Source organism: Sorghum bicolor, chromosome 2 (genome assembly GCF_000003195.3).
Source record: "Sorghum bicolor cultivar BTx623 chromosome 2, Sorghum_bicolor_NCBIv3, whole genome shotgun sequence".
Lineage (NCBI taxonomy): Eukaryota > Viridiplantae > Streptophyta > Magnoliopsida > Poales > Poaceae > Sorghum > Sorghum bicolor.
The window spans coordinates 23,329,494-23,401,582 of NC_012871.2; the positions used below are offsets into that span (position 1 = coordinate 23,329,494).

Consider the following 72,089-nt stretch of genomic DNA (forward strand, 5'->3'; position numbering starts at 1 on the left):
CGATAAGTATTAGCATCCCTACAAAATATAAACTCATCGGGAACCCGTGCATTTGCCATCTCTTCAAGTTCCTCTTGGTTTCTTGGGAAATAACCGACACGTTCACCGAGCCTGTCATGCACACTGAGCCTGCCCCCAGCCGATCATGGACTGACGTCCTTTCTCTAATCGGCCCATTAAACCGTCGATCATTGTTCTGATATTGCCGATTTGGTCGATCATTCCGATTATAACCATTGCACTCAAGACAATCTCTAACAGTCGGTAATTTGATATTTTGTTCCCAACAATGGATGAAGAATGGGCAATTCCAATGATCTTTGTGCCGATTCCACTCTTGTCGGCGTCTTTCCTCTTCTCGGCGACGATCTTCTTGCTGGCGACGGTACCGATCTTCACGCTGTTGCCATGTTTCTCGATGCCGCCTATGAGTGATCACAATGCCGGATCGAGGAGGCCTCCCTGAGCTGCTACCCTCCTGAATCAAGCCTTTGCCTTTGGTGTCATCGGCAGTGATCTGGTGCTGAGGATCTACCGATGCGCTCTTCTCAGCTCCTTCTAAAGTTAAAACTTTAGTTTTTCCCTTAGCATCCAGCATATTTGTGGGGAAAGGGTGTTGATCAATCTTCATTGGCTTTTGAGCTTTGGAGCTATCAAATTTAATCCTCCCAAACTCTATAGCCAATTGTAGCTGTTGTCTGAACACCTTGCATTCATTTGTACTATGAGACGTTGCATTATGCCACTTGCAATACTTGATCTTCTTCAACTCTTCTGCCGATGGAATCACATGGTTGGGTGACAATTTAATTTGCCCCTCGTGAAGCAGAAAGTCAAATATCCTATCGGCTTTTATGATGTCAAACGCAAACTTTTCTGGCTCTTTATGGCTGAAAGGACAAGACATCGGCTTTTTGTTCTTCACCCATTCTGCCAAACCGATGACTGGTTCTTCATCAGAATCTAAGCTCGTTACCTCATCAACAAATGACACTTTTTTGTTCCAAGCTTTCCTAGCTTCAAAAGCCTTGATATCTTGATCAGAAATCCTCTGCACCAAATGACTTAGACTTTCAAACTCTTGAGACGCATACTTGTCTTTGATATGTGGCAACAATCCCTAGAAACCCAAATCGGCTAGCTGCCGATCATCCAGAACCAGACTATAGCACTTGTTCTTGACATCCCGTAACCTTTGTACAAAACTTTCAACCGATTCATCATTGCGTTGCCTCAACCTGACTAAATCGGTAATCTTTTTCTCAAGAACTCCAAAAAAGAAGTATTTATGAAACTGCTTCTCTAAATCGGCCCAAGTAATTACTGAGTTTGGAGGTAATGAAATAAACCAAGTGAAGGCCGATCTGGATAAAGATGATGAGAATAAACGAACTCTTAACTCATCTCTGTTAGCAGCTTCTCCACACTGGATGATGAACCTATTAACATGTTCCATGGTCGATGTGTCATCTTGTCTAGAGAATTTGGTGAAGTCTGGCACCTTGTACCGATTTGGAAGTGGGATTAAATCATATGCAGGAGAGTATGGTGTCTGATAAAAGTAAGTATTGACTGGGTTTTATCCCAAACTGATCCCCCATTACTTCAGCTATCTTATCGGCCCAATATGCATCAGCATCCTGCCGATGTGCGGGTTGTGGATCTGGCACCTGCTGATAAGCTTCCACGTATCTCTGATGTGCACGATCTCCAGGGAACATAGGATTAGCCACAGCCTGTTGGCCACCGACCTGCTGAGCGAGATTCATCGGCTGATTGACTGGTCCTTGGTTTTGAAAACCATGCTGCATCTGTCCTTGCTGGAATCCCGTAGCCTGATGATTCTGCTGACCCATTTGTGGAAAGACAAACTGCCCTGTCAATCTATTATTAACATTCATCGGTGCAGACCCTACCGATGGCTGATAGTTGGGTGTCATCATTGGGTTGACAAACCCCGTCTGAGTCATAAACCTTTGATGCGTCGATAGTGGATCCACCGATGCGTTGGGCATCTAGAATGTCGGCATCTGAAAGTTTCTAGTAAGAGGCCTCACAATAGTAGTTGTGGAATATTGAGGATTTTGAATCATCGTCGATACTGGAGGTGCCGATGTCATAGGAGCTTTGCCTGTCACATCAGCCACTTGAGATATTCCAGAACTATTTGCAAAAAAATTTGGAGGCATACCATATCCCCACGAATTAGGAGGAACTTGACAATTCTGGAACACAGACCCTGACATTGCTGATGTCGATAGATCTGTGTTGAGTTGAACTCGTCCTTCTGATGTTAACGGATTGGACCTCATCGGTGTAGATTGCTCATTAGTCATCCCTAATGTGCTAGGAGGAGAAGTAGCTTTTGTACCCGCAATGGCTGGAGGAGCCGATGGAGCTGTAACCGATGATGAACCTGGCTGATGATAGGCCGGACCCATGTATAATGGTGGTGCTTGTCCTTCTTTAAAAGTTCTAGCCACAACGTTGAAAACAGTATTGGACAGCATACTGGACTGATTGATCAAAGCACGATTAATAGCATTGTCAACCATATCTTGCAATTTACCAGGATTGGCTTCAAAAGTGATCTGCCGGGGCATCGACAGGTCTGGCTTCTAGATTACTTCACCGCTCCTGTTGACACTAAAGGATTTCAAGCAGAGCTGCTTGTATTCTTCCATAGCTCTTGCCATAGCCTGCTTCTGTTCATCTCTGAGATCAGCCTCGGTTACAGCAATGATGTTCTCCGTGTCGAAATCAGTGTTAGACATGTTGATCTTGATGATAGATCTGTCCCACTGGGCGTGCCAAAAGATGTGTTGGTGCAAAAGTAGATCTGCAAACACAAAGGGCTAATACCCGATTCAATGTTAAGGCGTGCCAGCCGATTTGACCTTACAACCGACAAAGGTGATAACTCGAATACTTTGGTCCCGACAACAGCGATACGCCCGGATGCCACAGCCAAGAGTGATTCATGGCGGAACTTGAGAACTCGCCGAGTTTACTCGATGAATTCCTAAGAACTCGTAAGTAAAAAGAAAATATGCAAGTTGGACGAAGTCGTCGAAAAGTAGATGCTGGAATAGATGTAAAAACTTTGTGTTTGGTTGATTGTGATTGTCCTTCTTACATCGCTACCAGGTCTATAGGTACGACTAGGATTCTAATTCCAAACTAAACAGAATCCATATACAAAAAAAACTCTAATAACTATGGAAATCATTAATTTATCTATCCTAGGTTATTGGCACACTACCACCATTTTCCCGACGATTCCTACGCCCTCCTCCACTATCATCGGCACGTCATCCTCCATCGGCATCGGCAACTATTAACATCAGCCATCGACACAGATCAATCATTATACCTGGACTTGGTCATATTCTGCTACTTTATCATCGGCATCATAACCCATCGGTAACTCCTCTGTCAACCAGTCATTACTTTTTCACCTGCCGATCCACGTTTCATTAACTTCCCAGATACGTGTCCAAAAATGGTGTCAACAGATTCCTAGGCTCCTTAGCCTATGCAATCACCCCATTGTTGTCACAGTGTAGATTCAATGAGCTCGACGCATTCGGAAACACACCAAGCTCAATGAGGATCCTCCTCATCCAAACACTTTCCTTCTCCGATTCAGAAGCTGCGATGTACTCGGCCTCTATTGTAGAATCGGTCACTGTCGCCTGCTTGGAACTTTTCCAGCTTACTGCACCACCATTTATCGTGAACACAAAACCTGATTGAGATTGTGAATCATATGTGTCAGTTTGGAAGCTAGCATCAGTGTACCCATTTACAACGAGCTCCTCCTCACCTCCATAGATTAGGAACACATCTTTAGTCCTTCTCAAGTACTTAAGAATATTTTTAATAAGTGTCCAGTGACTTTCACCTAGATTATTCTGGTACCTGCTCACAACACTTAGAGCATATGAGACATCTGGGCGAGTACATATCATGGCAATCATGATGGAACCAATTGTCGAAGCGTATGGAACCTTACTCATGTGTTTGCGCTCTTCATCTGATGAAGGACACTAATTATCGCTAAAATGCATACCATGTGACATAGGCAAGAACCTTCTTTTATATTGTTCCATGTTGAAGCGTTTCAACACCTTGTCTATGTATGTATCTTGGCTTAATCCTATTAGCCTTTTGGACCTATCTCTATAGATCTTAATGCCCAAAATGTATGTTGCTTCTCCTAAATCCTTCATAGAAAAACTATTATTCAGTGAAGTCTTTACTAATTGCAACATTGGAATGTCATTCCCAATCAATAATATGTCATCCACATATAAGATTAGAAATACAACTGCGCTCCCACTTTCCTTCTTGTAAACACAAGGTTCTTCTTCATTCTGACGAAAGCCAAATCCTTTGACCACTTCATCAAAACGAATATTCCAACTCTGAGATGCTTGCTTTAATCCACAAATGGATTTCTTAAGCTTGCATATTTTTCTAGCATTATTAGGATCAATAAAACCTTCGAGTTGTATCATATACACGTCCTCTTCCAAATTTTCATTTAGAAAGGCTAGTTTAACATCCATCTGCCATATCTCATAATCAAAATATGCAGCAATTGCTAGAATGATCTGGATAGATTTTAAGCATCGCTACTGGCAAGAAAGTCTCATCGTAGTCAATTCCTTGAACTTTCCTAAAACCCTTTGTGACAAGTTGAGCTTTATAGACGTGAACATTTCCATCCATATCATTTTTCTTTTTATAGATCCATTTGCACTCTATGGGTCTAACCCCATCAGGCGGATCAACCAAGTTCCAAACTTGATTGTTTTCTGTGGAATCTATCTCAGATCTCATGACACTTTGTCATTTCTAGGAATCTGGGTCCATCATTACTTCTGCATAATTTGATTATAATGATGTCTTTCTAAAGCAAGGTTTGTTACTAAAGGCTATAACCAGATTCTAGGTATTGATTATAATGATGTCTTTCTCCAATTAAGCATAGTTCTATTCGCACTTTGATTAGTATTGTTGCCATGCCTGATTATGAACTTGAGCAACTTGATGTTAAAACTGCATTCTTACGCGAGAAGTTGGAAGAAGACATTTATATGAACTAATCTGAAGGTTTTGTTATTCCTGGAAAAGAAACCTTGTGCACAGACTAAAGAATTCTCTTTATAGTTTGAAGTAATCTCCTAGGTAATGGTACAAGAGGTTTAACTCATTTATGCTCTCTCATGATTATGATAGTTGTTTTTATTTGAAGCTTGTTAATGGCTCTGTTAGTTATTTGCTTCTTTACATTGATGATATGTTGATTGTTACAAAAGATAAATAAAAAATAGCTAAACTAAAAACACAATTGAGTAAAGAATTTGAGATGAAGAAGTTAGGTGCAGCTAAGAAAAATCTTGGTGTGAAAATTACTAGAGATAGAAAATATGGTAAATTATACCTCAGTCGACGAGGTTATATTGAAAAGGTACTTTGTCGCTTTAGTACGCATAATGCAAAAACAGTGAGTACTCCATTAGCTACACATTTCAGATTATCCTCAGATTTATGTCCAGAGTCATATGACGAAATTGAGTACACATCTAGAGTTCTATATTCTAGTGCAGTTAGTTCTCTTATATATGTCATAGTTTGTTCTTGTCCTGATTTATCCCATGCATTGAGTGTTGTCAATAGATTCATGGTTAATCTTGGTAAGGAGCATTGGAGGACTGTTAAGTGGATTTTCAGATATTTGCGAGGTACTTCTAATGCTTGTTTGCAATTTAAAAAATCTAGAGATGGGCTTTTTGGTTATAAATTGATTCTGATTATGCTGGTGATCTTCTCTCACAGGTTATGTTTTCACCATTAGTGGTTGTGTTGTTAGCTAGAAAAGTAAGTTTGCAGGCTAATGTTGCTCTGTCTACTATAGAAGCTGAATATGTGGCTATTTCTGAAGCTTGTAAAGAAACTATTTAGTTGAGAGGTTTATATTTTGAACTTTGCGAGGTTACCTTGTGCACTACTATACATTGTGATAGCCAGAGTGCTATTTGTCTGACTAAGAATCAGATGTTTTATAAAAGGACCAAGCACATTGATGTGAGATATTATTTTAATCGAGGTGTCATTGTTGAAAGTGATGTTAAGGTATGAAAAATTAAACTCATGGTAATCCCATTGATATGTTGACAAAGCTAGTTCCTAGAGCTAAGTTTGACTTATGCTTAGGCTTAGTTGGTATTAACTTTTGATTGATGATACTTCATTTGCTACAAGATGGAATTTATCTCAAGGTGGAGTTTGTTTGGATATCATCGGAATTCTAATGTGAGTCTTATCGGGATGCTTTGAGGGCATGCAGTTTCAGGTTATATTATTAGCGGTTTTATTTTCGTATTTGACTACGATCAATCCGTCCTATAAATATATTTTTTTAAGTTATAGGAGAAGAGTTAAGACGACTCAATATATTTCTTGCATTTTGTAAACTCTCATCATAATATGAACATCGCCGATCGGGTCTCTAGTTTTTCCCGCAAAGGGTTTTCCACGTAAAATCTGTGTGTCGTGTTCAATCTTTATTTGCATTATTTGCTAACATTTGATGGTAATTTCTTGCTATTTTCCTGATTTTCATCCGCTTGTACTTTGCTCCTAGGGTGCTGTCCATAATGATGCGACATCTGTTCATCACAATATCGTGGCATTGCGTATGTCATCAAGGGCCTTGGGGTTAAATACGTTATTCTAAGAGCGGTCCATAAGCAGCTTGGTGGTCAGCTTCTTGGTCTTAATCCGGTGCCGCATACTAGCTCGTAAGGTTTTAAATAGCGGACTAAGGTGTTTAGCGGTTTATGTCTAAAACAGCTAATAGCGGAGCTAAATCGGGCTATAGCAGGATATAGCGGCTAAATTGTACATGAACACAAATAGCGGTATCCTGCCTCAAAAAGCTATAGCGGGCTGTAGCAGCAGCAATAGCGGGAGATTTAAAACTGCCTTGTAGTAGGGAATTATTGTTCACGGTGATATTGAAGCAGTTCCACACGTCGAGGGGCTCAAGGTGAGGGCACTTGTCAAGGACGGCCGTGAGTCCTTTCCTGGTGAGATCATTTCTGTAGAGCTCAAGCGAGCGCAGCACGCGCACTGCTGAAATCACCATGGCTTCATCCTTGTCACTGGGATCCAAAGTAATTGATGTTAGTTGATCTTCTTTTTCAGATGGGCTTAAAAACCTTTTGGGCCTTGTTCTCGCGTCCTAATCGGGGGCGCCTAACCTTATATGGTTAGTTGGCCCCCGTCGCACAGCGTTATAAAGGAAGGTGGTGCTGGGGCTCACAGTACGAGCTTCACCGTGTAGCCATTGTCCCCACCGACATCCTAACTCTAATCCGATCCGAGAGGGGCGCTGCCAGCGATAGGACGCACCACCGATGCCAGCAACACCACCTTAATGTTCGCGCTGTCACCGAGGAACATCCCCAACGTGGATCCGATGGCTTCACCAGCGAACGACGCCACCGGAAACTCCAGCGGATCTACAGCTCCGGTTCCCAGCGACGGTCTAATCTATTTCTTATTTTCGTTCTCCTATTTGCAGTAGATCTTGTTTAGAGAATATGATGTACACTTTAATTCATGATTAAATAGAAGAAATATTCCTGAATCCTGTGCATTGCGAATCCTAACAATTGAGACAGGTAGAACATTCACTCGTAGGGTTGCCTGGCTCATCAAAGTCGTCTCATCTTCCATCCCAGCTGTTATTCATGAGCAGCTTCTTTGTCTTGATCCTGGCTTGCATCTTGGGGTCACGTGGATATTGTAGCAGTTGAGTATGTCGAGCGACTTGATGTGAAGGCATGCAGTTGTCGAGGATCGCCGCAAGCCCTTGGTTGCTGAGACTGTGTGTGGTGACCTGCACGAAACGTAGCCCCTGCATTTTGGCGATCGCCATGGCTTCCCCATCTGCTATGTAGTGATAACCATATAGTGGGTATCACAAATTTTCAAGTACTTTAGGCGTGGGCACTCCCTTGGCAATAAGCTCGAACACTGCTACGTGTTCCACACCCCGACACATTGAAAGATGGAGCTCCTCGAGCAGAGGGAATCCCTTTATGGCCTGCATAAATCCTTGATCCGAAACTTGGCGAGGAGGATCAGCCGCATTAGCAATGGCGTCGTGCAAGTGCTCCCTCTGTCCAAAAATCGGGATCGTTTGAGTGAGTTTTTTTCAAAAATCAAGATCGTTTTATGCAGTAGGTGACCAATCTAACGCTATGCATGCGCTACTGCAGTCGTGCATGTGATCGCTCCATGGTGAGTTTGTAAGGCCTCATTTAGTTCACCCCAGAGCTTTTTTTTTACAACAAGCAAGATATATTTGTTAACCGCAGCAAGAAGCTGCTAAAATAGAGACAGAGTTGATGTCTACACTGAGTAGAGCCTGAAACAGAGAACAAATAGGTCCACAATAGGGCCTAGTACAATTACAATCTTGGGTTGTAAGAGGGATGTTTTGGGCCTGTTTAGCCAAAGCATCTGCTGTTGTGTTTTGTCTTCTACTAATCCTGAAGAGTTGGGCCTGAAGGATGGCTGTGATGTTGGAGTAAGCTTGCGTAAATGGTTTGATTCTCCACTGGGGAGGGTTTTCTTGTCGCTCCTGATGGAGGAAGTGCACGTTGATGGGAATCTAAAAGGAAGTTGTAGGAATGAATTTGAAGAGCATTGACGATGGTTGCTCCAAGGGTGAGTGCTGCCGCTTCACCCATGAGAACAGATCGGCAATTGTGCAGTTGTGCCTTCACTTAGATGGCTTGAGGGGGCTGAACCTGAAAATTGAGAATAAAATTGCCTAGGTCTGCATTGTTAGTGTTTATGTTCTGATTATCTGGTACCACAGCAACATCAACATAGCATCTTGAGCATTGGAGGCTTGCAGGGTAGGGGCAGAAGTATAGGGGTGCTTCTTGGTTTTGATTGGATTCCTGCAAAACCGAGACTTGAATACTGGAGGTTGAGCGAAATGGGTCGATGGCTGTGGAGGGTTGTGCTCATGGTGAGTCATATAGGCTTGTACTGCTTGGTGCACCTGAAGCGGCGTCCATTCCTTCCTGTTAAAATGGTAATCATTCCTGGCTTTCCAAATGAACCAGAAAATATAAAGGATTTTGCAGAGTAAAGGTTCCTGTGTATTATCAGTGATGATGAGAGCCATGGTGGATTGGACACCATCTAATTCTGGAGCGAAATTGGATGTGTTAATGGAGGGATTAGCTGTGAGCCATACCTGCCTAGGTAGAATACAATGGAAGAATAGATGGGAATCATTTTCAATCATGTTGCATTTGTCACATTTGTTGTTACCTATGGGAGAGAATCTGGTGGCTCTGTCAGCTGTGGCTAGGGCTCTTTGCATAAGTCTCCAAGTGAAAGTTTTAATGATGGGAGGAATAGTATTGCATTTCCAAACCCTGCATAGAATTGCGTTAGCCTGGGGAGTAATACTTCTGGCACCTGTAGAAGGAATTTGCACAGTGTTAATGGCAGAGAGATGTTTGAAAATAGCTTTGGTGGACCCCATTCCATCTTTGGCAGGAGTCCATCTGAGAATGTCATTGGCAGCACTATGAACAGCAGGAGTATTTATGATGTGTTGAACAACTTGATTGTCAAAAGTATTTGTGAGGAGGGGAATGTTCCATTGGCGAGTGTCGGGGTACCAGAGTTCATTTACAGTACTGGGAAGTGGTGTCGTTGTGACCGGGAGGAGGAGATGATCATGGATGGAGTCCCAAATGTCACACCATGGGGAGGACCAAATAGAGTTGTTGCCTCGATGGAGTTGAAGTTGCACACTGTCTGAGAGGTCCTGTTTTACCTGTAGGATAGAAGACCAAAAGGCCAATCTAGTGCCAGTATTAGTAGAATTTCAGAAAGAAGAGTTAGGGTAATATTTAGCTTTGATTACTTCGGTTAAGAAAGGGTTTTTATTTGTTGCTAGGGTATAAGCTGTGTGCATTATGAGACTTTTGTTAACAAGATGAAGATCTCTTATGCCTAGACCTCCATTTTGTCGGGATTGACAGATATCTTCCCAGGATCTAAAGTGAATAGGGTTAGTAGCATTCTCCTCCTGTATTCCTGATTGTTCGCAGAAATCATAAAGAGCAGTGTGGATTGTCTGGGCCTCCTGCAGGTTAGCCTTCCCACAAATGATTAAGTCATCTTCAAAGAGAAGAGAGTGGATTGGGGGGCATCCTTGGCCCAAAGATATACCTATAAGTCTGGAGTTCTGCAGGTGATGTTGAAGAGAAATTGATAATTCATTAATAGCAACAACAAAAAGGTATGGTGATAGAGGACAACCCTGTCTCATACCTCTGGTGATTGAGAAACCTGCAGTGGGTTCACCATTAAGAACAATGGATAGAGTAGCAGTGGAGATACATTGGTAGATGAGGTTTATAAAAGGGGCAGGAAGCTGAAGTCTGGTTAGAGCCGCCGCGATGAAGTCCCACTTTAACCTGTCAAAAGCCTTAGCAAGATCTATTTTAAGGAGAAAAGCTTGATTAGCCTAGGACTTAAGAGTGAATGAATGAATTATTTCATGTGCAATAATAATGTTGGTGCAAATATGTCTATTTTGAATAAAAGCCATTTGAGAATGGTGAATGTTGTGAGGGAGATGGGGCTTTAGCCTATCTGCCAGAGTTTTAGAAATGATTTTGTAGGCAACATTGCAAAGACTAATGGGTCTGTAATCTTGGGGGATAGCAGGTTGCAGTTTTTTGGGGATAAGCACTAAGAATGTTTGGTTGATTTCCGGGTGCATGAAAGCTTCAGTGTAGAACTTAGTTACTAGATTAAGAATATCAGGGCCAATCCAAGGCCAAGTAGATTTGTAGAAGGCTGCATTGAGCCCGTTCGGCCCCGGGGAGGCATTACTTCGCATACTTTTGATTATGGTGTGAAGTTCCTGCATGGTAGGGATCGAGTTGGTGAAAGTGAGATCGGAGTGGTTAATCTGAGCTTGATAAGTAGAAGCATTTGAAGAAGCGGCTGCTGCAGTGCTTTGGTGAGATGTTTGAGTATGAGTATAACTGTTAGCATGGATCTGTCCTGTATAAGACTGAGTGGAAGTATTATTAACAACAAAAATATCGTGAAAATAGTTGAGTAAAGTAGTTTGTAATTGATCTTGAGTAGTAGAAGGTGTACCATCCGGGTTTTGTAAGAAAGTAATTCTGTCCTTTCTGGGTCTTTTGATAATAGCTTGATGGAAAAAAGTGGTGTTTCTGTCACCATGCTTGGCCCAATCCTTTTTGGCTCTTTGGAGGTGGAACTGTTCATCTTTGTGAAGGAGTTGCTGATGTTGTTGGGAGAGACGAGCCTGCAAGTTATAATCTTGGAGCGTAGGGTGCTGCGCGGGCGCGGCGCCAGGAGCGGCACACCTTGTCGGCCCCCAACATGATTTGCATGTGGACGAGTCTGTGAAGGATGCAGGAGAGTAGCTCCCGTCGCAGCCCCGCGCTCAGTCTAATTTAGTGGCTGTTCGATTACGGGCAATAAAGTTCATTGTTTATCACATTAAATGTTTGGACATATATATGACGAAACTAAAAACATGACTACAAAGGAATTTGGGAGACGAATCATTTTAGTTTATGATTGGACACTAATTACCAAATAAAACGAAAATACTATAGTACCTATTAAACTTTAATAACTTTGACCAAACACCCCGTTAGGATGATGTTTCCGCATCCAGCCTCGTTTCCGTTTCTTGTCCGGCCGCTTGGTCTTTCTTTCTTTTTCCCGCACCTGTAGATGTTTCGTGAGTCATGTTTTACTCAAGTAAATCAGAGAAGGTAAACGTCTGGTTTCCTAATTAGAGAAGGTAATAAATCAGTTCTTCTATGGTTAGAACCGTAATTAAAGGGGGTAAATCGGACTACCCATACAACAGGTTTTGCAGCCAATCGCAGAAAAAAAATTAAAAAAAAAGGTTTTGCAGCTGTGCGAGACTCTGCCACCAAAACGGCTACATCATAACAGCAGTATCAGTTTTAATACAAAGTGGCTCATTCAGAGTTGAGTACTAGGAGAGACGAAACACCTGCCATTTGAACATCTTTGACTGAATCCACAATGAAACACAAGGAGTCAAAAAGCAATGGTATACATATTAATATAGCACAAAGGGAATGCCCATTTTCTGGTCTCTGCAAATCTGCGCTGCTTATACAACTTGTGTACCTCTCTTTAGAGGAAAAGGGCTCTCATGGCAAAACAAACAAAGTTATAGCTTCACAAATCAGGCCCATCCACTTGGACAACCTGGTGGATGGTGATGGTCAAACAAACCGTATCAAGCAAAGAGCCGCCTTCTCCGCCTGCCTGCCACCTTCATCTCCGGGCCGTCAGCAGACTCCCCATGCACCACCTCGTCCACCAGCTCCTTGAATATCGACCTTTCGATCTCCAGCACCATCCCTGGGAACTCCTTGCTGAAGCTCGACCATCCCTGCAGCCTCTGCAGGATCTCTGCATCAGGTATCACGCTGCCTTCCTTCTGCCAGATAGATGATCGCTCCATGTCCAGGTCTTCGATTCCTGAAGATATGAGCTTCAGCAGTTGCTGCCCGCTAGGAGTCTTAGACGGTGGATCCTTCGCTCTGGTGTAGGAACTGACCGAATAAACTGCAGTTTCCTTCTCAAACTTCTGAAGCAGAAGCTCATTCACAGTGTCAAACAACAGCTTCCGGTGCGCTCTCTTGGGATCAGATTTTGCGCCGCTTCTGCTCTGATGGATGCTATCAGGTATACTGGCCCATCCTGCCTTTCTTTGCTCCAACACGTGGAACAAGTCCGGGTTGATTGGGTAACCAGAAGAGTGGAGCTGGAGACCTGCCTGTCCTGAACCTAGGTCTTTCATCAGAAGACCCGAGGCCAGCAGTATCTCAGACACATAGCGGTGGTCTGGGCTTTCTGTCTCACACAAGAAAGCAATATGGTCAACCGGAGGTGCATCCTCATCCTTGTTCACGCTAAGCTGCTGGAGCTTCTCAAGCAAGCTCGCAACATTAGCAAGTTTATTGTTCTTGGACTGCATAGCGACCTCTGTTGGCTTTCTATCAGAAGGTTTCCAGGGTGCCTCTAATGTTTGGCGCTCATCATCTGCAGGTTTCAGGGAGCAATGCTTAAGTCAATGTCTGGGTGACAAAAATTTCAGTAAACAAGCATGCACGCTAGTTAATCATTCTAGCACATCTCAGTTTACAAACAACAAGTGAATTTAGCAAAGAGCTCAAACATTCTCCTACAAATTTTCACTTAGGGGGTCTCTAATGTTGCTGTCGTGTAAATTTCACTCACTGTTGTCAAATTTGCAAATCTATTATAATAACCTATGCAATACTTGAGAATTTGAATTCACACTGCACAAACTGATTTATTTACACATCCGTGATGATTCCATGAGAATTTATACACTAGTAGTAGAATTAATAATTTGTGTCCACCAAGCAAGATGGTGCAGTATCACTGAAAATTTACACTGCCAAGAATTTAATAACTGATGCAATGTGCAGTATATTGTGCTTCAAACACACAGAAAACCATGTTGATGTAAAGGATATAGCACAATATTGATTTGGTAGGTGCAAACTGCAAAATAAAGTTGTTTTTTCTTCTGTTGCCACTCTCATCCTTTCCATCTAGAGGACTTGTAAAGGTTGTAGTAGTTGCTGCTTATGCAACATTACACTAGAAGCATGTATCACAAAACCCATGTGATACTTGCTTACTGTGCCCGGAAACACTGCCACCTACGAATTTTGGCATCAAATTGTGCACAATAATTTACAGTGGAAACAGTATAAGAATTGGGGCTGTACAGAATGGAGTACACATAAAAACTCAGTTCAAATGTTGCTACGACAGTGCAATGACCAACTAGAATGGACAAATGGTAAATTGAAACATTAAAGAAGTGAAACAAAGAATCATATGTGGTTCCGGTTGCTATGGTTAACAAACAAAATTTTGGAGAAATTGTAAAAAGATTATCGTACCAACAGCAAGTGAATTTGGAGTCCTGCTGGTAGGGAATAAATCCTCCTGATCAAATGAAGAGTCCAACACAGAAACTGGACTGGGTCGTTCCGAAATAGCAGCCAAAGGGTCTACAGATGGCACGTCCTTGCTTGCATCATATGAGATTTTCTAAAGAAAAGACACAAACCATAAAAATGAGAAATGCAGTATCGTGTGTCAAATGATTTAATTTGTCATTCTTGTTTCCTGACCCAACTACAAGTAGCCTTGGAGAGAGGTTTATAGAAGACCAAAACCAGCTACTATTTCCATTACATATTTATTATTTTCTTCATATTAGTTAAGCATCGAAAATAAAAATTTTCATCTTAAAATTAGTGAAAGCTTTAGAAAGAAGACATAATTGCAAGGAAATTCTTTACCACTTTTTGTGGGTTCCTTCCAGATGGAGTTCCAATGCCTTGCTCAAAGTTAGAAACATTAACTTCTGCAGATCTGTCATTGCTTATAATATCCAGCTCTGAAGCAACACTTATATTGCCATTTGACTTTGTGGACATATCATTGCCATGCTGATTCAGGCTCCTTGTCCTGTTGTTCAATCCATTGGGCATGCCATCATCACCTTCTTGTGGACGCACAAGTTTCCTTCTGAATTTGCTTCGGGGTGACACTGTTTCTGAATTATTCCTATCTCCAGATTGCCTTTGGATTTTGTTATACTCAGCGGAAGGAATAGGTGGTCTAGCCCTCCGCTCTGAATCAAGTTTTCGCTGTAGTAACCTTGGGCTAGTGGAATTTTTATTCTTTTGCATACTTATGCTACCGTCTCTTGGCAGCTGCTGTCTTCTGGATGAGCTCTCAGTAACCAGCAGTGAACTAGATTTTTGGTTGTTGCTGCTATCGTCATTCCTTCCATATGATCTCCTGTCATAAGAAACAAGGGGTTGAGAAGTAGGCACCTTTTGACTAAATTTCGCATGTTGCTCTTTAGCTGTTCTATTGATCATTGAAGCTTTCCTTCTATCAGTGCTATTGCTTGTTTGCAGCTGTGTGGGATCAGATGGACCCCCTAATGGGAAGACAGAAGAATCCACTTCGCTGAAAAGGTTTGCAGATTTTGAAGGTTTCATGATCACAATAGGCGATTTGAAAGAGCTTTCCGCGTTGTTCTCTTCAGGCATCCACATGTTGTTGGTGTTAGTGTTCAGTCTCATGTTCACACCGGCTACCTCTTGGCCATCATGGTTTCCATCATATAACTTTGGCATAGATGCTTCTTCCCGTTTCTTGTTTTCCAATAGTCCTTTTGCTTGCATGGAATCCAAAATCTGTTTAAGCGCTCTAAGGTCCTTGTTCGATTGTTGAAAATCAAGATCCTTGAGCCGCTTCTCTATGTCACTGAAGACTGATGCAGCAGGTTGTTCTCTTGCATGGGCTCCTTTTGATCCCTTTGGCAGTCTTCGAGGAAGGACAATCCTTTCTTGTTGCTTCCATGGTGCAGTTTCAACAGGAAACTTTGAGTTGGGTAAATTTCTTGCAGTTGAATCATGATTTCTTTGTTGTCGAAGAGCATGCTCATCGTGGGATGAGATGCTCGAGGGGTTAAACATTGCATCTTGCTTGCTCTCTTGAACGGTTTTCCATGCATGTGATGATGCTGTACTTTGATTATGCTCAGGCAACTCTTCCAAACCCATAAGCTTTGCAACAACGCTAGGAAGCCGCTTGCAGGCAGGCTGTTCCTGTTGGGTCTCGATAGCTGCATTGGACCCAGTAACAGTGTTGCTGCTTCTATCTGCAGAACGTGGGTTTGATCTAGAGTCAATTTCACGATTCCAAAGGTGACCTTCCTTGATGTCCAGTGACAACCTTGGTACCTCCCTCAGTTTTGATGCTGCTTCCTTCCCATCGTATGAGAACCGAGGAGCATCATATGAAAGTCTTGCATGATGGGCAGATTCGGGAGGAGTCCATGAAGCTTCCCTGAGCTTAGCTAGCACTCGAAGCGATTCGTTGATATCCACGAGACCCTTGCTTTTTCCTTGTGTACTGTCATGGGGAGGCCCATTCAATTGCCTAGGTTGATCTCCACAGTTGGATGGGTGATCTTTTACTTCTTCTTCAGTGCAAATTCTCACTGACAATTCACGGCTATCCTTATAGATTGAATCCTTCACAAGATTTCTTATACCAAGAGTTGGCAGGCTGGATTGAACTATGGGCATGTTCTTGGACTTGGTAGGCGCATCATCAGGATAGTCTAGTCCATTGTCACTGTCAAAAGAACTTTTGAGCTTCGGCGAGCTCTTGAACGGCCTCTCTGGAAATAGCATTCGGTCAGTGGATGATAGGTCTTGTTGTGTTGACCTGTTGCCATCAAGTGACGAGAATGACGAAGAGGGTGATGACGAATATGAGGTTTGAGACAGTTCTGTTGCTGGTGCTCTTTGGCTGTCAGCCCATGTTTTACTCGAGTTCTTCTCCTGGATGCAGTTTGCAGTAACTCAAGTCAGGATTGGGTGTCAGTAAAAAACATGTATAACTACTCTAGTGCAGATAGAAATTCAGAAACTTACCAGAACAATCTGGGGTGAATATCTTGTGCACTCTCCCCCTTTGCTTGGGCTGCTGGATAGTGCATGGCCTGCTGCAAGAAGTGAAATCATTGTCAATGCTGAACCAAGCAAAAGAAGAACATGCCTTTCTTATAGCAAAAAGGGGAAAGGACAACATTGCAAAATGAGAAGCAAACCAGGGAAATTCTTGCAATAGTTTTGTCACATGATGATATAGAGTAAAAGAAAAGTGACAGTTCCTTTTGATTCAATGGACTGCGTGTCCAAGCCTTCTCCCTTTCAGTCAGGGACATTTTTCTTATCTAAAGGAAGGTTCCAAAATTGCAAGGACTGGTTTTTGTCGGTGGCTGATTTGGAGATAGTTAATGGGGCTGTGAAAGGACGGTTCTTGGTGTATCATCAGCAAGCACCAACTTTTCGTCCAAAAAAAAGAGGCGGGTCATCATCATACAACCAACCAACACCTTGGCTGGAAAAAGTGGTAACTCATCAATTACCGGCAGCACCTAGCAGCAATTCATTGCATGTTGAGTGGAATTAACACACAACTCTGGACTGGAGCATGCATCTGCAGGGACTTAAATCTGCGGAGCACTTGGGTACAGGCTTGTTTTCCATACTAAAATCACAAATACAAACTGATCTAATCTGTGTTTTTAAAAAGCTGAGTTTTTTGTTGGGCACATCCCAAGTAAAAGATCACAAGGCAAAGAGATGGGGGTAGAAATAGACGGCATAGATCACGGCTGGAAGCACGCAAAAGTAGAATGGCATGCGAAGGCTACACAAACAGGCGTACAGGGGATCTCCAACCTTGCAAGAGAAAAGAAGAGAAGAGAAGAGAAAACAGAGCAAGGAAACGAACCTGTTGCTGTTGGGGGAGGAAGGAGCCTCTTGTGGGAAGAGGCGAGAGGGTGGCGGCGGTCGAAGGCCTGCAAGATCCCAGTGACGCAGCCCACCTGGCGGTGGAGGTCCGGGCGCCTGTCCTCCGCGAACGCCCCCAAGCCCAGGTACTTGGCCGGCATCCTCCGGCGTTCGGCTCCCCTTCCCCTCTCGTGGAAAGAGGAGGCACAAGGGAATCCGGAAATGCAGGAGGCTCCCTCCTTTGCAGCAGGTCAGGAAGAAGATGATATCATCTGTAGCCGTCCAGCCGCATTCCCCGGAGGAGTTTCGGGGACCTCACCGGAGCGAGAGGGAACGCGCCCGGGAGGGAGAGATGGCCGTGCTCGTGCCTCCCTGACGGTGAGCATCAACCAAAGCCACCGGGGAAGACCGCTGCTGCCTTTCACTCTCAGTCACTGTCCAGCTCCAGCCCTCCAGGTTCCAGCTAGCAGCAGGATTTCCGGTGCCCTCCTCCTCTCCTTCCGTGTCTTGTTCCTATGGCGTATGGCCGGGACCCGGTAAGGAAGTGGAGACTTGCGACTTGTGTGAGGAAGATTACGGAATGAGTGTTGCCTTCCTTTTTCTAATCTACTCTAATCTCTAAAATATGGCAAAAGATGGAGGCTTTAACCATGGAGATTAAAGTGAGGTGGCAAGTCAAATAATGCTCCTGATAGCTGCAGTTACAGAAGGAAGAGTGGTACTACTACTCCTCCTCCTCTCAACCTCAAGGTGAAGGAGAGAGCGAGAGAGAGAGAGAGGTGGGGCGTGGCGTGGCCGCGTGGGGTGGGGGAAGACTTGGGCCTCGTTTAGTTCCGAAAAATTTTGGGAAATGGACACCGTAGCATTTTCGTTTTTATTTAACAAATATTGTCTAATCATGGAGTAACTAGGCTCAAAAGATTCGTCTCGTCAATTTCGACCAAACTGTGCAATTAGTTTTTATTTTCGTCTATATTTAATACTCCATGCATGCGTCTAAAGATTCGATGTGACGGGGAATCTGAAAAATTTTGCAAAATTTTCTAGGAAGTAAACAAGGCCTTGAGAGACAAAATATGGTTGGATTGCACGGCCATGGCCTACTCCTGTGCTTGCTGGGACCAGACCAGCCGAGCCATTGCAGCAGCACCCCATGTGCCCCATCTCTCTCCCTCCCTCTGCGCGTGTACCTGTACACCCCCACCGATTTGGCATCTGGTGGCGACAACTGTGAAGGCGGCAACCAAAGATCTGTGAGTGAAGAAAAATCCTGGTGTTCCTGGTTGCTGGGCTCAGTAAAAGCTAACTAACGATGGGATTTCGCTGTTTGGATTACCGTGCTGTTTCCATTTGATGAGAGCCTACACTGCACTGCATTATCTAGTAATTTTGGTTTAGGGCCTATTTAGAACGGAGATGAAAATTTTTTTGATGTCACATCGAATGTGTCGGAAGAATATCAGGAGGGGTTTTAGAAACTAATAAAAAAACAAATTACATAGCTCATTTGGGAACTGCAAAATAAATCTATTAAGCATAATTAATCTGTCATTACTACATGTGGGTTACTGTAGTACTTAAGACTAATCATGGACTAACTAGCCTTAAAAGATTCGTCTCGCGATTTTCAACCAAACTGTGTAATTAGTTTATTTTTTTTATCTACATTTAATGTTCCATACATGTGTCCAAAGATTCGATGGGATGGGTGAAAAAATTTTGGGTGGGGACTAAATAGGGCCTTAGGCCTTGTTTAGTTCCGAAAAGTGAAAAAATTTCGGTACTGTAGCACTTTTCGTTTGTTTGTAACAAATGTTATCCAATTATGAACTAAATAGGATCAAAAGATTCATCTCGTGATTTACAGCTAAACTACGTAATTAGTTTTGTTTTCGTCTATATTTAATGTTTCGTGCATGTGCCACAAGATTCGATGTGACGGGAAATCTTAAAAACTTTTTGGTTTTCAGGGTGAACTAAACCCTTGTTTAGTTCGCAAAATTTTGGGTTTTTGGCTACTGTAGCACTTTCGTTTTTATTTGACAAATATTATCCAATCACGGAGTAACTAGGCTCAAAAGATTTATCTCACAAATTTCAGTTAAACTGTGTAATTAGTTTTTATTTTTATCTTTATTTAATGCTCCATGCATGCGACCAAAGATTCGATATGACGGAAAATCTTGAAAATTTTTGCGAACTAAACAAAAACAAGGCCTCAGAGTCAAGGAGAGGAGGCATTTTTTTTTTTTTTGACAATCGAGAGGAGGCATTGAATGCACACGGGCCACCAAACGAAACGAACAGGGAGCTGCCACTAACCAACAGTGCATTCATGGTGTTCATCCGTGAAGACCATACGTCCACACCACAAGTCGTGCCGTTGAAGCATTGCAGGATATATGCAGTGAGGACTGCCAGCTCAGCTGCACAGCGCAACGCCAGTCGACACCTACAGTACAATGTCATTTCCATCTCTCCTGCCACCTTGTGTAACCTTTCCCCGGTGTTGGGGCTTGTTTAGTTCTGAAAATTTTTTAGATTTCGGCACGGTAGTATTTTCGTTTTTATTTGACAAACATTGTTCAATTATGGTCTAACTAGGTTCAAAAGATTCATCTTGTGTGCAATTAGTTTTGTTTTCGTCTATATTTAATACTCCATGCATATGTTATAAGATTCGATGTGACAGGGAATTTTGAAAAGTTTTTGGATTTCGGGGTGAACTAAACAAGGCCCAGCTAAAGGTGAAACTTGCTGATTCATCAAAAAAGAAGACGCTGTTGATACAATACACAAAAAACTAATGTAACCTTTAATCGCATCAAAAAAGGAAAAAGAAATGTTCACTGTTGATGCAAGAGTCCCTTTGGTATGTATGGACGGTGCAAAGAAGACGCTGCAGGTGAAATGATTCATTTGCCCATGCACTGGACTGGATCGCAGTAAGGCCGTGTTTAGTTTTTGAAGAAAAAAATTTCGTGATAATATAGCACATTCGTTTGTTTGTGATAATTATTGTCTAACCATATTTTTATATATTACTAAAATGCCACTAGTATAGTATATATATATATATATATATATATATATATATATATATATATATATATATATATATATATATATATATATATATATATATATATATAATTAATATAACCACATAGTCTATGTATGTATACATACTTAACATACATATCACCTTAGATTGTCTAATATGATCATATACTTCATCTACATATATTTTGTTCAGTTACACCCTAAATCTAGAGATATAGACATAGGAGTAACTACTCCTAGGAGTACGAAGTAATTGTGTGTGTATGTGTGTGTGTTCAGTCCAGAGTCCATGATGTGTGATATTCTAATTTTCTGGAAAAGAAAATATTATTGATGACCATTCAGGATGAAAGAGATATGCCATCTATGTTCCACATAGGACCAGCCCCTTGACTACTAAACAGGAGCTAATGATGAAAATATAAAATAAATAAATAAGGTGTACCATATGGATTACTACAGGTACTGCTACTAATTGCTATATGCAGTAATGCAGAGATTTTTGCAGATTGATGGTGGTAATGAGTAATAAGAACAGTTCTGATCATGCATGCGTCTTCCCCTTGTACCAAACACGAGGTGATCCACATCACTGCTAGCTTAGGCCTTGTTTAGATGTAAAAGTTTTTTGAAGTTTGACACTGTAGCATTTTCGTTTTTATTTGACAAACATTGTCCAATCATGGACTAACTAGACTTTAAAGATTCGTCTCGTGATTTATAGATAAACTGTGTAATTAGTTAGTCTTTTTATATATATTTAATGCTTTATGCATACGTCTAAAGATTCGATGTGACGGGGAATCTTGTAAAGTTTTGGAATTTTAGGTGTATCTAAACAAGGACAGGCTAGCTCAGCATGTAGTAAAATATGATGACCAAGGAATTCTAGGTGGTGGGCAAGATCTGATGCTTGTCTCCATCTTTACCTTTTCCAGCACATTTCCTACCTTTTCTGGGTGGGAATCATGATGCGCCATTCATTTGATCATGGTACTAGTAGTGGTAGATGAAGGTTACTCAATTGGGTACTAACATCTGCAGAAGGTCAGATTTCATTCAGGCCTTGTTTAGTTTGGAAAAAATTTTGGATTTCGCCACTGTAGCACTTTCGTTTGTTTGTGGCAAATATTATCCAATCATAGACTAACTAGGATCAAAAGATTCGTCTCGTGATTTACAGGTAAACTACGTAATTAGTTTTTGTTTTTGTCTATATTTAATGATTCATGCATGTGCCGTAAAATTCGATGTGATGGGGAATCTTGAAAAATTTTGGAAACTAAACAAATATTATCCAATCATAGACTAACTAGGATCAAAAGATTCGTCTCGTGATTTACAGGTAAACTACGTAATTAGTTTTTGTTTTTGTCTATATTTAATGATTCATGCATGTGCCGTAAAATTCGATGTGATGGGGAATCTTGAAAAATTTTGGAAACTAAACAAGGCCTCAGATGCTCGCTGCTCCTTTCATTTCTGACTGCCCATTGTCTTTTACGCCAAATCTACGGCTTCTGTAAGGAAACGGTCAGTAACAGCTAGTAACTGTCACGGGAATGAAGGATTTTGTAGCGTATCTAGGGATGGGATTACAAGGTGATTAAGTACTAGTATTTGGGTGTCACCGCCACATGGGGGGAAAAAGGAGTTGGTGGTGACAAACTGGCAACACAAGGCGATTACTGTGGCAAGCAAGGCTATCAAGGCAGGACAAGGACAGGAGGAGAGGAGAGGTGTGCCCCCACCTCCACAGGGCACAGGCTGAGGCAACACCAATAATCTTACAATTGCAATGCATGTTTAGGGCACAAACAAAAGAGGAAAAGACCTATGTGCAGCACCAGCTAGGGCCTTGTTTAGTTCCCAAAAAATTTTGCAAAATTTTTCAGATTCCCCGTCACATCGAATCTTTAGACACATGCATGAAGTATTAAATATAGACAAAAATAAAAACTAATTGCACAGTTTGGTCGAAATTGACGAGACGAATCTTTTGAGCCTAGTTAGTCCATGATTGGACAATATTTGTCAAATACAAACGAAAAAGCTACAGTGTCAATTTTGCAAAATATTTTGGAACTAAACAAGGCCTAGACTGGATGGATGCACATGATGCTGCTACCTGCATACATATAGTTTTCCCTTTTCCTCATCATAAGTCATCAGAAGGTTCCACCAGCTCCCATGTGACCTCTCCACCTGTATGAAGAGCAGAGTCTGAGCAGCAGCATGGTAGGTCAGGGTTCCTCCTCTTCTTGATCTGATGATCCATAGCGGACGGATTGATTCCCTTAACAAACAGACTAGTTGGTACGGTATCAAACAAACCAAGCAATTGTTTGTTCTTTGATTCCTTGCATGCAGTATGAGTCCAGTCAAAAGAACCGATATTTGTAGCTGCCAGAAATATATTGCAGCGCACATGGCAGCCATCTATCACATGCACATGTGGATGGAGACTGCTTCTACTGCCACTGGTATATTTTTGCTTGCTCAGATGACGTATCGAGATTTGAGCAATACCGTTAGAACTGGATATTTGTTTATTTAGTTGTTCAAGGTATCAAGATGATTTGTTTACTTCGATGGAATTAATTTCTTTGCAGCTCCACTTCTCGATGTTGTAAACCATGCATTTGGCCGTATGCGATGGCATGTCTTCCAGCTTCCCCCTTTGCTTCGACAATCGACATTGGGTCTTCGAAAGGCGCAACAAATATGAAAAGAAAATCTACCACATTCTCAAAAACTACAAGGCAAAAAATAATAATAATCAACTGCTCTAAGGTTAATCTTAATGGAATTTGATAAGAGTTTTATGGACATTAAATATGCTGATGTAGCACTATATTAATAAAGAGAGAGATAATAAGGTCAGTCTCAATGCATAGTTTCATAGCATAATTACCAAGACTATAAACTAGATACCCGAGCCACATGAGTTTCATGGGGTTGAAACTCCTCTCTCATATGATGAAACTCTTTCATTTAATGACCTTGTCAAGTCAGCAATTTTCGTTATATAGCACCCTATTTAATGTGCATCACACTCATGAAACATGCATTGAGACTAGCCTAAGAGCAAGATCAATAATAGAGCCAAGTGCTTGGCTATAAGCAAAATGATTAGAGCCAAGTTATAAAATAAGTTGTTTTATACTTGTCTCTAAAATCTCTTCTCTTTCCTATTCCTTCTTACAGCACTTGCTATTTGGGCCCACCACTACCTATGCATCCGTGTCCAGCTTGGTGCTTACATAAAGCCAAGCTATTATCCCTCACCTCTCTTCTCTACTCCACATCACATTAGCCTGCTCTGAGAGTTTCATAGAAGTAGAGAAAGAGTTATATGGAAATGAAACTCTTCTATACTGTTTAAAGATAAGTTGGAAATTAGGACATAAAACTCTTTATTGAGACTGCTCTAAGTATTGCTGCTGTTGCGAGGGGGTTGCTGTGTACTACTACCACACGGACTAGAACAGTGGTCAGCGAATCATCCACCATGCAATCGCCGAAGGCAAAAGGGAAACAAGAAAAAGGACGACGGCTTTCACAAGCCGCACGAGACAGCCGGTAGTCCGGTACCAACCTCGCAAGCAGGGCACCATCATCTCTGAAGGTGATGTGCTTGTTGTTACCAGCCCAGACAAGTTGCGGCCACATCTTCGTGATGATGTGTGGTCCAAGTCTCCAAGGTAGATGCTTTTTCATCGTGCTCATGAAGCATAGCCATCCACACCAATGTATCGATGGGTGCATGATCAATGCAGCACAGTTTGCAGCACCAGTTTAGGCATCAGCCTAAGGATCCTTTCAGTATTGTACTGTGGTGTAGCGAGAAGTATATATGGAGTACTCTGTGCTCTGCAGAATCTTGCTTGATCACGTCTCCTTGTGCCACTAGTGTACGCGACATTGCTACTGATGTAACTGTAAGCAAGTCAGCAGCATTTTTGGCATATGCAACAGGCAAAGGAGGCCTTCTATAACTCAGGATTCGAATTTATATGCAAAGGTTTTTTTTTTTGTTTAAATCTCTCATCAAGAACCAACTTCTATGTTTTCTAGATATTAGCCTTGCCAGTTGTAGGTAACATCAGAGAAGAAGCTTGAACAAAGCACAAAGGATGGTATGCTTAGATTAATGCAGACAGGCCAACGCGCAAACCAAAAAATTAGAATACTTACAGCATGTCTCTTTTGGATACCAGAACTCATAATGGCCTGGCACTGGCAACTGAAGGTTTCAGCTGGACCATGTGGGAACTCCTTGTACTCCAGGATGTGCTGCAGAGTGTGCCACGCAGTACTTTCAACAAGGGACTCGTGACTCTGGAACCTGCACTAAACATTAAACAGGCACATCAGGCTGCATTATTCAGTGCCCTGGACAAGCTGCACCTCAGATGTAGTGACTGCTCACCGTTAGATTGAATCTTCAGTGATGGTGTCCTCAATCATCCAAAAGAGTTGCATACACGTATACGTATATAAAAGAGCTAGATATGCATTATCAGACAGTACAAGGGAATGATTCAGGATACAGAGATAGTTCACCTTGGTGGCATGCTGGTCCATAGAGCGTGCTGCCAACAGTTTGAAACAGTTTCCAGCTCTGAAGGAGAAAAAAACAGATTTTGCATGAAAATGTTTACCTCTCGAGGAGGAAAATCAGATTTTGCATGAATTGAGAATCTTTGCATGCATAGACCTTGTTGCTTCCACAGAATACTCCATCCGTACTTTGTTTTTTTTAATAACAAACTACCTCTGTATTGAAATATGACATCCAGGACAAATTAATTGGCAAAAAAACCTGAGCAAATTAGTTTGTCCTAAATGTCACAGATTTCGAATGACACTTAGGACAAGCAAATTAGCTTGTCTTGAACATCATATAGTTTTAAAAACGAGGGGAGACCATAATGGCCTATGACCAACAGAATAACAAGCCTTTCTGAATTGAGCGGGCATTGCACAAGGCAAGGTCAAGGGTTCAAACATAAGAAAGGCAAGGCAAGGCAAGGCAAGAAACCATGAAACTGAGATGATTTTACAACAATTCGAATGTATTACAGCTCCATCGAACTGAAACATCCTTGCAGCATAGTCATCAAAACTTCCAACAGTAACTAAGTTACAGAAAACCAGAGCATGTAATACTCGATACAGGACAAACAATGATTCATCCCTCAGCCAGAAGAACAAAACCTATCAAAATTCTTCAAATCAAGTTTTGTCTATGAAACAACAATTACTAAACTAGATTACACATGATAGCACTGCTCGCAATGCAAAACTCCTGCTAAGCAACACAAACAAATACAAAACTCTCTTGATTGAACCTTTGTTCCTATTAACCTAAGGAACTCTCCACTTTATCAACTATTTTCTTTTCCATTTCTTTTCCACTTCATCAACTATTCGCTTCTCCATCTTACCAACTATTTTCACATAGAAATTCCAGTTTGGATCACTCTCTGTGATTGACTTCTGACCAAATGGGTTATCCCGAACAAAATTTTGAACATTGTCTGTAGCAGCGATTCTCTGCAGATAAACCCGAAGGTCTCCACCAGGTCCTGTTTATTGTATACTGAACATTAGAATATATATGATACTACAAAAGATAAACAGCATCATCACATGCTAAAACATACCCAAGGAATAATCATCCCTCTGGTTCAGGTAACTGTAGGGTTCGGGGAAGATTGCAGTGTTTGGCTGCACAAAACAAATAACAGAAGCAAAGTGCATGAATTACAAATAGACCATACATTTACCAGAAATCACAGAGATACTATAAAAAAGGTGAACTTAATACCGGGTTGCACAGAGCCTTGTACGGCGAATCATCTACCAGTAATGTATTTGAAGGTGAAAACTCTCCCTCCTCCCATGGGAGATTTGGGTCATCCTTATTCCAAACCTTTTTTAGTTCCTTCAGCATTAACGGTTTGTCCTTGTTGTCAATTGTTTTGCACCCCGTAACAGTGCAGTAAGACATGTCCTAACAAACAAGATCAACAAAAACATTAGGACATGAGTAACAAGCGAACCAAATATAGAAATCATAATCATAATAGAAAATAATATGACAACACAAGACACAGCATTCCAACAAAAGATATGAACTATCATCACCCAACTTCAAATAATAATAAGAAAAATTGGAACAGGTTATTTTGACCTGGAGATTTACAGCGACATCCATAATTTGATGCTACACTGTCCTGTAATTAAAGTACGTTTAGTGGGTCATTGGTGGGTCTAAAAAGGCCAACATGCTAAAGTGCTCGTGTGGCAGTCAACCTCAGAAAAGGGGTGCCCTAGATGTTCTTTTTGAATTATAAAAAATAACGAAGTATTCACATAGCCCACTAGCCCTCACAGTAAAGAAGTGTGATTGAAGCCATTAGCAGCTAAAGGGATGTGTGATTGAAGCCATGCAGCCATGCCACTTAATGCTTTAGAGATGTGAGGATCCAGTCTGAAGATACTGGTAGCTATATGCTTTTGTGTTCAGTGTAAGACATAATCTGCTGGTCCAATTGCTTTTGTTTTGGTTTCCTGGTACAGTCAAGAACTGTAGATGATCAGCAATCAGCTGATTAGTTCTAGTACTGTTTTGAGTATGGCAATAGCCTCTACTGTAGACATTAGTTGGTAGAAGGTACATCAGCAATAGTGCTGTACTAGAAGTAAGGTAGGGCTGTACCAGCCATGATCTATGTACCTGTATAGAGGTACTAGATATGTGTATAAATATGTATGCAATACATCAAGCAAAGGCAGTTCATTTGCCACCAACTGCAGTGTCCAGTCTTCAGCCAACGCTGAAGACAGTAGTGTACTGAGTGTGTGTGTGCTGAAGTGAGCTCTGCTCATCTTCTACCTTGGGTCAGGGGAGGAGAGGAGAGGGGAGCAGGTGCTGCTCACCTCGGGCAAGTACTGAGCCAACAAGTGGTATCGGGGCCGTGCAAGGGCGCATCAAGCTTAACCGCCGGCGATGGCCAACGATACGGAGATGCCACCGGGCACCGTGACTGGCTCTGGCTCAGGAACTGAGCAGCCGGCCGGTGGAGGCAGGGAGATGGTCATGCAGACCGTGACCGAGGTGCGCACGGTGCGGGAGGTGGGGAGCACCACCTGGCCAATGCTCACCCGCACCAACTACGGCGACTGGGCTGTCCACATGAAGTGGAAGCTCTGTGCGAGGAGGTGGTGGGCGGCGGTGGAGACTGGCGGTGCCAATGAGGATGCAGAGGTGGGAGCCATGGAGGCTCTGCTGGCATCCACGCCGCCAGAGTACCATCAGTCGATTGGCGCAAAAGGGAACGCCAAGGACACCTGGGAGTTGCTGGCGTCGATCCGCCTCGGCTCTGAGCGAGTGCGGAAGGCGAAGACGCAGCAGCTATGGCGAGACTTCGAGGATCTCAAGTTCCGCCAAGGGGAGACGGTGGAGGAGTTCGCCCTGCGGCTGCAGGGGGTGGCCAGCCAGCTGGCCACCAGGGCCATACTTAAGAATTTGAGGTCGCCAGCACATTGTCAGTGCCATACTTGGCCGCCTTGGGAAACAGCAGCCTCCTTTGCTTTCCAGATAGGCAGCTGGTCACACAGCTCGTCGACGTGCTTGATATGTGGCAGCCCGCGCACATCTGCCCGAGCGTGTCGAAGGTGAGATGCCCAAAGCAAGCAATGGCTCCTCGGTCGCTGCTCCACCTTCAAATCAAGCATGTAGAGGTGGTTTCTTGAGTGCTGTACCTTGGCAAGAAGCTGGCGTTCTCGATCCCGGTACGCAGAATGCTGCTGCTGGCGAGGACCTTGCAGCCGCGCTCGTCGAACTACCCGATGCTGAGATGCTCGTTCAGAGCTGAGGGTGTAGTAGACATCCGTCAGCACGCAATGCTCTCCGTTTTGGCACCTGAAGATGATGGTGCCACAACCACAGATCTCCACCTTCGAGCCATCGCCGAACTTCAATGAGCCAGTCACGCCACCATCCAACTCCGAGAACACCTCCTTGTCACTAGTCATGTGGTTACTGGCACCAGAGTCGGTACCACCTCTGCTCCACACTATCACCCTCGCTCCTGAGTTGGACTTGGACACACGACTCGTCGAGGAAGATGCTCTGCTTCCTCTGCTTTGCGGTCCTTAGCTCCTCCTCGACTCCGAATGCTCCCCGACGTCGTTCCGCGTGAGGGTGGGCTCCTCGTCATCCACATGCGCAAGGTGCACCTCCTCGGGATTTTTGCATGTTTTCCCGCCGCGCCAACAAGTATCCTTGTCGATTGGACACGACATGTTGTCATCCTTCTTTTGTGGTGCCTTGCCACGGGGCTTGCTATCACCGCCATGGCTGGAGGAGCCTTCCCCAAATCGCCTCTTGCACATTCAAGCTGCCCACTCCTCAATCAGCAGCAGCTTTGCCGCCGGCCATTGTTGTCAACGCCTCCGCGCGATCTTCCACCACCTTCAAGCACCCTATCACGTCCTTGAGTGAGAGTGTGGCTAGGTCGATCAGCGTCTCACTGGAGAGCGCGATCTATGCATACTTGGCAGGCACCACCAGCAAATATTTGGCAACCACCTCCTCGTCGGCGATAACGACGCCTAGCGCCACCATTTGGCTGACGAGCGACTGCAGTCGGAGCACGAAGACCTCCACCGTCTCGCCGTCGCAGCACACCATCACCTCATACTCCCGCCACATCTGTTGTGCTTTAGCCTTCTTCGCAAGATCCAAGCCAATGTGCATGGCCTAGAGCGCGTCCCAGGCAGCCTTGGCGGAGTCCTTGGTCCGCAACGACTCCACGTACTCATGAGACACGACAGAGAGGATCGCCTCCACCACCGAGCAGTCTTCATCTTTGGTGCCTTCCTCGATGGCCCATCAAAGCTTCCGCACCCGTAGCTTGACCTTCATCAGCACCGCCCACTCGTCATAGTTAGTGCGGTAAGGACCGGTAATTGGCCCCGCCAACCTCCCGCATGGTCCTCTACACGATTTCCTGGCGCACAGGCGGGCGGGACCGTCGTGGCAGAGTCCTGGCTCCACCACCATGCGTCGTCTCGTGATCTTGCACCATCGCCAGTGATCACCACACTCTAATACCACTTGTTGACCCTTGGACTCCCTGCACGGGTGAGCAATTAGCTCACCGCCACCCACACACACTTGGCTAGAGGTAGAAGGGGATGAGAGCAGGGCACACAAGCACAACACTTGCACAAGTCTGAAAACTCTAAATGTGTAGCACCCTGAACTGAATTTCCCATTACTATGTCTAGAGTATATATAAAACTCTTGTACCAGCTATAAGGTACACAAGAGTATGGTTGATATAAGCCCCAACTACTCCCTACATGGCTGATGTATGTCACTACTAAGTTGGCTTATTGCCATACTTCTAGTACCATGTAGTACATAAGATGGTCAACAAAAGCTGACCAAATGCCAACTTCCTGCTGCAGCCAAAAGAACAAGAGGGGCAGCAGATTATCTAACAGTTTCAACACTTTTGAACCTCACCTGCAAGCCCAGGGGATAATCTAAGCAGACATATAACTGCGGATAAAAGTCTACAATCTGAAATTACAAAATGCAGGGAGAATCTGAAATAGACAGAAAACGGGGAGGAGAACGAAATATCAGCTGGGCTTTACATAGTCCAAGGGACAAACTAAATTGATTAACAAGAGGTCTTCTATGCCCCAAAAAATACATAGTTATAGTACATTAGCTGCCCAAAAAATACATAGTTATAGTACATACAATGAGCTAAATGACACAGCATTACCAGTTGATTACCTGCCACCATTTCACCTATGGAAACAATGACCAAAAAGGAAAAATTCATGACCAGATACAGAAATATACAGCTTTTCTATTACTTACCCAACAAAATAGTAGGTATTGCTTGAGATCTCTCATAAGGATATCAACAACCGATTTGACATTTTCCCTGGTGAGTTAGAATATTACATAGCGCCATTTATTGTATAAATATTAAAAAGAAAGGAGGTAGAAAAAATAACCTTTTCCTTGATGACCATATTCCTAGCTCAAAATTCTGGAAGCAGAACCTCAGAAAATCATCACAGTATGGTCTTCTGAAAACTGGAACATGAGGCAAATTGCAAATTAGTATGTTTACAATCTTATATCCTACATTGCTACTAAAAGAACAACAGTTTGAACTATTAAGATATCAAGTTTACCTAATTTGCTTCGAACCTTTGCATGTGCCAAGTGTGCATTATGGTAATCTTGATTTATATCTGCTAGCAGACCATTAAGGTCCAAGATCAGAAGTTTCTTCCTTTGAAACCTTACCAGCGATCCTCTTGGTGAATAGATATTTTGGATCTTCTCTTCATGTGCCTGAACTAAACATGAAGCACATATGCAGCTAAGACCATGATTTGCTGAAGAATGTGTGCTACGCTTAGCAACCACGCCTCCATTATCAGAAGAGAAGCCTGGTCCTCCATTGTCTGAAGCCCACTTTCTTTTTCCCTTGCGTCTTTTTCTTCGTGGAGAGCTCTCCTGCAACAATTCGCTGTACTCAGCGCAATTCTTATTTCCAGAAGAGAAGCCTGGTCCTCCATTGTCTGAAGCCCACTTTCTTTTTCCCTTGCGTCTTTTTCTTCGTGCAGAGCTCTCCTGCAACAAGCCGCTGTACTCAGCGCAATTCTTATTTACCTTGTTTCCATCCTTATTCTTCAGTAAAACATCAGAATCATTTGCCTTTGACTGAGCACTACTTTGATCATCACCATTTATGGGATCCATATTAACATCAGCATGTCCTGATGCCCCTACCACATCTGTGCAACCATTTTCAGATTTATCGGCCATAGTTATATCCACAGCAACAACACTAGGTGATGCCTTTGCAGAATCTAGTTGCCCCTGCATCTTGTTCTTCTTTTTCTTCCTCTTCTTGTGTTTTGGTGTACTCTCCAAAACTAAAATTGGGAGCCAACTCCCATCAGAGCATTCTCTTGATAGAAATTAAATATGCTTGAGAAGAGAAAACTAATCTATCTAATCATGTGAACCTGAGAATGAACTGAACTACTAAAAAGAAGTAACCATTGCCATTTGATATGATAAACCTTAGCTCTAGGCCCAAGTAAGAACACTGTCACGACATATGGTTAGACCAAAGGGTGTCGGGAGTTGGGACATGCATACCTGGAACAACAATGGTGTTGGCTTCCTTCTCAGGCATCAAACTGACCTTCATTTTGGAATCCTCCTCATTACATTTTGGTGTCCCCGCCATTGCTAAAATCATGAAATCAGCTATAATCAGAACTCTCTCGCTGTAGAACTAGTACACACTAGAAAAGAAACTGAATTGACTTGATATGTGGTGCAACCATATAAAGGTGAACAAAGAGTGAACCAGAGCACCTGCTGCCTAGTTAATAAAACCTAGCTATGAGCTTTATCTTAAGCATTGTAGCCACATTATGCAAGGTCAAAGGGTGCATGCACGCACAAATACCAGAAGCAGTAGCATCGGTGGCCTCATGCTCCTCCACCTCGTTTCCCTTTGCCTCTACTTGTCCCTCTGCCTCTGCTGCCGCTGTGGAATCCAAATCAGGTAGTAACTCCTGTTGCTCCCGAGTCTTATTCTTCTTCTCTATCTTCTTCTTCTTCTTCTTCTTCTTCTTCTTCTTGCATTTCTGTGTATCATTCAAAGCTGCGAACCGGAAAACAACCCAATTAGTATTCTCTCTCTCTCTCTCTCTCTCTCTCTCTCTCTCTCTCTCTCTCCACAGAGCAGTAACGGGAATGAATTGCATAGCATTCGGGACAACAAGGTTGCTAAGCAAACGCTCATCTAAGGAACTATATGTGGCCATGAACACAAACCGAAGCACACATCCCAAGTTGTTACCATGAACCCTACCTCTAAGGCCTACCAAATAACGGCTATGTTGCTGCGACAAATAGCAGGGACCGAGTTGAGGGCATGGGCGCTCGCATACCTGAAACGGAAGCGGTGGTAGAGTCCTGCTCCGCCGTCCCCATCTTCGCCGCCGCTGCAGCCGGCGGCGTCGTGGAATCGAGATTTGACATCCCCTGCCCTAACCAGGACGAGCAATTAGAGATGACAGGGAGCTAAAGCGAAGGCATGAGCTCCCGGCGATGGAAGCCCTGGTGCGCCTGGGATCTGGCGGCTACGGGGCCAAGGCGGAGGAGCAGTGCACGGGGCGAGCGGGCGCCGGCGTTTCTCTCTGCTGCCGGTGGCGCGGCTCGGGGTTTGGGGAGTTGTACAAAGGAGATACAAAGCTCCGTCCCCGTTTCGCCCTGCCTCCCCATTTTGGGCCGTAAATTTTAGTTAATGGGCCGTAGTAATCTTGAAGCCTTGACGGTGTGCTTCGAGTGTTGGAGAGTGCTCAAATTCTGCACAAACTCCAATATAAAGTAGCTCTAAAAAAACTATAGTTTGTAAAGTACTTTTTAGAGAAGTATAATAGCTCCTTAATTGATATTTGCAAATTTAATCATATGTTATAACAGAATATCAAATGTTAACAAAAAACAATGAAATAAATAATACATATGAATTTATATTTTATACTTTTTTATAAATTTCAAATTTATAATTTATTTTACGATGATCAACATCCATAATATAAGTTAATCTTGATAATAATATGATAATATTTTTATTAAATTTATGTGGAATCAAAATTCAACCTTCAAGACTTCTTTCTCTAGTAGCAAAAGCACAGAAATTATTTAAACATAAATACTCCTATATATGTGTTGTCGCCGCAAGCACAAGGGCGAGCCCCACCGCCGCGAGTGTGATTCATCCCCGGTGGCGAGCAAGCATGGCCCCTCTTCACTCTATGGTTGACAGGTGGGGTCAGAAGCCACAGTTTAACCAAACATGCCTTATATCAATAAATTGATGGTGAAATTTCTAATTTTTTTAGAAAAAAATCAAGATCTTATCATCGGGAGTCCATCACGTGGTGTTACTACACGTTCTAAACATGCTTTGTTTATTGAACATCACGCTTTTGTGTCTCTTGAAGAGGAACCCAAAACCATAGAGGAAGCTCTTCGGGATGCGGATTGGATCATTGCCATGCAAGAGGAGTTGAACAACTTCTCTCGCAACCAAGTGTGGACCCTAGAAGAGCGACCTAAAGATGCAAGGATGATACGAACAAAGTGGGCCTTCCGGAACAAGAAAGATGATCAAGGCAAGGTGGTGCGCAACAAGGTAAGACTTGTGGCAAAAGGCTTTTCACAAGTGGAAGGTCTTGATTTCGGTGAAATCTTTGCACCGGTTGCAAGACTTGAAGCTATACATATCCTTCTTGCATATGCTTCTAACCATAATATGAAACTATTTCAAATGGAAGTGAAAAGTGCCTTTCTAAATGGTTATATTAATGAGCTTGTCTATGTTGAGCAACCCCCGGTTTTGAAGATCCTATGTACCCCAAGCTCCTAGAGCTTGGTATGAGAGGCTAAGGACTTCCTCATTGCAAAGGGCTTTAAGATTGGGAAGGTCGACATAACACTATTCACCAAGAATATGAATGGGGAAATCTTCATTTGCGAAGTGTATGTTGATGATATTATTTTTGGCTCAACTAATGAAGAATTTTGCATGGAGTTTGGTGATTTGATGTCCAAAGAGTTTGAGATGTCCATGATTGGCAAGCCTCCTTCTTCCTCGGATTTCAAGTCAAGCAAATGAAGGAAGGGGTTTTCATATCTCAAGAGAAGTACACTCAAGATTTTCTCAAGAGATTCAAGATGCAAGAATGCAAGCCAATCAAAATTCCCATGGCATCAAATGGGCATCTCGACTTAGATGAGGGAGGTAACCCGGTTGAGAAAACTCTCTATCATTCTATGATAGGTAGTTTACTTTATCTCACCGTATCTAGGCCCGATATCATGTTTAGTGTGTGTATGTGTGCTAGATATCAAGCTAATCCTATGGAATCTCACTTGATTGCGGTCAAGAGAATTCTTAGGTATCTAAAATACACTCTTCCTAGGCTTTTGATATCCCAAAGGTGCAAGATTCCAACTTGTAGGCTATTTCGATTTGGATTATGTCCGGTGCCGCATTGATAGAAAGAGCACATCCAAAGGGTGCCACTTCCTAGGGAGATCTCTAGTATCTTGGAGGTCAAAGAAACAAAATAGTGTTGCTTTGTCAATGGCCAAAGCAGAATACATTGTCGCGCGGTGCTTGTTGTGCACAAATACTTTACATGAAACAAACTTTGTTAGACTATGGAGTAGTTCTAGACAAAGTACCTTTGTTGTGTGACAATAAAAGTGTCGTAAAACTTGCTAACAACCCGGTTCAACACACCCGTAGTAAACACATAGACATACATCATCACTTCCTTAGAGATCATGTTGCCAAAGGTGGCATCTCACTAGAGAATGTGGGGACGGATGATCAATTGGCGGATATCTTCACAAAACCTTGTACATAGCATTTGTATCATATACCATGCTAAACTAAAAATCCAAAAAAGAATGTGTGTAGAGCTTGTCTAACATGGTTAAGATAACCGCCCATAAAGCGAGTGAAAAAGCTTAATCTTGGATCAAACTTGATAAGCATTAGTTTAGTTCCAAGTATTGCATTGCATTGCATAGCTTATGCATGGTTGTTGCTTCATCGTTTCTTTTCGATTAAGCTTTGAGCATCCGCTGTGTTCGTCCATTGATAGAGGGAGTATTCAATGCTCATCTTGGTTAAGACCCCTAGCCAATGGCCACATGATGTCTCCTCGGTGTTTTCTCTTGCCTATTTTCATAAAAAACTACTAAGCCTATGGCAATTGTGAAAAATTGAGGGTTTGAGAGAGGTCACTCATACCAGTTCTAATTGGTGTTTATTTGCCTCTTTTTTGAGTTGGAACTTGGTTGAGTGAAGGCGCCGCATAGTGCTAGAATTACACTGGACTCAGTAGCGGACGCTGCACTGGAGACTGGACACGCCCTGTCCAGTGAGTGTTACCTGCTAGGGTGTACACACCGGACCCACACACAGTAATGTGAGTGAGTCCAGTGATGTGCGTCTGGTGTACCCCTATAGAAGCGCTCGCGACATCGGACGCACGAGAGCGTTTGGTGGCCCACGTTCGGTGACCCTAGGTTGTTTTCAACCCTTTGCGTATGGGTCCGGTGTGCACCGGACGCGTTTAAGTGCGTTCGGTGTGACCACGTGAGGTCGCTCTATTTTCCGATCCAACTGATCATTGGGGGCAGTTCACTTCACGATTTCTTTCTCACCGACCCACCGCCACCTACTTGCTCGCCACCGCCACCGCCTGCACCGCGCTGTCGCCAGGAACTTCTCTCTCGTGCACATTCTCTTCCTCCATTGCTGTCAAGCTTCTCTTCCTCGCGCGCGTAGCTAGCACCCCTCTTTGCACCATAGTTAGGGTTTAGGGTAAGATCCTAATGTTCATGCACGATAGGTGTTCGATAGAATTCCCGAAGCATTCGGAACACTGTTTTAATGTCATTTTCATTCGATTCTTTTTTGCAGTGCCTTGGCGTGTGTTTCCCTGTGCTTAGTTAACATCAGATCTTATCTTTTCACCAGGATTGTCTCTCACCTAAGGTAGTAAACCAATTCTTTCTCGATTTCTTATCCTATGCTTGCTTCCATTAGGGCTTCGCTTCTCTAGATGTAATAATTGCCTATATATATCCCATCTATTCCATCTATTGCAGTGGGTGAGTCATTTTAGGACCGATTGTCAGTGGCAGCTGAACTCGGGGCCAAGCCCATGAGTACGGATTAAGGCCAAGCCTCAAAAGTGTCAGCTCATATCTATCTATGAGCAGCTTGATAGTTCTGACTTGAGATCTTGCGATGGCATGTTGCAGGAACATTGGTGGCGCTCCAGCACGTGCCCTAGGGGGTGATAGTGGTGATGATAGACCTCGTCGTCTCATAGCTGCTGAGAAGGGTAAAAAGGTGGTCACCAAGAAGAGGAAGATTGCTGACAGGGACACTGAGACAGCCAGGGTAGTTGTAGGCGCATCTAAGGCAGCCGAGGCAGGTTGTCGTAGAGGCATTCTCAGGATTGGGTCTGAGCTCTCGTCTACACAGCGTTGTGCTGTTTTTCAGTTGGAGCAGCAACATGGTTCTTCTCCTGGCACAGTCACAGTTGGTGGACGTTAGGTCCGTCTTTGAAAGAGGGAGTCTGGCACTAAGACTCAGGAGTAGCCAGAGGAGCATCTACTCAGGTGATCGACTCGTGCTCGTACTCAGGCCACCTCTAGGCCTGCTATGCAGCACCAGTCTCGACCACCACCTAGCTCCTCACCGCCACCAGCTCATCACCGGGACTACACTAGGGCTTCTACATGTCAGATTCAAGAGCTGAGGTTTGCTGCCTTGCCCACTTGGTTTCCTGCCACACGTGATGAGAGAGCACATCTTAGGTTCTACATAGTTGTGCTGGAGGACAGGTGTTGATATTTGGTAACGCCATCATGAAATGACTCGCAAGCGCATAGATATCGGTGAGCACTTCACCCGGGAGGTTATCTAGAGTATCGTATTTATATTTTTACCATTGGGAGAAAGCGTGCATCTGACTAACCAAATCTATTGCTACTACCCTTTAGACTACAAACAATGTGATTCGATGTGAGCGATGTATAGAGAAGACTACAACCGCACTCTCATTCTAACCTTGGTAAGGATGATCTACTGTTCTATTGGGGAGGCTCACGGAATCTAGACACCACAAAGGATGTTCGACCCGCACCTATAAACCCTACCGATCCTGCTAACGGGATGTGGGCTACAAAGGTAGCTCGAAAATGTCACGTTCCTCGCTACTACCATGGTCCGGCTAGACAGGGGATATCTATGAGTACCCTAGCCCAAACACCACGTTTACACTAGCAATGATTACTCTAAACTCAACCGGAAGAGATTGAAGTAAACTCATAAACCAAAGAACAATAAGAACAAAGAACTTACTAGAATTTAGAAGTCGAAATACTGAAGAATCCTAGGAGCAAGCCTCGGGTTAGGAGACTTGATCCCGTAGGTACAACCTCGGAGTAGACACCGACAGGCCGGGCTTCCTCCGATCTACACCTCCACTCTATCTCTCTCAATCTAGTAGAAATAATTCTACTCTCACATTGGATGCTAAGCCCTATGAGGTGGGAACCCTAAGGAACCTCTCTCTCTGAATCCTCTCTGGAAAATATGCTAATGAATAATGGGATTGCTCTCCTCCAGGGGCTAGGGGGTCTGCATATATAGTCTCCTCAAGTGAACGTGGGCCGTCGGATCAAACCGACATTGATTGAACGGTTCTCCTTGATCCTTTAGGTCGGTGGAGCATAATCCGCGAGGTTGAATGTGATTGGTGGAAATACCTGGGCGGGCGCCTAAGGGGGGAGGGCGGGCGCCCTGCCCCCGGGCCCGCTCGGCCTCCCGTTCGTTCCCGTGGCTTCTGGAGTCTTCTAGATGATAGAAAATTGCGCGGCACGTTAACTTCTCTATGTAAACCCGACATGTGGGCCTTTCCTCTATATTTCCTGATAACCCCCTGCAGAAATAGACAAACACCAAAACTCGTGGAATTCTGTCAGTTAAAACCCTAAGTTTGGGTGTTGGTTGCATTTGGATCCTTTTCTTTATTTATTTGATGATTATATTTGGTACTTAAGGACCGTCAACAACTCCCCCAAGCTTACCTCTTGCTCGTCCCTGAGCAAGGATAGACTCAAGAGTTTCTGCAGTGGTTTCATGCATTAAAAGTACACATGCATTCAAGCAAGATCTCTGAGTTAGAGTAAACTGTTAAGACTTAAAACTTACTCATTTTACCTTTCACCATGGGGCTTGCAACCGTCACTTATGTCTTGAGCAGTTAAAAGATAGAACGGTCAAGTCAAGCGCCATGTCTGTTGTTCTTTGATTAATTATAGCTCTGGAGTTTTTGTAGATTTTCAAATAAAACTCAGAGATTCCTTGTATGACTCTCTCAAATCTCTCTTTTGTGGTATTTCTGGATCCTTTCGAAGGCAGTAATGGTATATGCCTTCTCTCAAAGTATGTGGTATTTTTGGTATGAGGCAAAGTGATATTGCCTTCTCTCTCACCCTACTCTAATAAGGTTTTGATATCTGGAGCTCATAGGTGGGAGATAGATAATACATACTTACAAGACATTTATTGCATAGTCAAACCATGGATCTAAAAGAACAAGTCAATAAGTCAAATCAAGATGTGCATGTGTGGCGAGTGAATGGTGTATGGTGATGATGGTGATAACAATGGTGAAAGTCTAATTCTACTTTTGCTTTTTTAAGGGGATACATACCTTTCTTGCACTTTGAAGCTTTTTGAGGAGAATGAGATGCTCTACATTTTCTTTTTCTTTCCTCTCAGGTGGATATCTTGTACCCTTAATTCTACTATCAGACACTTGTCCATTTTTACCTCTCGTCTCACTTTTTCTTTTCTTCGAGGTTCCGGGCACTTGCCGCTTTTTATTTTCTTGTATTCTTTCTCTTTTTTTAGAGCACTCATCTCCTGAAATAATATAGCAAGTGGTAGTAACCAAGATAACTCGAGCATTTATTTCATAGGGAAAACAGAAATAGGAGAATATTTTTGGCTATTCTCTCCCGGATTAGGAGTAGAATACTTTTAGGTGGCTCTAGAGATGGAAATAGTGGATATATGTGGATGTGTACTTGCGGAGTAGAAGCAGGATGTGTGAACGTGCAAGTGGATCTTGATTTTCACCGCATGACAAGCTCCTAAGGGTCTACACAGCTTGACCACACTCAATGCTCATAAGCAGTAAAAAGTAAATGTGTGGCTCAAAGTCTAGCAAGCATGTATATATGGCTGTGGTAGGAATTTAAACTCTCATCATACAGGAACTCATCATGTGTTATTTTAAAGATTTTCAAAGATAAAATTCTCCAGAATTCTAGCATCTCTAGGAACAGATAAACAGCAACTCAACCTTCTCATATCATATCCGTTAACGACTTAGACTTTAGATCAAGTACTCTTCCCACACGTTCAGGTTTAGAGCAGGTTTAAATTGTAACAATTATGCCTAAACTTGAGAGAGAGCTCAAACTTGAAAACTAGGTACATGGCAGAGCAACTATTTATCATATCCATGTAAGAGTTTATCATTTAAGTTCAGTTTGGCCTAGACACTTTATTTATTTATTTAGCAAACTAAGCAAAGATATATATAAGCACAAAATTTTTATTTGGGTTTTCATGATTATGCATCTTTTTATTATTTGAGTAAAGTATAAACGCGAGTAGAAACACTTAGCTGGATAAATGGGGGTACTCTCCCCCAAGCTGGATTTTGACGTAATTTCTTCTAATATAGCTAGCAGGTGACGGAGGTGTATTTGAATGTCGGTAGCACCCTGACAGCGATTACTATGTCCTCCCCCGGCTAGTCTTCTTGATCCTTGAATTCTATGGAGCTAAAATAGACAACAAAGCTTTGTGGAACTGGTTAAGTGTTAGCATAAAATCTCTTAGCCTTTATCATATTGAGATTCCTCCTAATAATTTTTATTTAGTAGGATCATGCACTTATTATTTTTATATTTTTATTATAAGATGAAAACATATTTATTTTATGCCACCACAGTCAATATACCTATGGGTTTTAAACCACAAGTCTACTCACATGGGTCTTTAGATTTTATGATGCAGTTCAACGAACAAATATTTTTGTTTTCTTTTCTAATGCTAATGTGGAAAAGTAAATATGCTAATGCAAGTGATGGAATAAAAAGGAAAAGGAATGCAGAAAAGATAAATATGGATAAATACAGATTTTACCTTCCGGCAAGGATCCAATGTTTTAACAAAGGTAAACACTTGCTTGTGAATAGACAAAGGTAGCATGACAGTATTTATAGAGATCTACTCAGGTGGAGATGAAAAATAAGTTTAGTGTTTAGAAAAATTGAGCATGCCTCAAAAGTAGGGACAACCAACATAGCAACATGACAAAGGATGTTCTTATGTAAGGTATTTCCCCCAAAATTCAAGATTGGATGAATTTAATTCAATGTTGCATGATGATTGGTTGGGCATACCTTGTGCTTGTCATTCCTCGGATCTTCTTGCTCCAATCCTAGAAAGGTTAGTGACACGAATACCCGAAGGAATATTTCTACAATTATCTTTATATGCTCAATACATAAGGCAATGTTGCAAATAATTAAAAGTTCATGTTACGATCTGATCAGTGCTTATTTTAGGATACTAAGCTTGTCCTTGGAAAACCATCAAATTATGTTGGTGAAGTGGTTTCCCCTCCAACACCAACCTAAGCGTGCTTATATCAAGATCGACTCAACGATATCTGCAATATTTATTATAGACATATGCATCGATAACCACCCTTTTAAAGTTTTTATAAATAGAAAGGAAGAGGGGGTTAGAGATCTCAAATGTGGTGATGTTGGAGAGACCAATAGATTGGGAAGATGTTGCATATGAGCGTGGAGTAAACGAAGTGGCTATGAAATAAATTCTGTAACACCCTAGGTGTTAAGCATGCACTTAGTCTCATCAAAGTCATGCATAAGCATTTCCATCAAGCATAAGCATCATGAGCATGACACTCTTTTCAAATTATGATTTTATGTGCTTCATTTCATGTGCTTTAATTAGGTTAAAAATGTGATGCTTGTTTCTAAAATTGTGAAATATTCAAATTAGGTTGCTTTATGTGTAAGAAGAATTAAGAACATTTTTGTGCAATTTTTGGAGCTATGGAATTTGAGAAATGGAGTTTATACAAACTTTTCCAAAATGAATTTATTTAAAACCTAGAGCTGAGTTTTAACTTGTAATTCAAATTTTGTTTGGAATTTGGTCTTGCTTGTCAAAGCAAAGTTGTAGAGTTTTTAATTTGGAACAACTTTGTTTTTGGGAGCAAGAGGTGAAAATGATTTTAAATTGGTCCAAATGAATTTAGAAGGAATTTGAGAAAAGAAATTCAAAAAAAAGGGAAAGGGGGCAGGCGCTGCTGGGCCGACCCGCCTCCCTTCTGGCCCAGCGGGACAGCGCGGCCCGCTCCCCCTCCCCTCTCTCCCGCGCGCGCGGCGCCCGCCTCGCTCCACCCGGCGCCGGCCACGTGGCGGCCGTACGCCGGCGTTGGACGCGCCGCGGCCGGCCTCCAACCCCCCTGGTCGGGACGCCGGCGCAGGCTCCCAGACCATTTCGCCCGTTCTGTCTCCCCCGCGCCCTCCTTCTCCTTCCTCCTCTGCTCGCACCGTGCAGCAGCAGCCGCTCCTCCGCGCGCCATTGCCGGAGAGAGCTCCGCCGCTCGTCGCCGGCCACACCAGAGCCTCAAGCTCGACGCCGAGAGCACCAGAGCACTCGCCGTCGCTAGGGTAAGCTCGTGCGAACGTTCTACCGAGGTGAGAGTCCGTCGAGCGCCGTGAATCGCTCGCCGGAGTTACCCCGAGCTCGCCGGAGTACTCCGCCGCGGCGGATCTAGCGTTTCCCTGCGTCTTTTCGCTCGTTCTCTGTTGCGCTAGGTCGGTAGGAAGATGAGGAAGCTCGGAGAGGCGTTTGCGCACGCTCTACCGCGCCGGAGCAGCCTGGCCACGGCGAGCAGCGCCGCCGTGCCGCCATGCATGCTCGCCGGAGGTGTTCCGGCCGCCCTCTGGTCGATCCAAGGGTACCGTTGGGTGCGTCTTGCTGCGGGGAGCACGTTGGTGCTCACCCCGTGGCCGGAGACCTCACCGCCGGCGAGATCCGCTCGTCGGAGGTGAGCTCCCTCTCGGTCTCGCTGACTGGTGGGGTCGGGGACCCACTGTCAGTCGCAGGGGTGCCCCGGTGGGTGTAGATCTGGGTGTGCGTAGCGTTTTTCGTCGGTTTTCTTGAAAAAGTATTTTCCAGAAATTGATTTAAAGTTTGTAAAATCTATATCTTGAGTTCTACAGCTCCAAATTGAATGAAATAAATTTTGGTGTGCTCTATATTTCCAGATCTACAGTTTGATGTAATTGCATGTCATGTTGGAGCAACTTTTCTGTGTGAATATATTTTATCCATGATTTTGTTAAACTTGGAAAATGCATAGTAAATGAAATATGGCTCAGAAAAATGTGAAACTTGTTTTGCTGGCTCTGCATGTGTGTTTAATCACTGAGAAAATATTGTTACATATTATTTGGTGTATAAATGAATTTATGGTAATTTAAATGCTTGCATGGCAGTGCTTTATGATTTTTAATAATTAAATGGGTCATGCAATAAATCTGGAAAATTTTGTGGGTATTTCTTATGATATTAGATAAATTGTAAAAATATGAAATCTGTTGTTTGACACTTATATCATAGTAGGGTGATTATACTTGCCTTATCCATTAATCTTGTGATTTTTGTGGCTCAAAATAAGTAACCAAAAATTATGAAAAATTTACAGTAGACTTTATTATTAGCTAGTAGTCTCCTGTAATTTTTCTGGAATTTATTGATGAACAGAATTGCATGTGATTTTTAATGGGCTTAGAAATGAATAAAGAAAATTGTGAATGGTTGTGTATGTGGGTTGAATGGACTAAGTTGGGTTTGGTGTGTCTTTGAAGCATCATGTAGGTTGCTGATTTCATTTGAAAAATAATTATAGAAGAGAATGTAATAGATGTTTGATTCAATTGTCTATTCTTGGATGATGTTGACTACCTTGTAATAAGCATGACCAAGTGCATTACCTATGCATCATAACATGACTCCTTTGGTACTCCCTCATGTAAGCATCCACTCGGGCATCTCGCACTCCACTCATGAGCATGTATGCATCATACAGGCTCGCAGGAGAACGAGGTGGGAACCGAGGAACCCGAGGAGCTTCAGGAGCAGGAACCTCCGGAAGCACAGGAACCCGGAGAGGAATTGCAGGAGTGTCCGGATCACCGACCCAGCACGTTTGAGAAAGGCAAGCCCCGGAGCATTCTAAGTCTCCCTATTCTCGCTAACTTATCTAAAGTGCTATACTTGTTCTACTGTATTGCCTATTAAGTGATAGGAGTTGCCTGATACCGTTGCTGCATGAGTACTCCTTGTTATTCCTACTCATTCAACTACCTTTTCCTATGTAGATAGGCACGGAGTCTATGCTTAGCTTGCTTAGTTCGGTAGAAGTCGGGTGATCCCCTGTCACCTCCGAGATATAGGTGGATACCTGCTTGATTAAGCATTGGTTGCTCGGGAAAAAGAATAACCAAGTGTGGAATGAATTTGGAGACCGGGCAGAGACTTATGGTGGGTTGACCATAGTGCCCCTGCCTGTGTCGATTAAGGACCGATCGTTGACGGCCCTCTTGTCATGTTGAACGCATGCCCCACATTTAGCTGGAAGGATAAGTCGTTCTGACCGCGAAGCCTGAGCACTATCCGGGCCGGGAATCGGCCCGATGTACGCGCTGTATTGGTGATGGTTGAGGAGAACGACGAGGGCGCGGCGCGCAACCTTGGTATACCTTGGATACCTCGGTCGCCGGAACGGTCCTCGGGTACGGGCGGTGCCTGTCGAACCCGCGAATTGGTCCTGGATAGTGCAACACGGTGACCTGTAGCTCACTTGATCAGTGAGTGTGGTTTGTGTGGGGAATAAACTCGCCAGCTGGTTAGAAATCGATTCGAATCGCCATCGCTCCTGGATAGTGAGCACTTGACATGAGCTTCGCCCTCGTAGTAAGGACTATGGAACACTTGGGTTATAATGATGAATAAGTTTTAAGAAATGCTATGATGAGGTACTATCATAGTCTCATACTTGCTTGTAATAGTGCAGGTGCAAACCTAGATAATAGGTAATAATACTTTCAACTTGAGCAAATTAAAAGAAGAAAAGATTTATGTAAGTTAGGGTAATAAAACCTTGCGGTCTTTGCAAAATGGTTGTCAGCTACCCCACCAAATAGCCTTCATGATCCTTGATGAGTCTTTATTTTAAGTTTATGACGGGTAAGTCTAGCTGAGTACCTTCTCGTACTCAGGGTTCTATTCCCATGTTGTTTTGCAGATGGTCAAATGTACTATGGTTATTGTATCCTCTGAGGTTATTGTATCCTCTGTCTGTACCCAGCTATGGGTGATGACTAGACCAAGGGCGATGGTCACTCCGTCTCTTCTTTTGCTTTTGTGGGAATGACCGAACTATGGCACTGTATCAGACTTATCGTGTGTGTTGTAATTTCAAACTATGAAGCTTCCGCTACTTGAAGAACTTGGTTGTAATGACTTTAAGCACTCCGATGTATTTTATGAATGTTGTAATCTGGATATACTTGTGGATGGCGACCGCTAAACTTATTACGATCTTGGCTGTATATGTGATGTGTGGTTTGAAATCCTTCGAGATTTCACGGACTACTGGGATTATATGGGCTTAAGCGTGATAGTTCGACTATGCAAATGGTCACTATTAGGCTTAATCTCTTATAATTTGGTCGGTTCTGTTACAGCTGGTATCGGAGCAAGGTTTAGCGAGTTACTGTTCATAAGTACGTTCTAAACAAAAGTCTAAACCGGTTTAATGAAAGATTTTAGTAATTAATAAAGATCAAGGTGTTAAACTAAGTTTTGGAAAACTATCTAGTGTGCCATGGTCATATCCTTTATGCCCAGTTAAGGACTCTAAGGTGGCTAGCTAAGTACTGACTTGGGGGTTAATGCATCATATTTTTATTTCGTCGCTCATACGGCGTGCAATAGTATGAGTGCCATTCATTTGAGTGGTAATGTATGGATCAATTCTTCCTCTACGCCATGGTAAGTGGGAGTTGTGAGAGCATGATCGGATACACTGCCGGTCTAGGGGAGTGTTGTCAGGTGCTGTGCCATGCGCACATGTTGGTGTGTCTTGGGGACAGTACCGCATGCTGGGAATTCCGTCCGGAGAGGCGATGCCGTCAATAGGGCGATGATGTGGGTAGTGACACGTCACATGCATGGATGGGTGTCTGTGTATGTGAAGTGTATAGTTTTAAATTTTGTTTTGCACGATCATACTGTGGGTGGGCTGAAATGAGTTTTCTGCAGGTACCCTAACCACGTTCTCGCTTAAAACGCTAGTTACGTTATGAGCGAACGTTGTATGCCACCGCGTATACCGCTTAGTGTTAACCTTTGTTTTCTAAGTTTGTGAGATCGTAAGTTCGTACATGCATCATGTGCATTTCATATCATTGCTTACTTTCCCCCTTAATTTAATCTGTCCCAATTTTAAATGAAATAAATAAAGGTAATCCTCGCTCTTACCCACGGTATTCCATTTGCAGCAGATGGCACGCACTAGGCTCACCGCTCGCAAGTCCACTGGTGGGCGGGCCCCTCGCCGTCCGTTGGCAGCTAGGAGCTCGCGACATAAGAGCAAGTTCCTAGGGGAGTTTGGGATGCCCACTTTGCTTTGGAGGGTGCTCAGTTCGATGGGGTATCCCGAAGGAAGGGAGCCTCGCTACTATTGGGATAAGGAGCCGCTTGGTGACGAGACCCTGGTGGGGATCGAGGCAGTTGTCCCTACCAGTGGAGGAGACCCTGCTTGGGGCGGTTGGGTGTACGAGTCCCGAGGTGTCACGCCTTTCCACGGTGCCAGCAGGGCTGCTTTCGCAGTTTTGAGGGACCTCATGGAGAGGTTTCCACAGGAGCTGGCCCACGCCTTCGCTGGGGTGTTTCCCCGGGGTGACCCTTACACTTCGGTGTGGGATCAGTCCGAGGTGAATGCTCTAGAGAGGAGTGCGGATGAGGACCAGCACAGTGACAGTGCAGCTATGAGTGCCATGTACGCGTTGATGAAGACCTATGGAGGCCTGGAGCGTTGTTTGGGTCGCTTGTCCGGGTCTCTTCTCACCGTCCAGGATGAGAAGCGTCAGTTGCAGCGTGAGTTTGACTCTGAGGTTGAGAGGCTACAGGCAGAGTTGGCTCATGTGACCAGAGAGAGAGACCAGGCAGTCCAGAAGAACAGTGAGCTGAGTCAGGACCTGCTTGCAGTACGGGAGTAGAAGGATAGGGTGACTACTGCTCACAGGAACTGCGAGCGCATGCTAGTCCATGTGCTGGGACAGAGGAATGAAGCCTGGCACGAGGAGGACACTTTGAGGGCCCGACAGCTAGAGCTAGAGCAGCAGCTAGCTAATGCCGAGGAGTACAATGAGAACTTGCATGAGGAGATCCACCAGCTGCATAACCAGCTCCACCCTCACCACCTGCCTAGAGCAGCGGAGCTAGACTCTGAGGACGAGATGGACGCGGATCCCGAGATAGGAGCAGCTGCTAGTGGTGATGAAGATGAGGATGGCTCCGGCATGGACAGTGACCACAGCGAGTAGATGCTAGGGCTCTAGAGCTAGTCTTTCCTCTTTTGTGATGTATGTTGCGTGGCATGTCATGTACTTTTGGATCTGGGCTGTGTAAGACTTTATGAGTTGATGCTGAAAGTCCAGTGTATGTATGCTGGCAAGTTGGATGTACGCGAACCTTGTTGCGTGAATGTTAAGTAATCTGTTAGTGATGTTTTGCGTGGATGATGAGTTGTTGTGCCTTTGTCTATTGTGTGAATTTATTCCCTCAGTAAATTCAGTATGGCACGATTTTACACATTTTCTACCGGTTGATGGCAACTCCTAACGATTGCTTATCATTGGCATATGCAGATGGTGCAAACCCGTGGCGGGGGTAACAGCAATCCGGGCCTTGGAGCAGGTACATCCGGAGGTGGGGCTCAACGGAATGAGGACAGAGCACCAACACCGCCACCACCACCGCCTCCCCCGTACACTGCGGATGTGTTTTTCGCGCAGTTTCTGGGAAGCCAACGCAACATGGAACAGATGCAGCGCAACATGGAAGAAGCTTTGCGCAACATAGCTGACAACACCCGTCGTGGAGATAATCAGGGTGGTCGGGAGGTCAACCAGTACAGTTCGTTCAAGGACTTCATGGATACCAAGCCACCAATCTTTAAGGAGGCCTTGGAACCGCTCAAAGCAGATGAGTGGATCAACACTATGGAGCAGAAGTTTCGTCTTCTCCGAATGACGGAAGAACTCAAGGCTGAGTATGCGGCACATCAGTTGCAAGGACCCGCTGGGATTTGGTGGTCCCATCACCGTACCACCTACCTAGAGGGGACACCAATCACCTGGAACCGCTTCACCACCGCTTTCCGGGGAAATTACATTCCTCCTGGTGTGGTTGAAATGAAGGTTGGGGAGTTCATGAGGCTGTCCCAAGGGACGAAATCTGTGAAAGAGTATCTACATGCCTTCAATAATCTCGCTCGCTATGCCCCTGAGTTTGTGAACACGGAGGCCAAGAAGATTGCTAGTTTCCAGAGGGGCTTGAATCCAAAGATGCTGAAGACCATGGGTACAGGGGCCAGGGCTACTTTCAATGCCTATATCAGTGACTGCCTGACCCAAGAGAACAATAACAACAACTAGAGTGCATCCAAGTCACGTAAAAGGGCTTTTGAAGCAGGATCATCCCAGTCCAGGGCACCAGTGGCAGGGCGACAGCAGTATCGTCGTCCTGCCCCGGGTGCTAGGTTCCAACCACCGCAGAGAAGGAACACCGGGCATCCAACACAGCAGAAGCCGTACAAGGTGGCGATAGCTCCTGCCAAGCCAAAGGTAATTCAAGCCGCAGCACCTGCCGCCAACAATGCGCCCAAGGGTCCGTGCTATAACTGCCACAAGATGGGGCACTTTGCTAAGGAATGTCCCTACCCCAAAAGGCAGCAGCCAACCTTTCCAGCTCGTGTGCATCATACCTCGATTGAGGAAATTCCGGAAGGAGAACCGGTAACAGCTGGTATGTTTCCTGTCAACCAACATCTTGCAGTTGTTTTGTTTGATTCTGGATCATCGCATTCATTCATGAGCCAAGCATTTGCACAAAAGCATGATCAGCCAGTTACTGAGTTAGGTTATGGCTATCGCATCAGCTCAGCCGGAGCCGATGTGTTGACTAATAAAACGATAACAGGAGTTACCTTGGATATCAGTGGTCGGAGGTTCCGTGTAAATCTTGTGGTCATGCTAGGGCTGGTTTTGGATGTCATCATTGGGATGAACAAAATGACTGATTGGGGCGCGGTTATAGATACCGGGAATAGAACTCTATCCCTTAGAGACCCGCAAGGGAAGGGGGTGCTTCAGGTCAAGCTACCTAGACGGTTGGACTTCGCCAGTCTTTCATGTGCAGTACAGGTAGTCCCTCTAGAGCACATACCCGTGGTATGTGAGTTCCCTGATGTGTTTCCTGAGGATTTACCAGGACTTCCCCCAGATAGGGAGGTAGAGTTTGCAATCGAGTTGATACCAGGTACAACACCAATATCTAGAAGGCCGTATCGGATGCCCCCAAATGAACTCGCTGAGTTGAAGAATCAACTGAAGGAGTTACTAGAAAAAGGGTTCATCCGGCCCAGCTCGTCGGAATGGGGTTGTCCAGCGTTGTTTGTGAAAAAGAAGGATCAGTCGTTGCGCATGTGCGTGGACTATCGTCCACTCAATGCAGTGACAATCAAAAATAAGTATCCCTTGCCAAGGATTGATATCCTGTTTGATCAGTTATCCAAGGCAAGAGTGTTCTCTAAAATAGATTTGAGATCTGGGTATCACCAAATCAAGATTCGTCCGCAAGATATCCCGAAGACTGCTTTTTCCACCAGATATGGGTTGTACGAGTATCTTGTCATGTCCTTTGGGTTGACAAATGCTCCTGCATACTTTATGTATCTAATGAATTCAGTCTTTATGCCGGAATTGGATAAGTTTGTTGTGGTGTTTATCGATGATATCCTGGTATATTCAGAAAATGAGCAAGATCACGCCGAACATCTGAGAATCGTGCTGACACGATTACGAGAGCATCAGTTATATGCCAAGTTCAGCAAGTGTGAGTTCTGGTTGAAGAAAGTTCCGTTCCTAGGGCACATTTTGTCTGAAGAAGGGATTGCCGTGGATCCATCAAAAGTGCAGGAAGTCATGGACTGGAAGGCACCAACTTCTGTCTCGGAAGTTAGAAGTTTTCTTGGTCTGGCCGGGTATTATCGTCGTTTCATACCTAACTTCTCCAAGATTGCTAAGCCAATGACCAGTTTGCTACAAAAGGACCATAAGTTTGTCTGGACGGAGGGGTGTGAGTTAGCCTTCCGCACCTTGCGAAAGTTGCTAACCACTGCTCCCGTTCTGGCACAACCTAATATAGAGAAGCCTTTTGATGTGTTTTGTGACGCATCGAAGAGTGGCCTGGGGTGTGTGTTGATGCAAGATGGCAGGGTGATAGCTTATGCTTCCCGACAGTTGAGAAAGCATGAAGTCAACTATCCAACGCACGACCTTGAGTTAGCAGCAGTGGTACATGCTTTGAAGATCTGGAGACATTATCTGCTAGGAAATAAGTGTCACATTTACACCGATCACAAGAGTTTGAAGTACATCTTCACTCAGTCCGAGCTGAATATGAGGCAACGACGGTGGTTAGAGCTAATCAAGGATTATGACCTGGAAGTTCACTATCATCCAGGCAAAGCTAATGTGGTCGCAGATGCTTTGAGTCGCAAACCGCACTATCAAATGGTTCAACCGTTGTTTGAAGATGGGTTCAATCTTATGCATCCTGAGGTCTTATGTCATATACAACTCAGTTGTTCACTCGAGAGTCAAGTCATTGAAGGTCAGAAAACAGACAAGGGTATTTTCCACATCAAAGAGAAGATCAAAGATGACCCAAAGACTCAGTTTCGGGTTGATGAGAAGGGGGTACTGTGGTTTCAACAGCGGTTAGTGGTCCCGAAAGATCGGGAGTTGAAGAATCGCATCATGGATGAAGCCCATCTCTCTAAGCTTTCTATTCATCCTGGCAGCAGCAAAATGTATCAAGATCTAAGGCCCCACTTTTGGTGGACCAAGATGAAGAAAGAAATAGCCGCTTATGTGGCCCGTTGTGACACGTGTTGCAGAGTTAAGGCCATCCATATGAAACCTGCAGGTCTGTTACAACCGTTATCAGTTCCGGAGTGGAAATGGGAAGAGGTCAGTATGGACTTTATCACCGGCTTACCGACAACCAGGAAGGGGAATGACTCGATTTGGGTAATCATAGATCGATTAACCAAGTCGGCTCATTTCATTCCAGTCAAGAACACATACAGACCTCCCGAGTATGCTGATATATATATGGCTGAGATCGTCAAATTGCATGGTATTCCCAAAACTATCATATCGGATAGGGGACCGCAGTTCACTGCTCACTTCTGGGAGCGCATGCATAAGAGCTTGGGGACCAGTCTGATAAGAAGCACGGCGTATCATCCCCAGACTTCAGGTCAAACCGAGAGGCTAAATCAAGTGTTAGAAGATATGCTAAGAGCCTGTGTGCTATCATCCAGGGGATCGTGGGAATCATGGTTACCTCTGGCTGAGTTCTCATACAATAATAGTTATCAAGAGAGCATCAAGATGGCCCCGTTCGAAGCTTTGTATGGGCGGAGATGTCAAACTCCGTTAAACTGGGTGGAACCTGGTGAAAGGAGATACTATGGTATCGACTTTGTGAATGATGCCGAGAAAAAGGTGCAGATTATACAACAACATATGCAAGCAGCACAGTCACGACAGAAGAGTTATGCTGATAAGAGAAGAAGGCCACTTGAATTCAACATAGGTGACTATGTGTACCTCAAGGTTACGCCAATGAAGAAAGTTCAACGTTTCCGAGTTCGAAGCAAGCTTGCACCCAGATATGTGGGACCGTACCAAGTGCTAGAGAGGAAAGGCCCAGTGGCCTATAAGATTCAGCTACCTGAAGAGATGAGCTCGATCTTTCTGGTCTTCCATGTGTCGCAACTACGGAAATGTTTGAAAGTGCCTGAGCAAAGAATTGAACCCCGAGGGATCAAAATAAAAGCAGACTTAGAGTATAAAGAGCAGCTAGTGGGAATCGTGGATACCAAGGAGCGAGTAACCCGAAACAGAATTGTTCGAACATATAAGGTGGTGTGGAGTCATCATGACGATAGGGATGCCACCTGGGAAACAGAGGATTACTTAAAAACAGTTTACCCAAAGTTTCATAAGAAATGGTTAGTAACCCAAAATCTCGGGACGAGATTTCCCTAAGGGGGGAAGGGCTGTAACACCCTAGGTGTTAAGCATGCACTTAGTCTCATCAAAGTCATGCATAAGCATTTCCATCAAGCATAAGCATCATGAGCATGACACTCTTTTCAAATTATGATTTTATGTGCTTCATTTCATGTGCTTTAATTAGGTTAAAAATGTGATGCTTGTTTCTAAAATTGTGAAATATTCAAATTAGGTTGCTTTATGTGTAAGAAGAATTAAGAACATTTTTGTGCAATTTTTGGAGCTATGGAATTTGAGAAATGGAGTTTATACAAACTTTTCCAAAATGAATTTATTTAAAACCTAGAGCTGAGTTTTAACTTGTAATTCAAATTTTGTTTGGAATTTGGTCTTGCTTGTCAAAGCAAAGTTGTAGAGTTTTTAATTTGGAACAACTTTGTTTTTGGGAGCAAGAGGTGAAAATGATTTTAAATTGGTCCAAATGAATTTAGAAGGAATTTGAGAAAAGAAATTCAAAAAAAAAAGGGAAAGGGGGCAGGCGCTGCTGGGCCGACCCGCCTCCCTTCTGGCCCAGCGGGACAGCGCGGCCTGCTCCCCCTCCCCTCTCTCCCGCGCGCGCGGCGCCCGCCTCGCTCCACCCGGCGCCGGCCACGTGGCGGCCGTACGCCGGCGTTGGACGCGCCGCGGCCGGCCTCCAACCCCCCTGGTCGGGACGCCGGCGCAGGCTCCCAGACCATTTCGCCCGTTCTGTCTCCCCCGCGCCCTCCTTCTCCTTCCTCCTCTGCTCGCACCGTGCAGCAGCAGCCGCTCCTCCGCGCGCCATTGCCGGAGAGAGCTCCGCCGCTCGTCGCCGGCCACACCAGAGCCTCAAGCTCGACGCCGAGAGCACCAGAGCACTCGCCGTCGCTAGGGTAAGCTCGTGCGAACGTTCTACCGAGGTGAGAGTCCGTCGAGCACCGTGAATCGCTCGCCGGAGTTACCCCGAGCTCGCCGGAGTACTCCGCCGCGGCGGATCTAGCGTTTCCCTGCGTCTTTTCGCTCGTTCTCTGTTGCGCTAGGTCGGTAGGAAGATGAGGAAGCTCGGAGAGGCGTTTGCGCACGCTCTACCGCGCCGGAGCAGCCTAGCCACGGCGAGCAGCGCCGCCGTGCCGCCATGCATGCTCGCCGGAGGTGTTCCGGCCGCCCTCTGGTCGATCCAAGGGTACCGTTGGGTGCGTCTTGCTGCGGGGAGCACGTTGGTGCTCACCCCGTGGCCGGAGACCTCACCGCCGGCGAGATCCGCTCGTCGGAGGTGAGCTCCCTCTCGGTCTCGCTGACTGGTGGGGTCGGGGACCCACTGTCAGTCGCAGGGGTACCCCGGTGGGTGTAGATCTGGGTGTGCGTAGCGTTTTTCGTCGGTTTTCTTGAAAAAGTATTTTCCAGAAATTGATTTAAAGTTTGTAAAATCTATATCTTGAGTTCTACAGGTCCAAATTGAATGAAATAAATTTTGGTGTGCTCTATATTTCCAGATCTACAGTTTGATGTAATTACATGTCATGTTGGAGCAACTTTTCTGTGTGAATATATTTTATCCATGATTTTGTTAAACTTGGAAAATGCATAGTAAATGAAATATGGCTCAGAAAAATGTGAAACTTGTTTTGCTGGCTCTGCATGTGTGTTTAATCACTGAGAAAATATTGTTACATATTATTTGGTGTATAAATGAATTTATGGTAATTTAAATGCTTGCATGGCAGTGCTTTATGATTTTTAATAATTAAATGGGTCATGGAATAAATCTAGAAAATTTTGTGGGTATTTCTTATGATATTAGATAAATTGTAAAAATATGAAATCTGTTGTTTGACACTTATATCACAGTAGGGTGATTATACTTGCCTTATCCATTAATCTTGTGATTTTTGTGGCTCAAAATAAGAAACCAAAAATTATGAAAAATTTACAGTAGACTTTATTATTAGCTAGTAGTCTCCTGTAATTTTTTTGGAATTTATTGATGAACAGAATTGCATGTGATTTTTAATGGGCTTAGAAATGAATAAAGAAAATTGTGAATGGTTGTGTATGTGGGTTGAATGGACTAAGTTGGGTTTGGTGTGTCTTTGAAGCATCATGTAGGTTGCTGATTTCATTTGAAAAATAATTATAGAAGAGAATGTAATAGATGTTTGATTCAATTGTCTATTCTTGGATGATGTTGACTACCTTGTAATAAGCATGACCAAGTGCATTACCTATGCATCATAACATGACTCCTTTGGTACTCCCTCATGTAAGCATCCACTCGGGCATCTCGCACTCCACTCATGAGCATGTATGCATCATACAGGCTCGCAGGAGAACGAGGTGGGAACCGAGGAACCCGAGGAGCTTCAGGAGCAGGAACCTCCGGAAGCACAGGAACCCGGAGAGGAATTGCAGGAGTGTCCGGATCACCGACCCAGCACGTTTGAGAAAGGCAAGCCCCGGAGCATTCTAAGTCTCCCTATTCTCGCTAACTTATCTAAAGTGCTATACTTGTTCTACTGTATTGCCTATTAAGTGATAGGAGTTGCCTGATACCGTTGCTGCATGAGTACTCCTTGTTATTCCTACTCATTCAACTACCTTTTCCTATGTAGATAGGCACGGAGTCTATGCTTAGCTTGCTTAGTTCGGTAGAAGTCGGGTGATCCCCTGTCACCTCCGAGATATAGGTGGATACCTGCTTGATTAAGCATTGGTTGCTCGGGAAAAAGAATAACCAAGTGTGGAATGAATTTGGAGACCGGGCAGAGACTTATGGTGGGTTGACCATAGTGCCCCTGCCTGTGTCGATTAAGGACCGATCGTTGACGGCCCTCTTGTCATGTTGAACGCATGCCCCACATTTAGCTGGAAGGATAAGTCGTTCTGACCGCGAAGCCTGAGCACTATCCGGGCCGGGAATCGGCCCGATGTACGCGCTGTATTGGTGATGGTTGAGGAGAACGACGAGGGCGCGGCGCGCAACCTTGGTATACCTTGGATACCTCGGTCGCCGGAACGGTCCTCGGGTACGGGCGGTGCCTGTCGAACCCGTGAATTGGTCCTGGATAGTGCAACACGGTGACCTGTAGCTCACTTGATCAGTGAGTGTGGTTTGTGTGGGGAATAAACTCGCCAGCTGGTTAGAAATCGATTCGAATCGCCATCGCTCCCGGATAGTGAGCACTTGACATGAGCTTCGTCCTCGTAGTAAGGACTATGGAACACTTGGGTTATAATGATGAATAAGTTTTAAGAAATGCTATGATGAGGTACTATCATAGTCTCATACTTGCTTGTAATAGTGCAGGTGCAAACCTAGATAATAGGTAATAATACTTTCAACTTGAGCAAATTAAAAGAAGAAAAGATTTATGTAAGTTAGGGTAATAAAACCTTGCGGTCTTTGCAAAATGGTTGTCAGCTACCCCACCAAATAGCCTTCATGATCCTTGATGAGTCTTTATTTTAAGTTTATGACGGGTAAGTCTAGCTGAGTACCTTCTCGTACTCAGGGTTCTATTCCCATATTGTTTTGCAGATGGTCAAATGTACTATGGTTATTGTATCCTCTGTCTGTACCCAGCTATGGGTGATGACTAGACCAAGGGCGATGGTCACTCCGTCTCTTCTTTTGCTTTTGTGGGAATGACCGAACTATGGCACTGTATCAGACTTATCGTGTGTGTTGTAATTTCAAACTATGAAGCTTCCGCTACTTGAAGAACTTGGTTGTAATGACTTTAAGCACTCCGATGTATTTTATGAATGTTGTAATCTGGATATACTTGTGGATGGCGACCGCTAAACTTATTACGATCTTGGCTGTATATGTGATGTGTGGTTTGAAATCCTTCGAGATTTCACGGACTACCGGGATTATATGGGCTTAAGCGTGATAGTTCGACTATGCAAATGGTCACTATTAGGCTTAATCTCTTATAATTTGGTCGGTTCTGTTACAAATTCCATGCTCATTAATGTTATCTTTGTCTCCAATCTGAATGTTCGGAGTTTCTCCTAGATTGGTCTCACCTATGTCCTCTTCTGTAGTTGGATAAATCTCTTCTTCAAAGGGAGTCAAGAACTCACCAATTAAAATTGAGCCAAAGTCAGAATCCATTAAGGCTTTTTCCTTGTCCATCCATTCAATGGTGATAGCACATGGATTTTTAATGCCCTCTAGCCATTGATGTTGCTCTCCACGATCCTCCTTGTGGTCTTGGTGACTCTTATGCACGGGATGTCTAGAGAGATTCATTGGATCATCGGGGGGTTCAAGAGAAAGAGCATAGTAGAAATTATTAGGCTCAAGGATGGGTTTAAAGATAGGTTCGAATGAGTCATCAAAAGTGGGCGTAGAAGGGGAGAAGATGAGATTGTCTTCTAAATGGCTTCACTCTCCTTCTATTGCTTCACTTAAGATGCCATCCTTGAGTCTTTCTAGATGTCCATCAAAGGGATTGGATTTGAGATGCTTTCTAAGAGATCCCTTCTTAGAAGGTTCAAACTATATGCTGATATGACCATGCCAGCAAGCAAGATGTCACAAGCTCCAAGTCAAGCTACAACCACTCAAGTTTTACCTACACCGACACCAGCCCAAGTCATCGATGGACTGGTTACACAAGTAGTCGTGCAAAGAAGCTACAACAAGAGGTCCACGCGTTACTTTGTGAGATTCATTTAAACATTAATGAGAATTATATATTACCTAAGTGTTCTACCTTGATTGTACTCAGGTATATAGAAGAAGAGAAGGATGAATCGGACCCTGAAGAACAAACCAGTGCAAGTTCTAGAAGATACTACAAAACGGACCAGAGTGTCAAAAACGGACCAGTGGAAGTCAAGAACGGACCAGTGCAAAGAAATCCTCATAACTTCTTACTCACAAAAGCTATGAAGGCCCATGAGAACTTGATGGAAAGCTTGTCGATTCTTCTTTCCAATGAATCTAGTGGCGACCAGTTTGGATACTCCATATTGTCTGCAGACCAGAATTTGTACAGACTACTCAAAAGGTTAACAGTCTGTCATGACAGAAAGTTGGTACAAATTGCCGTGCAAAACTGTACCAATGTACAACATTTCGTGGTGCATGGCATACATTTCTGGAAACCTCTTGGAGTCTAGTTTCACACCCAAGAAACGGTTCGTTATTTGGACTTCCCAATAAAAAGTTATGGTCAGTTTATTAGAAACTGCTCTGGAGGCCAACAGTCACGCGAAGCCAGTTCGGGAACCCATTCCGAGGGGTCCTTTCACATTGCCTTCTCCTAGAAACTCTATTTTATTTTCATACCTATCTAGGAGTGTTGTTCCTAGTATAAATATCCCCTATCTCTAAGCTATCAGCAACCTTTGATTATTTGATAAACCACATGATATTGCAGCCGCGCTGCTGAGTGCCTTACTCAACCTTTGTTCTTCCTTGTTCTTCTTGGACTTGTGAAGTGAATCCTCTGGGTTCCCCTACTTCGTGCTCTACGGCTTCCGTTCGGCTGCGCCATATTGTGTGGATTAGTTTCAGATTGTGGTTCTGCGGTCATTCGGAGATCGAGTCGAAGTCTTCGTGGTTTCGGTGCCTCTCTCCCCGTCGCTTGGTCGCATCCAACCTTTGTCAGGTATAAAGCTAGTTACCCGCTGTTCGCAGCAAGTTATCCTTGTTCTTTTGATCTACTGTCGTGAAGATCGGGCCACCCTTGTACCGATTCCATATCGGTAGCCTATCAACTGGTATCAAAGCTTTCGTTGTCACGGTAGATCTCACAATCATCCACATATCTACCTTTAGTTTATCTATCATTTGTTACTGTCTTGTTCATCACCTATTGTCCACTGAAAAAGCCACAAAAAAAGAATCCTATAGCCCTTTGACGGTACTGTTATCTTGTGTTTTTGTGTTCATCAAGTTGCTAGTCACCATCTTTACGTATTTTGTATCGTGTTTCATTTGTTATCCGCGCCCCTATTAGTATAAAAAAAGAGATAAAAAAATCAATGAAAAAAATTCAGAGAAAAGAAAAGAGAAAGAACAGAAAAAGTAGAAGAAGAGGAAAGGGGTTGTATTGCGGTTTGCTTACTGAAAAAAATTCAGTTTACGAATTCAGATTCTTGGTGATTTATATACCAGCAACATTATATCATTTGAGCACATCAAATCACTTGATTTTCAGTACCGTAGCCTTCCTTGTTTAGCCACCTATAGCTCCACCAAAAACTGAAAACCAGGACATTCAACTCGTAATCCTTGCGACCTCGGAATCACTTCTGTTGAGCCGCTACACTAGCACAATTCACTGTCCTTGAGAACAGGAAAGAACATTGGTAAGTAAGAGGTGAGGTTGTGTGATTCCACAAATTTACCCATTCCACTATATTTTGCTTTAGTGCTAACATGACAGGATCCAACTCAAGTATTCATGGTAATCGTCATGGAGAAGAACCCCCTGTTGCACGGGCTGAGTTGCGCCAAATGGCAGACTCGCTCTTGCAGGCCATGGAGAGGATGCTTGATGCACGCATACCTGCAGATGGGCGGAGGGCTCCTCGGCTCAATCTGATGAATCTGGTGCTGAAAATTCTAATGGAGGACATGACCGTTTCAGAAATGGTCGTGGTGGTGGCAGGCTGGCTGGTCATCATGGCCAAGATGGAGGACGAGCTCATGGACGTGGTCGTGGCCATCGAGTTCATTTTGATGATGAAGAATTTGATAACTTTGATCACGAAGAGGGGTCTGATGAGAATCCCTTTGTAAATGATGGGCTGCATAGGCGGCGCAATGATCACCGGTGGCATGCTGATCATGGAGATAGAGAGCATCATCATGGTCGTCGTAATAGGGAAGATCTGGACAGCATTGCTCGTGTCAAGTTGAGTATCCCAAAATTCACTGGAAGAGAGGATGCAGATGCATATCTTGAGTGGGATGAGCAGTGTGATCAAATTTTTAGAGTGCATAATCTCTCTGATCAGAGGTGTGTCAATCTTGCTTCGGTGGAGTTCTCTGGTTATGCTCTGACTTGGTGGAATCAGATATAAGAGAATCAACTTGTGTTGGGCCGTGAACATATCAACACATGGGAAGAGATGAAGCAAGTGATGAGAAGGCGATTTGTACTGTCAAGCTATCAGCATGACCTTCGCAATAGGTTACAAATGTTGAAGCAAGGAAAAAGATCGGTTGATGAGTATTATAAGGAGATGGAATTGTTGTTAGTGCAGATTGGAATTAGAGAGGATCCAGAGTAAAAAATGGCAAGATTTTTGGGTGGTCTCAATGAGGACATTGCTAGTTTTGTTGAGATGTTTCCATATCATACGTTGCAAGATCTTGTTGATCAAGCTATGTGTACTGAAAGAAAAATTCAGCAAGAGACACATGGAAAATCTTATGCAAGTCATTCTATTGCAGCCCCATGGCGCAAGCAGCAGTCCAGCACTTCTTTCGGTGGGGGACGGTCCCAAGGTGCTGCAGCTAGGCCCTCCTCATCTAATGCTCCTTCAAAGATGGTGGTTTCTACAACACCATCTCCTAGAAATCAGCAGCGTCCTGCTACAAGCGCAGCAACCCCAACTGTTGCTTCCTCAGCTACTACTTCCTTTGCATATAGTAGAGAAATTGTGTGCCACAAGTGCCATGGTCGTGGACATATTGCTGAACAATGTCCCAGTAGGAGGACCATGATTGTGAATGAGAATGGTGAATGGGAATCTGAAAGTGATCAAGAGGAAGAAGGTCCAAGATATGATGAGGATCATGAAAACAATGATAATGAGATCGAACCCGATGAAGGTGATAACAACTGCTTTATTTCTCTTCGTGTGCTTAGTGTTACTGCTGCAAAGGAAGAGAATGGGCAGCGACACAATCTTTTCCACACTCGAAGCATGATCAAAGAGAAGTTGTGTAGAATCATTGTTGACAATGGCAGCTGCAACAATATTGCTAGCCAAGAATTGGTTGATAAAATGGAGCTAAAACAAAGGCGTCATCCTAATCCATACAAGATGCAGTGGCTGAATGATTGTGGTGCACTGCATGTGAGCCATGTTGTGTCAGTTCTTTTCTCTATTGGGAGGTATAATGATCATGTGGAGTGTGACGTGGTGCCTATGCAAGTGTGCCAGCTGCTGCTTCGTAGACCTTGGTTATATGATCGTGATGTTCAGATTTTTGGAAGAACCAACAAGCTGTCTTTTATGTACAAAGCAGAGCGAATTTCTTTGCTTCCTTTGACACCGGAGGAAATCTTAAAAGATGATCTCAAGAAGAAACAGAGAGAGAGAGCGAGAACCACTTAAGAGTGACCTACAAAAATAGTGAGGAAGAGTTTCCACAGCCAAATAAAACCCCACAGCTACAAAGAACCCAAAAACTGGGAACACAGGGGTTAGTTATGATGGCTAGGAAAGGGGATCTAAAGGAGTTGAGTGAACCTAATGCCAAGTTCTTTGTACTCTTGTACAAGGACACTCTTTTTGCTTCTAACACCTTACCCTCTACCCTGCCAAGTGTTGTTTTTGATGTCTTACAGGATTTCGAGGATGTGTTTCCAAACGAGGTGCCACTAGGGCTACCACCCAAGAGAGGGATCGAGCATCAAATTGATTTGGTTCCTGGTGCTTCCCTCCCAAATCACGCTGCCTACCGCACCAATCTGGAGGAAACCAAGGAAATCCAGTGACAAGTGGAGGACTTGATCAGGAAAGGGTATGTGCAAGAAAGTCTTTCACCTTGTCCTGTCCCAGTCCTTTTAGTTCCTAAGAAAGATGGATCTTGGCGAATGTGTGTGGACTGTCGTGCAATTAACAACATCACCGTGAGGTATAGGCATCCCATCCCAAGATTAGATGATATGCTTGATGAACTTAGTGGTGCCATAATTTTCACTAAAATTGATTTAAGGAGTGGTTATCACCAAATTCGTATGAAAGAAGGAGATGAATGGAAAACAACCTGTAAAACAAAATTTGGGCTGTATGAATGGTTGGTGATGCCCTTCGGTTTGACAAATGCACCTAGCACATTTATGAGATTGATGAACCATGTGCTTCGAGCTTTTATTGGAAAAGTTTGTTGTTGTTTATTTTGATGGCATCTTAATCTACAACAAGTCCCTTGACGATCATGTAAAACATATCCAATGCGTGCTTGCTGTCCCACGTGAGCAACAATTGTATGCTAACCTTGAGAAGTGCACCTTTTGCACCGACAAGGTAGTCTTTCTTGGCTTTGTTGTTTCAGGACATGGTGTGGAAGTGGATGAGGATAAGATCAAAGCTGTTCGTAAGTGGATGCCTCCACAGAATGTAAGCCAAGTGCGTAGCTTCCTTGGACTTGCTGGTTTCTACCGGCGATTTGTGAAAGATTTCAGCACCATTGCTGCTCCAATCAATGAGTTGACAAAGAAAGAAGTGCCTTTTAAATGGGGAGAAGCACAAGAGAAGGCATTTGAAGAACTGAAAATGAAGTTGACAACAGCCCCACTTCTTGCACTTCCAGATTTCGGTAAGACTTTTGAGATTGAGTGTGATGCAAGCGGAATTGGTATTGGAGGTGTGCTCATGCAAGAACGAAGGCCAATTGCGTACTTCAGTGAAAAGCTAAGTGGACCAACTCTGAATTACTTAGTTTATGATAAAGAATTATATGCTCTTGTTAGAAGCTTGGAAACTTGGCAACACTACCTTTTGCCTAAAGAATTTGTGATACATTCAGACCATGAATCTTTGAAACATCTTAAAGGCCAACTAAAATTGAACCGAAGGCATGCAAAATGGAGTGAGTTCATTGAGTACTTTCCTTATGTTGTCAAGTACAAGAAAGGGAAAGATAACATTGTAGCTGTTGCTTTGTCTCGACGTCATACTTTGCTTTCACGACTTGATACTAAAATTCTTGGATTAGAAAGTATAAAAGAACTATATGTTAAGGATTCATATTTTGCTGAACCTTATTCCAAGTGTTGTGGCAGCAAGGGATGGGAAAATTCCATTTGCATGAGGGTTTCTTATTTCGAGCTAATAAACTTTGCATTCCAGATTGCTCTGTTCGCATTTTGCTAGTGTAGGAAGCTCATGCAGGAGGACTTATGGGCCATTTTGGTGCAAAGAAAACAGAACAAGTGCTGACTGACCATTTCTTTTGGCCTAAGATGAGAGGAGATGTGGAGAGGCATGTTCTTCGCTGTGAAACCTGCCACAAAGCTAAGTCCCGTTTGAATCCTCATGGTTTATACACTCCTCTACCTATCCCTAGTGGCCCTTGGGAGGACATTTCTATGGACTTTGTCCTTGGTTTACCATGAACCAAGAGGGGAAAGGATTCCATATTTGTTGTGGTTGATAGATTTAGCAAAATGGCACACTTTATTCCCTGTCATAAGAGCGATGATGCTTCACACATTGCTGAATTGTTTTTCAGAGAAATTGTGCGTCTACATGGAGTGCCACGTACCATCGTGTCTGATCGTGACACCAAGTTTTTGAGCTACTTTTGGAAAACCTTGTGGGGAAAACTAGGGACAAGGCTGCTGTTCTGCACAACGTGTCATCCTCAAACGGATGCACAAACTGAAGTTGTGAACCGCACATTATCAACATTGCTGCGAGCTGTCCTAAAGAAGAATCTGAAATTGTGGGAAGAAAGCTTGCCTCATGTGGAGTTTGCATACAACAGGGCAGTACATTCGACCACAAAATTTTGTCCATTTGAGATTGTCTATGGGTTCAAACCTACTGCTCCCATCGATCTTTTGCCTTTGCCTATGCAGGAACGTGTGAACTTTGATGCAAGCAAGCGAGTAGAATTTGTCAAGAAGCTTCATGATCAAGCTAAAGCAAACATTGAGAAGATGACCAAGTTATATGAGAAGCGCGCCAACAAGGGTCGTAAGAAGATGTTATTTGAACCGGGAGACTTGGTTTGGGTGCACCTACGCAAGGATCGCTTTCCTGAACAATGCAAGAGCAAGCTGCAAACCAGAGCCGATGGCCCATTCAAAGTGCTTCACAAGATCAATGACAATGCATATGAAATTGATCTCCCAAGTACATATGGTGTGAGTACAAGCTTCAATGTCGCCGATTTATCTCCTTTCCTTGGATTGGACGAGTCGAGGACGACTCCTTTTCAAAAGGGGGAGGATGATATGACCATGTCAGCAAGCAAGATGTCACAAGCTCCAAGTCAAGCTACAACCACTCAAGTTTTACCTACACCGGCACCGGCCCAAGTCATCGATGGACCGGTTACACGTAGTCGTGCAAAGAAGCTACAACAAGAGGTCCACGCGCTACTTTGTGAGATTCATTTTAACATTAATGAGAATTATATACTACCTAAGTATTATACCTTGATTGTACTCAGGTATATAGAATAAGAGAAGGATGAATCGGACCCTGAAGAACAAACCAGTGGAAGTTCTAGAAGATACTACAAAACGGACCAGTATAAGTCAAGAACGGACCAGTGCAAAGAAATCCTCATAACTTCTTACTCACAAAAGCTATGAAGGCCCATGAGGACTTGATGGAAAGCTTGTCGAGTTTACTTTCTAATGAATCTAGTGGCGACCAGTTTGGATACTCTATATTGCCTGCAGACCAGAATTAGTACAGACTGCTCAGAAGGTCAACAGTCTGTCATGACAGAAAGTTAGTACAACTTGCCGTGCAAAACTGTACCAATCTACAATGTTTCGTGGTGCATGGCATAAATTTCTGGAAAGCTCTTGGAGTCTAGTTTCACACCCAAGAAACGGTTCATCATTTGGACTTCCCAATAAAAAGTTATGGTCAGTTTATTGGAAACTGCTTTGGAGGCCAACAGTCACGCGAAGCCAGTTTGGGAATCCATTCCGAGGGGTCCTTTCACATTGCCTTCTCCCAGAAACTCTATTTCGTTTTCATACCTATCTAGGAGGGTGTTGATATTTGGGAACACAATAAGGAATTGATCCGCAAGCGCATGGATATCGGTGAGCACTTCACCCGGGAGGTTATCCAGAGTATCGTATTTATTTTTTTACCACTAGGAGAAAGAGTGCATCTGACTAACCGGTCTATTACTACTAACCCTTTAGGCAACAAAGAATGTCTCTCGATGTGAGTGATGAATAGAGAAGACTGCAACCGTAGTCTCCTTCTAACCTTGGTAAGGATGATCTACTGTTCTATTGGGGAGGCTAACGGAATCTAGACACCACAAAGGATGTTCAACCCGCACCTATAAACCCTATCCTTCCTGCTAACGAGATATGGTCTGCAAAGGTAACTTAGAATTGTCACGTTCCTCACTACTACCACAGTCCAGCTAGTCAGGGAATATCTATGAGTACCCCAGCCTAAACACCACGTTTACGCCAGCAATGATTACTCGAAACTCTACGCGAAGAGATTAAAGTAAACTCATAAACCAGAAGAACAATAAAACAAGAACTTACTAGAATTTAGAAGTCGAAATACTGAAGAATCCTAGGAGCAAGCTTCGGGTTAGGAGAACTTGATACCGCAGGTACAAGCTTGGAGTAGCCACTGACAGGCCGGGCTTCCTCCAATCTACACCTCCACTCTATCTCTCTCAATCTAGTAGAAACTAGAAGATCTATTTCTACTTTACATTGGTTGCTAAGCCTAAAAAGAAATATTAATTAGAGAAGAGGTTTTCCTTCGAGGGCACCCCTCAATCTCTTTGATAACTTCTTGTCTCCTCCAAGGGCCAGGGGGGTCTCCTTATATAGTCCTCCTCCTCTATGCATTTTTGGGTCGGTAGGCGAGGTGGTACTACGTTATCCTTGATCCAATAGGTCGGTGGAACATCGTGTGCGAAGAGAGTCCCGAACGGAGTCCAGGAGGGGGCGGGCGCCCAGGTCCTCAGGGCGGGCGCCCTGGGCCTGGCCCCTTTCGTCCTCTGCTTTCTTCCCGTGGCTTCTGGAGTCTTCTAGATGGTAGAAAATCACGCGGTGCGTTGATATCTCTATGTAATCCCGACATGTGGGCCTTTCTTCCTTATTTCCTGATAACCCCCTATAGAAACAGATAAACAACAAAACTCGTGGAATTCTGTGAGATCAAACCCTAATTCTAGGTGTTGTTTGCATATTGGTCCTTTCTCTTGTTTATTTGATAATTAAAATTGATACTTAAGAACCATCAACGGAGGGTTGTTCCTAGTATAAATATCCTCTACCTCTAAGCTATCAGCAACCTTTGATTATTTGATAAACCACTTGATATTGCAGCCGCGCTGCTGAGTGCCTTACTCAACCTTTGTTCTTCCTTGTTCTTCTTGGACTTGTGAAGTGAATCCTCTGGGTTCCCCTACTTCGTGCTCTACAGCTTCCGTTCGGCTGCGCCGTATTGTGTGGATTAGTTCCGAATTGTGGTTCTGCAGTCGTTCGGAGATCGAGTCGAAGTATTCGTGGTTTCGGTGCCTCTCTCCCCGTCGCTTGGTCGCATCTAACCTTTGTCAGGTATAAAGCTAGTTACCCGCTGTTCACAGCAAGTTATCCTTGGTCTTTTGATCTACTGTCGTGAAGATCGGGCCACCCTCCTACCGATTCCATATCGGTAGCCTATCATATGCACTCAAAGGTCTCTTATGAAGCAGGAAGTTTAAGCTCATCCCAAACTGAATTTCCAAAGGTAGAATTTCTTCTTCCCTTAGATGATTTTGGAGCACTACTAGTTTGGGTTGGATAGCCGAATCATGGGATTGAAATATTTGGAAATTGGCTATTGAAACTTCCTTTCCTCGTTTGGGAGATGATTCTTTCTCTATGTCTAGGATTTTTTTATGAAGACTAGTGCAAGAAGGATGTCCACGAATGAAGACATACCTTGCTTTACTAATAGATAAAGAAAGAAAAACTCTACCAAAGGTTATATGATTAAGACCAATGTGAAAATATCGAGGAAAAACATGGTCTTGTAGGGCTAGATCTAAACCAGAATTTATAGAAAGATTACAAGATTCCCTGGGTGTAGCTAAAAGTTCATTATCTTCTTGATTAAAAGATAAGACCTCGGCTATAGAAAAGGGTTGGTTTTGACCTTTGCAATTAACTCCGGACACAGATCATAATTAGGGGCAAAGAAAGGACTTGTTGACTCCCATGGTCTATGGCTAAGGATGGCAGCGGGTCGGTTTTGGTTCAGATATCCGCGGGTTTCGGGGCTACCGATTTTGGTTTTGGTGGTAGTTTTTCGTCCACGGTTTTCGGGTTCGGGGCTCCGAAACCGATCGGGTTTGGTTTCAGGTTTGGTTTTCCACACGTGGATATCCAATGGATATCCGAAAGAAATTATTTGGAATTAAAATTTATATTTTATAATATGACAAAAATAATTTATTTACTTAGATTATTAAATTTATTCAAAGTTAACTCATGAAAATATTTATTATTTGTTGCATCTTGTTTATACATGTGAATATGTGTCTATATATCCGCGGGTTTCAGGTATCCGTTTGGATTTTGAGTATCCGCGGGTTTGGTTTTGGTGTTGAATTTCTACCCGAATAGGTTTTGGTTTTGGTTTCGGGTTTCGACTTCGGGTTTCGGTTTTGGGTGCACGGAGACTCCACCTGATCCAAACCCGACCCGTTGCCATCCTTAATGGCTGGTCTCCGAAGGTGCAAAAAATTCAATAATAGGTGTGAAATTTGAGTTATCCATAAAGATGGAAAAAATAAAAAAGTAAAAAAGTATAATACAAGATAATAGCAAGACTCAAAGTTATCTCAACAAACCGTCTTTCTCCTCGGCAACGGTGCCAGAAATACTTGTTGATATTTGGTAACGCTTGTTGACGGTTCTTAAGTATCAATTTTAATTATTAAATAAACAAGGGAAAGGACCAATATACAAACAACACCTAGAATTAGGGTTTGATCTGACAGAATTCCACGAGTTTTGTTGTTTATCTGTTTCTGCAGGGGGTTATCAGGAAATAAGGAAGAAAGGCCCACATGTCGGGATTACATAGAGATATTAACGCACCGCGCAATTTTCTACCATCTAGAAGACTCCAGAAGCCACGGGAACGAACGGGAAGGCGATCGGGCCCGGGGGCAGGGCGCCAGCCCTCCCCACTAGGGCGCCCACCCTGGTGGTGTGGCCAATCACGTCCAATCTCGCGGATCACGCTCCACCGACCTAAAAGATCAAGGATAACCGTTCAATCAATGTCGGTTTGATCCGACGGCCCACGTTCACCTGAGGGGACTATATAAGCAGACCCCCTAGCCCCTAGAGGAGAACAAGTTCATCATAGAGTTGAGAGGTGCCCTCGAAGGATAACCTTTCCTCTAAATAGACTCAGAGCTTAGCATCTAATGTGAGTAGACTAGATCTACTAGATTGAGAGAGATAGAGTGGAGGTGTAGATTGGAGGAAGCCCGGCCTGTCGGTGTCTACTCCGAGGTTGTACCTGCAGGATCAAGTTCTTCTAACTCGAAGCTTGCTCCTAGGATTCTTCAGTATTTCGACTTCTAAATTCTAGTAAGTTCTTGTTTTATTGTTCTTTGGTTTATGAGTTTACTTTAATCTCTTCGCGTAGAGTTTAGAGTAATCATCTCTAGCGTAGATGTGGTGTTTGGGCTAGGATACTCATAGATATCCCCTGACTAGCTGGATCGTGGTAGTAGCGAGGAACGTGACATTTCCGAGTTACCTTTGCAGCCCATATCCCGTTAGTAGGATCGATAGGGTTTATAGGTGTGGGTTGAACATCCTCTGTGGTGTCTAGATTCCGTGAGCCTCCCCAATAGAACAGTAGATTATTCTTACCAAGGTTAGAACGAGATTACGGTTGTAGTCTTCTCTATATATCACTCACATCGAGAAACATTCTTTGTAGCCTAAAGGTTAGTAGTAATAGACTGGGTTAGTCAGATGCACTCTTTCTCCTAGTGGTAAAAATATAAATACGATACTCTAGATAACATCCCGGGTGAAGTGCTCACCGATATCCGTGCGCTTGCGGATCAATTCCTTATTGCGTTACCAAATATCAACAAGCATTTCTGGCGCCGTTGCCGGGGAGAAAGACGCTTTGCTGAGATAACCTTGAGTCTTACTATTAGCTTGTATCTATACTTTTACCTTTTCTTATCTTTTATATTGTTTATTTATTTTCTTTATTCTTACCTTATGGAAAACCAAGATTCTAAATCAATCTATCAATTTGCAACACCTTTGGAAATTGACCTTTTACCATGGGAGTCATCACAGCCTATCCAAACATCCCAGTATAGGTTAAGTTCCAGGTTGATTGCTATGATTGAAAACCTATCTTTTTCAGGAAAGGAAAACGAAAACCCTTACCTTCATATTAGAGATTTTGAGCAAACATGTGCTTGTCTTCGCATTGAAGGCATTTCTGATAAAACTTTACGTTGGAAGCTTTTTCCTTTTTCTTTAAGGGGAGAAGCTAGACAATGGTATAATCAGAAGGTAAGTCAACAACGAGGTGAATGGGGAGTATTACAAGCCAACTTTTGCCTAGATTTTTATTCCCTCGACCGTATCGGCGACCTTAGACTCGAAGTCCTATCTTTTAAACAAAAAGATAATGAAACTTTGGGAGAATCCTGGAAACGTTTTTCTGATCTTTTAGAATCTGGTCCAAACCTTAATCTTGAAGACCCTGTTCTTTTATTTCACTTTTTTCGAGGTCTTCAGAAAGATCATAAACAAATGCTACATACAATGTCTAGAGGTTCTTTCTTTCGCATCCCTACTGATGATGCTAGAGTGATCTTAGATAGAATCCTAGAAGCTGAGATGGATAATACCCTTCATGATGAAACACACGAAGCCGAAGTAGACACTCTACCAAATTCTTCATCTACTTTAGCTATCCCAAGTTCTGAGTCACAAAAGGAAGAAATTCCACCACCTGACTTCATGCTGGATATAGAATTTGATCTTTTTGCCGATTTTAGAAACATTTCAAACTACCATTCTATTGACAAACCCCAAAACGGCCATTTTAGCATTTGTTTACCAACTGAATATCAATTGAGAGAGCTTATCTCAGTCATGAGTAGCGAATGGTTGGAGGAGTCGGAGCTTTACTCTGGTGTGATCCGTTTGGACACACCTCCTATAACTATATGCTGTGCTTATGATTCTGATCAATTTGATGCTCTCTATAATCCTGTTGTGGGGATCAACATCATGTCTGAATCTTTTGCACTTAAATTATTTAAAAATTTGGTCTTAACCCCCACAACAAAGGTCATAAAGGAATCTTCGGGACGATTAGTCCCCAGTCTTGGAATTATTAATGTCCTACCCCTTATGGTAGAAGGCTCCATGGTTCATTTGAACTTTTATATCTTTGATACATGGGACTTCGACCTGTTGATAGGACAACCTTTTAGAAAACTCCTTTATGAAGGTCATACTGGAAAGCTACACATTTCTTTTGGAAAAACCTTTAAATTCCCAATAACAATTTCACACTCCTTAAATAATAAGGCCGAGTCATAACTTTTGCCTGATCCTATGGAGGAGGTAAAGGCCGCATCTCTAGAGCTTTTAGAAGAACCAGACTTAGAAGATGAAGCTCCTTTCTTCACAGAAGAAGAGGCCGAACCTTCTGAACCTGAACCCTTAGACAAGTTTGTAGAAACGCCTAGACCTCCCATAGAGCTTAAAACTTTACCACCCGGTCTTATCTATGCTTTCCTAAACAATAATCCAGAGTTTCCTGTGATCATTAGTGATAAACTCACTCAGGAGCAAACTCTGCGATTAATGACCATTCTTGAGAAACATCACTCAGTTTTTGGCTACTCACTCCAAGATCTTACAGGAACCAGTCCTATGATTTGTACCCATCGTATTCCGACAGATCCTTCTATTTCACCTTCTCAAGAGCCCCAACGTAGACTTAATAACGCGATGAGAGAGGTAGTTAAAAAGGAAGTTATAAAGTTGCTGCATGCAGGGATTATATATCCTGTGCCGCACAGTGAGTGGGTGAGCCCAGTTCAAGTTGTGCCTAAAAAGGGAGGGATGACTGTTGTTACGAATGAAAAGAACGAGCTAATTCCGCAACGCACCGTCACAGAGTGGCGGATGTGCATAGACTATAGAAAATTGAACAAAGCCACGATAAAGGATAATTTTCCTTTACCTTTCATAGATGAGATGCTAGAGCGATTAGCAAACCATTCGTTCTTTTGTTTCTTAGATGGATATTCAGGGTATCACCAGATCCCGATCCATCCTGATGATCAAAGCAAAACCAATTTTACATGCCCATACGGAACTTATGCTTACCGTAGAATGTCTTTTGGATTATGTAATGCACCAGCTTCTTTTCAAAGATGCATGATGTCTATATTTTCTGATATGATTGAAGAGATTATGGAAGTTTTCATGGATGATTTCTCTGTTTATGGAAAAACTTTTGATAGTTGTCTTGAAAACTTAGACAAGGTTTTGCAAAGATGTGAAGAAAAGCACTTAGTCCTTAATTGGGAAAAATGTCATTTTATGGTTAGAGAAGGAATAGTGCTGGGACACCTAGTGTCTGAAAGAGGTATTGAGGTAGACAAAGTGTCGGTGTTTTTTCCCCGGGGGGTCACACCAACGAGTAAATTTGTAAGCGTGCTCCCTTTCCCGGATGGTGATGCAAGAAGACACAGAGATTTATCCTGGTTCGGGCAAGAGAAAGCCCTACTTCCAGCGGGGGGAGAGAGTTTATATTATCTTGCACCTAAGTGCTTGTACAGGGGCGAATACAAGCGTGGAATGGAGTGTGGAGCTCTACTACGTATGAGTATGGTCTTGTGTCCTGATCCCGTTCTATTCCTGAGTCTCTCCTTTTATAGCTCCAAGGAGAGACCCAGGGTACATGCGTAGATGTTAGAGTAGGGGTCGATAGCCGCATGGAGCGCTGACCTACTCGAGGCTTCCGTACGGCATGGCCTCGAGCCGTCCCATCTTGATAGCCCGGTGATGATTACGCGTGCTCCTGCATTCGGCCCTGCCCGCCGCCTCGCGCCGGTTCTGAGGTCGCATGCTTGTACGGTATGCGGCGGATCCGGCGGGGTAGCTGTGGTGTTGTCAGTCGACGCCCAACTTGTCCCTAGGAAGGAACCCTGTTCGGTCGAGGGTCGGACGCCGTGTAATATGCTGATATCTGGAGCGCTGACCTTGGGTGTCTCGAGGGGGTCCTGATTAGACGTTCCATCCTTGTTTCCTGCGTCCTGACACGCCCTGGGTCGTTCGGTGGGAAGGCTGCAAAAAGAACGATGGGACAGAAGCTTGTTCCCTATCACGCCTTCCGTGACCCGTGTGTTAGGTGGGGAAGCGTCAGGTGCATTAAACGCCCTGGCTCTCGTGCGCGTGTCAGGCGGCGGACAGTGTCCTTGCGCTCGACGCCTCTCGGTTCGCTCGAGCCCGCTTCCGTATTCGACGGCAGCTGTCGCTCGACCCCTGACCGATTCGCTCGATGCTATTTCCGTCTTCGAGGTTGCGGACGTCGAAGGCTGCGTATACGCATGGCCGTCGATGGCCGCGCGTGCGTACGGATGGCCTGGTTATACGCATTGGTGAGGGTACCCCTTGTTGATACCCTCGACAGTAGCCCCCGAGTCTTCATTCGAGCGCTGGCGCTCGAGTGGAGACTTTCGTTTTTACGGTCGAGCTTCCACGGGGGCGCGCGAGCGACCCTGCGGGGATAGCCCCCGAGTCCTCGAGGGAGTATTCAACTCCTTCGAGGGTTATTTTGCCAAATTTGCAGAAACGCTGTCAACACCCATGGTGGAAGGTTCTGTTCGGCTTTGCCTTGCGTGGAGGTTTCGACGTACTCTCGATAGAGCGAGCGTCTTCCACCCCAGATTGAGTTCCTAGCGGGTAGTCCAAGTGAGAACCTGTGCCCCTTTCGAGGGGGTCAGCTGTAGCCCGGAGGCGTCCTCATAAAGCGGGGTCGACGCGGTCGGGGATACCGGTCTCATTCGATAGAGTCCAGCGGCTCGATGCCTCCCTTCGGGGGGATTCCTCTCGACTGTCTCGACCCTACCTTGGACATCGCCAGCGAGTCCTCGAGGCGGGCCTCGATTTTCGACCGCTCGCTGGGGATCCCTGACTCTTGGTGCTCGAGATCGGCTGTCGAACCCTTTCGACGGGCCAGCCATCGACCTCTCGAGACTATCCTGGGCGCATACCTTGGCTTACAAAGTAAGGAAACTGCCGTGCCGGTTCGTCTTTCTGCCCGTTGGGCGCACCTTTTGAGGTAAGTGACGTTGCGACACTGTATCGGCGGGGAATTCGGAGCGTCCGGCCTGTGTGGAGAGAAAGGACTGTTAGACGGCGCATTTATGGGAGGGAGTT

The 72,089-nt window shown here is 43.9% G+C and overlaps 2 protein-coding genes across 4 annotated transcripts; both read right to left on the reverse strand.

The window, feature by feature from the left end:
- Positions 12,027 to 18,223, reverse strand: LOC8063864 (protein LONGIFOLIA 1). Of its 2 annotated transcripts, none has more exons than XM_002461991.2 (5): positions 17,500 to 18,223; positions 16,635 to 16,705; positions 14,478 to 16,541; positions 14,073 to 14,223; positions 12,027 to 13,176 (listed from the first exon to the last, which is right to left on the reverse strand). In XM_002461991.2, the coding sequence occupies exons 1-5, from the start codon at positions 17,657 to 17,659 to the stop codon at positions 12,368 to 12,370; spliced, it is 3,255 nt and encodes a 1,084-aa protein (XP_002462036.1). In that variant the 5' UTR covers positions 17,660 to 18,223; the 3' UTR covers positions 12,027 to 12,367. The 2 variants fall into 2 exon arrangements, with proteins under 2 accessions (XP_002462036.1, XP_021309575.1); XM_021453900.1 differs by having other exon boundaries at positions 12,117 to 13,176; positions 16,635 to 16,702; positions 17,500 to 17,659.
- LOC8063865 lies at positions 25,595 to 32,873 on the reverse strand. 2 transcript variants are annotated; one of them, XM_021453872.1, is made up of 9 exons: positions 32,577 to 32,873; positions 32,090 to 32,287; positions 31,774 to 31,866; positions 30,795 to 31,544; positions 30,612 to 30,693; positions 30,472 to 30,538; positions 26,395 to 26,580; positions 26,231 to 26,294; positions 25,595 to 26,152 (listed from the first exon to the last, which is right to left on the reverse strand). In XM_021453872.1, exons 1-9 carry the CDS (start codon positions 32,665 to 32,667, stop codon positions 25,956 to 25,958), a joined length of 1,728 nt encoding a protein of 575 aa, XP_021309547.1. In that variant the 5' UTR covers positions 32,668 to 32,873; the 3' UTR covers positions 25,595 to 25,955. The 2 variants fall into 2 exon arrangements, with proteins under 2 accessions (XP_021309547.1, XP_002462037.2); XM_002461992.2 differs by having other exon boundaries at positions 32,084 to 32,287.

Bases quoted from the DNA above. Each gene is read 5' to 3' on its own strand.
- LOC8063864 (XM_002461991.2), bottom strand. From the start codon at position 17,659: ATGCCGGCCAAGTACCTGGGCTTGGGGGCGTTCGCGGAGGACAGGCGC. The intron at 16,706-17,499 runs GTTCGTTTCCTT...CACTTCTTGCAG, and splicing joins TCCTCCCCCAACAGCAACAG to CAGGCCATGCACTATCCAGC. The intron at 14,224-14,477 runs GTAAAGAATTTC...TCTTTTCTTTAG, and splicing joins GAAGGAACCCACAAAAAGTG to AAAATCTCATATGATGCAAG.
- LOC8063865 (XM_002461992.2), bottom strand. From the start codon at position 32,667: ATGTCAAATCTCGATTCCACGACGCCGCCGGCTGCAGCGGCGGCGAAG. The intron at 31,545-31,773 runs GTATGCATGTCC...TCCCAATTTTAG, and splicing joins CAACACCATTGTTGTTCCAG to TTTTGGAGAGTACACCAAAA. The intron at 26,581-30,471 runs GTAAGTAATAGA...CTTGTTTGTTAG, and splicing joins AATACCTACTATTTTGTTGG to GACATGTCTTACTGCACTGT.